Source organism: Chionomys nivalis, chromosome 17 (genome assembly GCF_950005125.1).
Source record: "Chionomys nivalis chromosome 17, mChiNiv1.1, whole genome shotgun sequence".
Lineage (NCBI taxonomy): Eukaryota > Metazoa > Chordata > Mammalia > Rodentia > Cricetidae > Chionomys > Chionomys nivalis.
This window is the reverse complement of record NC_080102.1, coordinates 8,889,251-8,961,339: the sequence shown is the minus strand read 5'-3', so window position 1 is coordinate 8,961,339 and position 72,089 is coordinate 8,889,251. Positions and strand designations below refer to the sequence as shown.

At 38.7% G+C, this 72,089-nt stretch overlaps 2 protein-coding genes across 2 annotated transcripts; both read right to left on the bottom strand.

Moving 5' to 3' along the window:
• Positions 1 to 27,771: 27,771 nt before the first annotated feature.
• LOC130888717 (serine/arginine-rich splicing factor 7) lies at positions 27,772 to 28,817 on the bottom strand. The gene has a single exon (XM_057792010.1). It carries the CDS (start codon positions 28,727 to 28,729, stop codon positions 28,013 to 28,015), a length of 717 nt encoding a protein of 238 aa, XP_057647993.1. The 5' UTR covers positions 28,730 to 28,817; the 3' UTR covers positions 27,772 to 28,012.
• Positions 28,818 to 32,951: 4,134 nt separating this feature from the next.
• Trhr (thyrotropin releasing hormone receptor) lies at positions 32,952 to 61,870 on the bottom strand. The gene is made up of 4 exons (XM_057792585.1): positions 61,844 to 61,870; positions 60,410 to 61,280; positions 37,715 to 38,101; positions 32,952 to 33,008 (listed from the first exon to the last, which is right to left on the bottom strand). The coding sequence occupies exons 2-4, from the start codon at positions 61,196 to 61,198 to the stop codon at positions 32,952 to 32,954; spliced, it is 1,233 nt and encodes a 410-aa protein (XP_057648568.1). The 5' UTR covers positions 61,199 to 61,280; positions 61,844 to 61,870.
• Between the last annotated feature and the right edge of the window lie 10,219 nt (positions 61,871 to 72,089).

Sequence of the window (72,089 nt, the reverse complement as noted above, 5' to 3'; positions counted from 1 at the left end):
ATTATTCTGATGTCCTTCATTTCTACTGATAAAATAACAGTGTGATACAGTTCGGTTTGTTCAGAGATTCAATCACTGTGACATTGTTTTTAATCCTAGAAGGAGGATGAGAATAAGAGAAAATACAGACAAGGGTTTATGGCTGTACATGATGGCTTGTTTATGCATGAGTTTTGCAGTTTTGAATTTTAATTTTCTGCTTATTTCCACAGAGAAATTACTAGCATTTTGCTAGGGAAAGAAATTAGGGATGACTTTTTGTCGAGAAATACCAAGAACTGTGTAAACACCAACTTAATTAGCCTTTACCAAGACAACCCAAAGCAGAAATGATCTGCCTGACATCTGGCTGATCATTTCCTTGGCAGGATACTTCTCAGGCAGCCAGCACTGGGGATGACTTTGGGAGTTTAAATAAAGCAAAGCTCTAGCCCCACTCAGAACCCGTCAAACTTCAATCTATGAAGAGGGATCTGAGACTTTAATATTTACCAAAAGCTATCTTCCCAATTGACTTTAACACATGCCAGAGTTGAAAATGTGGTGGTTCCCAATGTGAATGATGCATGTAAGGCCCCCAGCGCTACATGCTAGAAGGTTTTAAGAAAACACAAACACAGCACAAACAAAGCTCAAGACAGCTAACCAAGCCAAAATATAAATGAAATAAGATAAATTTATATTTTGGTTAAAATTGTACCCTCTTCCCCCCAAAAAGACTATATGTAGTTTATCAAAGAAAACTGTATGAACACGTACACCCAGAGTAAGACATGGATCCTTTAAAACTCCCTGATTCTCAGTGTTCCATGAGTTGATCAAATTCTCCAAGCTCAGTGTGTCTCCAGTGGTCTCTTGCTCTTTGGTTTTCTCCTCAGTTCAGCAGGCTACACCTGGACCCCAGGAAACAGCTGTCTTGTTATCTCCCAGGGGAGCATGGGGGATTTCCTTCAGTGCAACACACTCCACCACCTATACTCCTAACCTGTAATGTGTTTGAATTCCTAAGGGACCTCCCAAATGTATATGTACTCTCTGGCTGTAACAGACTAGTGTATAAAGTCTCCACCCACAGAGAACTGCCCGCATAATGTAGAAGGAATTCCAAAGGATTCCTGTCCTATTTCTGAAATCTCAACCCTCACTCCTTCCTCCAGAGCAACCACCCTGGTTCCCACAGGACTTAAATGCAGCAGGCTCCTGAACTATGGTAGCTATTCTATTTAGAAAATGACACTGCAAATTAAGAGACAGGAAGAGGGAAGGACGTCAGTAAGAAAGGACTGAGTCATTTCGTTGACTCCCCGAGTGTGCCACCCACTGTAAACTCCTTGGATTAGCCTTGTTTGAAGTCTCCTCTGTGCCCAGGAGCCAGGGACGCTTACTCATGTGAGTCACGTCATGCCGTTTATCTTCTCAGAACTCTCTAACCATGCGCTGCTGCTTAGTTATTTTTCCATCTTGGCACAAGCTAGAGTCACCTAGAAGGAGGGAACCTCATTTAAGGGTTTGTGTTCACCAAGCTGGCCTGTTGGCAAGTTTGTGGGGGAATATTCTTGAGTAATGATTGTTGTGAGAAGTCACAGTTCATTGTACATGGTACCACCCCTAAACAAATGGCCCTAGATTGTAGAAGACAAACTGAACAAGGCATGGAGCAAAAGCCAGTAGCAGCTTTTCTCTTAGTTTTTGCCTCTGCAGTGACCTGAGTTCCTGCCCTGACTTCTTCAGTGATAGGTTGTGATCAGGAGGAATAAGCCAAATAAAAAAAAGTCCTCCACGGGTTGTACTTGGTAATGCTATTTTTTTTTTTTTTACAGCAATAGAAATCGTGCTATGACAAATAGTCTCCTGACATGCGCAGAAGGGAGCTCATCTTCCATAAGACCCCTAAGACGTTGTGAGGTCTCCCACTTCTCTACTCTTTTCATCGCAATCTCTTGCCACTCACAGACTCCAACAGAGTTGTCCCTGAGACACACCAGGCACCCCAAGGACATCGTGACTGTCATCTGACAGTCTGATGCTCGTCTCTTAGAATGCTGATGGTCCTCTCCCCTTCTTGGATAGATAAACTGACCCTCTTTATATTTCACTTTTTAAATTTTCATTTAGAGTTGCAAAAGTTTTGATAAGTATGCCCCAAAGCTCCATGTTCCTAACAAGTTGAAAGTCCTTCTTTAAGATATGACCAAGCCTCACTTCTACTAGCCTTCTCTACCCTGCCTTCCTTTAACACATTGTGGCATTGTGGCTTTTGCTCACATGTCATACTGTGCTTTAGAGTTTAGCAGAACTCTTCTCTAACAAGAACTGCATTTCAATCAAAAGAGAGGCCTTATTTCGCACATGGCTGTATTTCCAGTGTTTCGATTGGGAGCTATTAAATCTAAACTGATGTTAAGTTTTAGACCAGATGTTGAAACAGCACTGAAATAACACTTTTTGGCAGAGATACTGCTTTAGAACACTGGGAACAGTTGTTCGGCATTTTTGCTTGAATGTCTCTGTATTAGCAGATAAGTCACAGCTCACCAGGGACTCTTTCCCCACAAAAATTTTCTCCAGCACCCAAAGCAGCCCAGGGCTATCATCTCTGCTCAGAAATATGTTTGTTGAATTAATATGCAAAATTGAACCTTCCAAGATTCTGAACACAACCTAAAACCTGAGAGTCGGTCTAGACATCTATCTCTCTTTCATTACACCAAATCATATAAATCCATGGAAATTCTGTTGCATTTGTACTGATGGAATTTGTCTAGTTCTGGGGCTCTTCCTCTAGGTTTTGAACATTGTCTTCCTCATTATCATAACTGTGACCCACCTGGTCGCCCTATAGAAATTCAGTTTGATTCTAATTCATTCCTTTGTTCGGCAGCAAGAATGCAGGTTATTTTTAGGGTATTTCTAGATATGTTGTAAGGGAAACTTGTTAAAGACTTCCTGTTGTGTTCTGGGTAAAATCTAAAATTATTAAAGAGGCTGACATGCATTGACTGACTGAGCCATGATTCATTTTTCATGTTAAAGTCTGTCCTCCAGGCAAACCGACTAGACTCTTCATTAGCTCTGGAACACAAGGGTGAGGGGGATTCCTGTTGGAAGAAGAAAAGCCTTGATCTCTCTTTCCCATCCATGTCCCTCCTCCCCTTTCAAGACTGTACTATGTGTTTTGTTGAAATATTTTTCGCAAACATATTTATCAGTTTTATCTTCTGAAAGTAAAGGCAGTGTCTGAGTAGTTCACGACAGTCTCACTGGTCCCAAATGCAGAGCCTGGTACACAGTGGGGATCGAACAACTGTTTATTGTATTAAACCTTGCTTGAATTTAATGAACAGGGCACATAGTACAATATAGACTGTGCTGTGTGACTTAACTCTGAACATTTGTCGTGTAGAATAAATACTATATGTCACAACTATTAGGTTTTTATTTTTATGGAAATATATTTTCCTAGGACACAATACTCTGCATGGCAGGGAAATACTTAGAAAATGTAAAATGCAGACCACATATGTCACCCCAGCAGTATTTTCAAATGCCACCTTCTGCACCTTTGGAAAAAAGCCAAGATGGCGGCACTGATGAGAGCTTAGACAAGGAAGAAAAAAATTAAGATTGCTCTATTTGTGTCAGTATAGACAACCCCTGACTAAGAAGTAAGTGTTACCAAACTTGCCCTTTTGTCTCTCTTAGTTGTTCTTTAGAGACACATATTGATAGTAAAAATAGGAATATGATAATTACAACGCAGTGCACACACGTGTGTACCAATACTAACAATTCTGCAATCGAATGATGGGATGTGGTAGCAATAAGAACCTGAGCCTAAGCATTTAGACAAATTTGTTTACAGGTTGCTTGGTGTACAAACCTGGCTAAATGTATAAATTTGGTTAAATCACAGTCTCTGACGTCTTCATGTATCTACTTGTAGCTCAATAATAATTAGGCCTAAGTTTTTAGAATCGTTTGGATTAAGTGAGGTGAATTCTGCATGTAGTACTTGGCATACAGAAAACTCAGAATTGTAACCATTGTGTCTGACATTGTTATTATCATGACCATTAAATGCATTTCAATCATTTTTGATGTAATTGGATTGTTATTGAGGAATAATTGATCCTAAGTTCCAAGACATCCCTTGAACTATCTAGTCATTCATTCATTGACCTTGACTTGCTTCAATACAAAATTGTAAAATGTTTAAGAAATTTGAGAAGATAATTAGGAATAAATGGCTTCCAAAATTTCAAACCAGAAGAATGTTTGGTAAGAAAATAACATTGATTATGCACTTTGGCAAAGATTATAACAAAAGAACACTATTTCAATACTGGGAACTTAACGCTGTGAGGTTTGATGTTTCCATATAATCCATATCACCCAGAAATTAGTCATTAGATGATCCAATAGAAATTTTATGAGCTCTATACTATAAGATAAATTCTTAGAATTACAGTACAAAACATGTATTACACATAATAATGATGGAACATTCCAGGAAAAAGAAACACCAAAAGTTTTCACATAAAATACATTACTTGGGTTCAGGGGTAAAACACTGGCCCTCCAAGTGCAAGGGGTTGATGTTGAGTTCTTAGAACCCATATAAGCAGGGTGCAAGAGTACCTGTCTGTAGTTTCTGTACTACTGTGGAGATCTAGGTTATGAAGACACAACAATCTTCAGAATCTTCAAGGTCAGTTAGCGGCAACTTCAGATATCCTCCCTCAAACAAGGTGAAAGATGACAGATACCCACGGGTGTCCTTCAACCTCTACATGTACATTGTGGTGTGTACACTTACACTCACACACATGAATGCACACAAATTACACACACACATATACATAGGCACAAGTACAAATTATGCATATATCCAAACACATTTAATAACTGCATGCAAGCCGGGCAGTGGTGGCGCACGCCTTTAATCCCAGCACTCGGGAGGCAGAGGCAGGCGGATCTCTGTGAGTTCGAGGCCAGCCTGGTCTACAAGAGCTAGTTCCGGGACAGGTACCAAAGCTACAGAGAAACCCTGTCTCGAAAAACAAAAAACAAACAAACAAACAAAATGATTGCATGCATTAAGTATGTACCATACAGTTTCCTGTAAAAAGTCATACCTCAACAGGACTGCATAAAAAGAATCCTTACCAGATTGAAAGAATTACTTTTGATTTTCTGAAGTTCAGCAAGAGATCAAGGGAGCTGACATCCCAAAGGCTTTCTCTAAGCTCCAGGTAATGAATCATTTAGAAGGAACATCTGTTGCATCTAGAAGTGAACTATTGGGAGCTGAAAACATTCTTTGGAAAACAGAAAATCTGAACCCGTGTCACAGACAGACTCACAAATAGTTTCCAAGCTTAAGGTAAAAAGCAGGGTAAGTATCAGCTCTCATGACTACCCACACCCACCATGGTTCACGCACTGTACCAACCATATTGTTTTTGCTCAATCATGAAATCTGATCTCTGAAACTTTCTTCTCTTCATAGAATCAATCAGAGTGGAATTTTTAGTACAAAATTTGATTACAAGGCACCCCAACCCTGCTCTCTAACTCAGTGTATTCACACATTTCTTTTTCTGAACTTTAGTTACACTGAAAATCAGAAGTGCCTCCCATCACCTGAGATCAACTCTTGGGGGCCATAACCTTGTGACAGAAAGTTAGCAAACTTGTAATCAGGTTTAATGTGAATCCCATGTCTGTTGCAGACAAGCATTGGGAATTGAGATAATTCAGATGGCTAATTTCTATTTGGCAACATGGACTTGTTCTAACCATCACTTGGGGATCATTGTGTTTCCCTTGACCAACTGCTGTACTGAATAAATGGGCATTGGATGTTCTCATTATAGACAAATCCAAGTACCTTCCCTGCTATCTTTACAAAATTCTACACCAACTATAACAGAGCCCTTTGATAGCCCTGGAAGAGACACAAGCAGAGAGCAGCAACAGCGATAAGCATTTCTGCAGTGGTCCTTTGATCTGCTAGGTGAGTAGTATCAACTCAGTGGATCTATTATACCTGGCAATCACCTTAGAAAAATAACATTTTTTAGCCTTTTATTTAGCATTCAATTGTCTGTAACAACAGTATTTTAACAATACTATGACCAGCATCTATTGTCTGATTCCTTGTAAGCATGTGTGTGTGTATGTATGTATGTATGTATATTTACACACGTATACATGTGGGTACATGTAGAGCCAAAGGCTGATGTGAAGCAACTTTCTTAACTGTTCTACATCTTAAGTTTTGAAATAGAGTCTCTCAGTGAACCGGGAACTCACTGCTTTAGCAAGGACTTGGTTGGAAGCGAGTCCCAGGGAGTCACCTTTCTCCACCTCCCCAGTCCTGGGGTTTTGGGTATGTACAGCTGGGCCTGGCTTTTAAGAGACGTCTAAGAATCTGAACTCAGGTCCTCATAATTGCACAGCAAACACTATACTGAATGAGCAATCTATTGCCTCTGTGGGCACTTTGTATATTTTACTTAGTTGCAATAGTAGGATTGGCACTTTTTTTAGGTTAATTAAAATATTTTATTAATTTTTGAGCTTCATACAATATATTTTTATCACCTTCACCCACAACTCCTCCCAGTTCAACCCAACCTCGCTAACTTCCCAATTTTGTGTTCTCTTAATTTTTAAAATAATAGCACATCAATTCCAATTTATGCTGTTCATATACTCCTGGGTATGAGACCATCCACAGGCATGGAATTGACCTATCATAAACCACACCTGCTGGAGGCCATGTCAGAAGAACAACAGGTGGCAATTAACCTCAGAGCATCACCCCACCAGCACGTAAGGCACTGATGGGTGAATCTCAAATAGGCAAGGCCCCGAGGGCCTCGGCCCCCAGGATGTCTCTTGCTACTGCTGTGTCTTTGCATGTTTGCCGCTGCCATTTTTCTCTTGTATCTGGCATAGTGTGAATGGATGTGGGGAGATCCCCACTGACTCTAATGTCATGGAAATATCTCATTCTACTGAGCATTTTTACCTGTGAGTTATTATAAAGATGATTTCCCCCTAAGATGTATTGTTTAACTGAAGTAACGATTTTATACAATAGTGCTAATTTAAATAGGATTAAATTTTTTAAATTAATTTTATTGAGCTACATATTTTTCTGTGCTCCCCTCCCTTTCTCTCCTATGGTCCCCATGTTCCCAATTTACTCAGGAGATCATGTCTTTTTCTACTTCCCATGTAGACTAGAGCCATGTATGTCTCTCTTAGGGTCCTCAGTGTTGTCTGGGTTCTCTAGAATTGTGAATTGTGGTCTGGTTTTTCTTTGCTTTATGTCTAAAAAACACTTATGAGTGAGTACATATAATATTTGCCTTTCTGGGTCTGAATTATCTCACTCAATATGATTTTTTTAGACCCATCCATTTACCCACAAACTTCAAGATGTTATTATTTTTTTCTGCTGTGTTGTACTCCATTGTGTAAATAGACCACGTTTTCCTTATCCATTTGTTGGTTGAGGGGCATTTAGGTTGTTTGCAGGTTCTGGCTATGACAAGCAATGATGCTATGAAACATAGTTGAACACATGTCCTTGTGGTATTGATTGAGCATCCTTTTGGTATATACCTAAAGGTGGAATTGCTGGCTCTAGAGGAAGGTTGTTTCCTAATTTCCTGAGAAATCACCACACTGATATCCAAAGTGGCTGTACTAGTTTGCACTCCCACCAGCAATGCAGGAGTGTTCCCTTTACCCCACATCCTCTCCAGCATAAGTTGTCATCAGTGTTTTTGAATTTGGTCATTATGTCAGGTGCAAGATGAAATCTCAGAGTTGTTTTGATTTGCGTTTTTTTCAACTTTTTATTTATTTATTTATTTATTTATTTATTTATTTATTTATTTTTATTTTCGAGACAGGGTTTCTCTGTAGCTTTTGGTTCCTGTCCTGGAACTAGCTCTTCTAGACCAGGCTGCCCTCGAACTCACAGAGATCTGCCTGCCTTTGCCTCCTGAGTGCTGGGATTAAAGGTGTGGGCCACCACCACCCGGCTGATTTGCATTTTTCTGATGGCTAAGAATGTTGAGCATTTCCTTAAGTGCCTTTCAGCCATTTTAAATTCCTCTGTTGAGAGTTCTCTGTTTATGTCTGTACCCCCCCCCCTTTTTTTTTCGAGACAGGGTTTCTCTGTGGTTTTGGAGTCTGTCCTGGAACTAGCTCTTGTAGACCAGGCTGGCCTCGAACTCCCAGAGATCCGCCTGCCTCTGCCTCCCGAGTGCTGGGATTAAAGGCATGCGCCACCACCGACCGGCTGTACCCCATTTTTTATTGGATTATTTGTTCTTTTGGTGATCATTTTCTTGAATTCTTTGTATTTTGGAGATCAGCCCTCTGTCTGATGTGGGGTTGGTGAAGATCTTTTTCCATTCTGTAGGCTGCCGTTTTGTCTTGTTGATCGCATCCTTTGCTTTATAGAAGCTTCTCAGTTTCGGGGGTCCCATTTATTAGTTGTTTCTCTCAGTGTCTGTGCTACTGGGATTATATTTAGGAAGTCATATCCTGTGACAATGCGTTCAAGTGTACTTCCTACTTTCTCTTCTATGAAGTTCAGTGTGGTTAGTTTTATGTTGAGGTCTTTGATCCATTTGGACTTGAGTTTTATGCATGGCAACAGATATGGGTCTGTTTTCCATCCTTCTACATTTTGATATCTAGTTATGCCAGCCATTTGTTGAATATCCTTTCTTTTTCCATTTTATGTTTTTTGCTTCTTTGTCAAAAATCAGGTGTTCATAGGTATGTGGATATGTGGATTGATGTCTGGGTCTTTGATTCAGTTCCATTGGTCCTCCTGTCAGTTTTTATGCCAATACCAAGCTGTTTTCAGCACTGTAGCTCTGTAGTAGAGTTTAAAGTCAGGGATTGTGATGCCTCCAGAAGTTCCTTTATTGTACAGGATTTTTTTTTTTTTTTTGCTATGCTGCGGTTTTTTGCTTTCCATATGAAATAGAGTATTGTTCTTTCGAGGTCTGTGAAGAATTGTGTTGGGATTTAGATGGGCATTGCATTGAATCCGTAGATTGCTTTTGGTAAGATTGCCACTTTACTATGTTAATTCTACCTACCCAAGAGCATGGGAGATTTTTTCCAATTTTAGTGTCTTCTTTAATTTCTTTCTTCAAATAAAGTTCTTGTCATACAGGTCTTCTACTTGTTTGGTTAGAGTTACTCCAAGATTTTTTATGTTATTTGTGGCTATTGTGAAAGGTGACGTTTCTCTGATTTCTTTCTCAGCCCATTTATCATCTGTGCAAAGGAGGGTTACTGATTTTTTTTTTTAGTTTATCTTGCATCATCTTACATTACTGAATGTGTTTGTGAGTTGTAGAAGTTCCTTGGTAGAATTTTTGGATCACTTATGTAAACTATTATATCACCAGCAAATAGTGAGAGTTTGAGTTCTTCGTTTCCAATTTGTAGCCGCTTGATCTCCTTTTGTTGTCTTATTGCTCTAGCCAGAACCTCAAGAACTATATTGAATAGATATGGAGAGAGTGGACAACCTTTAAATAGGATTTTAATGACTAAGAGTCCTTAAATATAGTGAGGGGTTATAATAGAGGTTTTTTATTGGGAAAACTAATATAGGCAGAAGCAAGATAATGGTGTTGCTTCCACCCCTGATAAAAAAGAGGCTGCAGAGGATAGAAAACACAAACAAGGAAATATCATACAGCTAGTTTCTCTTGAGGACTGTGACTTAGATTAATGATTAAGAAGAACAATTGAGCCCTGGAAGCTAAGTTAGCTCAGGTTCTTTTAATCTTAATTGTTGCAAGATGTGTTCACAGGTTTTGGTGTGTGCATCATAACTGAAACAAAGTTTTAAATATGGCTTAAGGTTAAGATGTTTTTATTAATAGCTTTGAAGTGAAAAACCTTGGGAAACAATCTAAAGTTTTAGAAAGGCACATAATAGAGTGAAGTGAAGACTCATTAAGGTCAGGGAATAAGAACAAAGCAGCACAATCATTATTAGCTGATGCGCCTTTCTTGCTAGAATGGTTGGTGATCAAAGGTGATGACTCATTCCTTGTGCCCATTTCTGCCCTCAGCCTCTTGATAGAAAAAATTGTTGATGAGTGGATATGCATGAAAGTTTAGGTTTGTGATTCTTTTAGGATTCCTTATAAGATTACCTTTTGAGATAAGTAATAAAGTTATTGATCCATCCTTGTAACCATAAAATGCAGCCTGCCAGTAAAAGAAGTGGCTGAAAAAAAAGCCTTGTTTTTTTACACTCTGTTAATCTATAACTAGTTGCTTGGATATGAAGGTATATGGGTTCTTGAGATAATTTGTTTTTCTTCTATAGTACTTGGGATATCCAATTACATAAAAGAAATGGGAAATATGTTTTTTAACCTGTTTTCATTATAATAAATCCCTTGAAAAATACCTATGAGGAAGTTCCTTGATCTCTAGCTAGCTCCTATAGTACTGATAATTGGTATATAGACTGCTTTGGAATGGGGGCTAATCACTAACAATTTTACCTAACATCAAACCTTGTGAAATGTTAGGGTTTTTTTTTTTTTTTTTTGACAAAGCTTTAAGAGTATAACCCAAGTTTGTGTGGCTGTATTGAGACTAACTCTGAATGTAGCTGATAAGGGAAGCCTTGTACATCCTATAATTTATTAAGAACTATGATTTGGGCTGGGCGGTGGTGGCTCACGCCTTTAATCCCAGCACTCGGGAGGCAGAGGCAGGCGGATCTCTGTGAGTTCGAGACCAGCCTGGTCTACAGAGCTAGTTCCAGGACAGGCTCCAAAGCCACAGAGAAACCCTGTCTCAAAAAACCAAAAAAAAAAAAAAAAAAAAAAAAAAAAGAACTATGATTTGGTTGAATAAATTGTTCTTAAAAACATGAATGTAGAATTTTGGATGATGCAGAAAAGGAAAGATTTGCATTCCATTTCCTTCTCTACACATGGACCTTTGAAAAATCCAGGTATCTTATGTTAATAACTGCTGATTCCATTACTCTGCAAAGGACCCAGGAGAGGACCTCACTCCCCAGTGGACTCCATAAACATCAGTGCCTTTGCAGCTGGGAACAGAGCATTAAGCCTAATATAGCTGAACCTCCTTTTAGAAATAAGCAGGGCAGTCTCTCTTTCCATAGTGTGAACAATGTTTGCTATTCATTACTTTGTGTCACCTTCTCCCTCCAGCTCCCTGGAAAATTACCCACTTACGTGCAGTGAGTATCATTTATATCTAATTATTTTGTGGTATGATAACAATTATGTAAATCACTGAATTAGGTTAGCTTTAACTTTTCTTTTGAGCGCAACCCAAAATTTTGCATGCTCAATAATCACATTTGGCTGTTCTGTAATGTGTTGGTTGGTATGGTTTCAATTATAGTAGCCAAAGCTGTGAATCATCCTAATATAAACAAGAAGGAGCTTCCCTAGGCTGCATCACAATTGTGCAGTTATCATCTGCAAGGGGTTTTGATTCAGTGGCTCTCATCTTACCACCAGGGGCCTGGAATGTTTGTCTTTCTGCTCTACTCTTCAAAGTGGCTGGTTAAGTGTCCTAAGGTTCTTTCATTATCACCATTAGACGGCTGCTTGCTGCAACGGAGTAGTGCACTTCCTTGTGTCCATCAAGACTGTGAGAGAGAAATACCCAAAGACTGAGTATAGACCTTTTGTTTTAGTACGAGGGAGCTAAACACAGAGGCCCATCCCTATATCAGTAACAGCTGCAGGGGGCTGCCGTGTGCTGATGACTTCTGTGAGACACTTATCCACCACAGATGTTTGAGATTATATCAATTTCCTCTTAGTCATGGAGCTGGAAAACAAACAAAAACTCCAATATTTGGGCCAAGGAAGTAAAAAAAATAAAAAGATGAATGTTAAGTGACTAGCCCAAAGTCTCCGGCTTCATAATCATGCAGAGGAATAGTATTATGGTTTGAAATTTTATTTGCTCCACAGGTTTACATTTTAAATACCAGGTCCCCAAGATGAGATTCTAGTTTGAGCAGTGCAGAAACTTTGGCATGTGGGGCCTGACTGGCAGAAGTAGGTCATGGGATGAGTGAGTCTTTGACAGTTAATCTTAGCCCTGCTTCTGGCCTTTGGATATATGAACAAGTGGTCCAGACATGTTCCCAGCATCGTGAATGGAGCCACTTTTATTGCCATGCCTTTCCTACTATGATGGACCGAAATCTTCCTGAAATCATGAGAAAAAAAATAAGCCTTGGGTCCTTTAAGTAGTTTCTAATAGGTCTTTTAATCATAGTAACAAAAATATTACTAATAGGAAAAAAGAGGATATCAAGGACAATTACCGTGCCTTCCATGTGTAAGACGCGGCAGGGATACTTTAGATACTTGCAAATTTTGTGCAATTTAGGATTGAAACTTTATAAATACCTGAAACTATTTCTGTTACTGGTATTCAAATAGTGTACAAGATAAAAATGGTCATAGAGATTATAAAATTGATTACAATAATCATGAGCCAAAAAGTATGCACGTGCTAAATTCAAAATACTTCATAATACTCCTCCTAAGAGTTTATTCATTATCGTTTTGTTCATTCGGTGCGAGCTATTCACAATGAAAAGTTTTACGTTTCTCATGAATATCAGTTGCTTGCGACTCTATTCTGCCACTGTCCTCTAGACACAGTGGATATGTCTGAACCTGAAGTCCCTCTGGGTTCATACAGTACACCGTGTAAGCTCCCTCTGGGTATCTCACTATGTTGTCAGCCTCTAGCTCTGAAAGCAGAATTGAATCTGAAAGATTAAACATCTTTCATGTAAATAAGGCTAAGCTACAGTCTCTGGAGAATTGAATAAATGATTGCTCGTGCTAAAATCCATTTCACCAAAAGGAAGAATTGATGTCATCTAATTAAATCCTGTTAGACGCCAAAGGCTTTTTTTTAAAAAAACAGACTTTGTGATATAAGACAATGACTTGAATTTATAAATCCTTTACATGGCAGCTACCCCTGTGCTTCAGAGCTTTGGAGAGTTAGCTTAGATCAGGCATTTTCCAATTCATAAATTCAGTAGGAGCAGTTGGAGCCAGTAAGTGAACGAATATGAAAGCCCATTGGTTAGGTAATAATCTTCAGTCACATGCAATGCTCCATCCAGTGTGCTAGGTCAAGGCCACCCTGTTCTTGGTTTTGAATTGACATATATATAATTGCAAAGAGATACTTCTTTCATACAGAAATCTGCAAAGTTCAGTATACAGAACAAGGGGCAAATTCTAAGGATGTCAGGACGTCCTTTACAGAGAAATCAACACTGAAGCAATGGTTTCCCAGAAAACTAAGGAAAAATAAGGGGAAAAAAATCCTTAATTTACCCCCAAAGCTGAGAAAGACCCAAGATTCACAAGTCCTAGCACCCCACCCCAGATTATAAAAGCAGTAAATAGTTGCTTGGAAGAGGTGATTCTGCAGCAGAGCCCCCTGGAAATGGATAAAATCTCCAGGAAGAAATGAGTCTCTCCTCGAATTTCCAATGCTTTGGGACTGTGTAAGTATTTCCTCTTAATTGAATATTCCCTCCCAGAGAAACCAGGGAGTCTCGTAAGACCCAGAAAACTAAGGAAAAATAAGGGGAAAAAAATCCTTAATTTACCCCCAAAGCTGAGAAAGACCCAAGATTCACAAGTCCTAGCACCCCACCCCAGATTATAAAAGCAGTAAATAGTTGCTTGGAAGAGGTGATTCTGCAGCAGAGCCCCCTGGATTTGGGCAGGGGGCTCCAGAGAGTTAGCTGAGGAGAGAAATTACCAGTGCTGAGTCTTCCTGTCTAGGAAGAAAGTGTCTTTGAGATACCCACACTTCTGTAAGGTACACTAACAATCTTTACTGGTTCAGAAAGCTATACTGGGTGGAGCCATTTCTTTTTTCTGTAGTCAGGGTTCTGTCTGAGGTGAATAGATGCTTGCTTGTTTATGTCTTCTCATTTATCACTAATAAGAGGTCATAAGCTACTAGGCGTGGTTTTCCAACTACATCTTAAAGATGTTTTAGAGACCAAGAATCATGTGCCATGTAGGTTTTAGTTATTATTTATGTGTTTATTTATATTTTTATAGCTCTAAAACTAAATACAAATTATAATTTTATGTAACTGAGCTTTACAGAAAGAGACTTGTATGGAGTTTAACCCCTCTGCCTTTTTCTCCCTGGATGTCAGACTATAGTCAGATTAAGGCTTTCCTACTCCCAGTATTAAAACTCCCGTGGTGGCCAAGTTTCAGAAGACGTGGCAGAAAAGAGCCAGAGGAACAGGAAGTTTGCTGTGGGATTTGTGCATACTAGCAACGTCAGAGGCTATGTTCATAAAATATCATAAAAGAAAGACCACCTGAAGATGAGCTGAGTGAGGACATGCAAAGTGGACAGGGGAAAACCCATGGGGCCTTAAGCCTGCAGGAAGAGCTATAGCCAACCAAGGCATGCTGAGAGTAGAGTAAATTGTCTTCCCCAGGGTCCTCCTGGGGAGTTGGATAACACCACTTGGTTATCCAATCCCAACTGGTCAGCGCGAAAAATCAGATACATTATAAAGGCAGAGCAGGTTATATTTAGAAATACATACATATGCATACACGCGGAATTTGAAAGAGAGCAAGAAGGGCTGTACAAAATGTTTTTGAAGGGAGGAAAGGGAAGAGAGAAATGATGCAAATATATTATAATTTCAAAAATAAGAGGGAGAAATTAAAGAGCAATGGAATACAAACAAAACAAACAAAAACTAACTCCTGAGTCTTTTCTGCCACGACATAGTAAGGCCTGTAAGTTACTGAAGGAATATTTTATAGCAAGCTAGAGTGACAGACCACAATTCACAAATCTCACATGGATTGTTTGAGCTTGTCATGCAGATAATAATTCTGAGTACTTCGTTTCAGAAATCTGTAACGTATTGTGCGATGTATTGATATATTTGGCCTGAGTGTGGCTTAGCCTGCTTTTTAACACGTTTGAATCTCACCCCTAAGCAAAATTTAAGATTATAATGAAGTTTAGAACAAAAGATTTTAGACTTTTGTCAAAGTTCTTATTTTTTTCTTTGCCAATATATCATTCCAATTTTTCCTTTTATTTTTTGTGATCTTAACATAAACCCATCATTTCCTCTGGCCCTTTTCTCCCTCCAAACATTCCAATATACTGCTTCATTACTTTTAATTTTCAAAGATAAGCAGCTAAGGGGTTTATTCTTATATTGAACACAAATAAAATAATCCAGAATATAGTAAAAGACATGAAATTATCACTAACATAGTAATTTCACAATGCAACTATATGGAGTAAATGCTTTACAAAAGAAATTTATGAGCCAGAATTCTGTGCATGTTAAATTTTGTTATGTGCTAGGCTGACCTCCCCATTCTCTATGCATATTCAAACCCCTACCAGCAATACTTGAGAGTACATACTTCTCTGTTTTCAACCACTCTAAACATTACCTTTATTTTAAAGCTGTCTCAAATGTGTAGTTAAAAATCACATTTTAAAATTGAGTTTCCTTGGTACTAGCAACCTCTCTCCTGCTCTCCCTCTTTCTACACCTAGTCCTTGGTTTATAATTTGCTCATTCATAGTCTTTGTCTGTTCTGAAAATTGCTGGAATTTGACTTATAATTCTCTATGGAAGCTCTTCTTCAGTCTATTTAGAAAAATGTCTTCTCCCATTTAGCTATTTGTTTGGGATATGCTTTACGGTACCATTCATTACGCAAAAATAAATTCTCCATCTATAAAGCTTGATGGTTGTTTTCTCTCTAATTTAAATGTTCTGCAGCTTGTTTGAGAAACTACAGTCAGGCCAAAGCAGTAAAAAATACTTTCCTATCTTTTTTTCTAATGCTATCTTTTCAAATTTTTGAATTTTAAGATATCTAAAATGTTATGTGAAAAATAAGGTTAAATATGTCTTCTCTGGTAGAAACTCAATCGTTTTAATATGTCAACTAAATAATTTATCACCTCAATGATTAATAGAGTTGCTTTACTTAATTATTTATATTCTTAGTAATCTTCCTCCTAGATCAAGTGTTCTGACATAATCTACAGATAATCAGGCAAGACTTATCCTGGGGTACACAGCATACAAGCACATTTGAAATATATATATATATAGCATATATCACACATAAATACATATATAAACATGTATATTATAGCCACATTATACATTATATAATGTATATTACATACATAAATATATCACTTAATATATATATTTCTATTTCTTTCTCACTTTTCTTTAGCCAAATATTCTATGAATGTTCTTTTACATGTAGACTTTAGAACACAATCATCAATTTCCTTGAAAATTCTTGTTGTGATTTTAATTGAGAATAAATCAAATTATGAATTGCTTTGGGAGACTTTACAACACTGAATCTCTCCATGTGGAAATATGACATGTTTTATTCCTTTGTTTTGGACTTTTGTAAAATAGTATGGTTTACTTCAGACAGAAAGAAGCCTTGGGAGTGTAGCTTAGGGGCAGAAGGTAACCTCAGCTGCACACTGTCCAGGGTTCAATCTGTAGCACCAAAGTGGGGATGAAAATTAAACTCTTGTTTTCTATACAGGGTCTTATTACATAGCTCTGCTTTGCCAGGAAATTGCAATTCAGTATAGAGCAGGCTGGTCTGGAGCTCAAAGAAAGCCACCTGCTTCTGCCTCCTTAGTGCTAGGATTAAAGATGATTAAGGCGCACACTACTATGCCTGACCAAACATTTTTGTTTTCTAATAACTGTGTAGACTTTTATTGCTACTGCAAATTTTTTTTTCACATTAGCATCTTCAGTTGATTAGTTCTGTTCTGAAGAGAGCTTTCCATGCCGACATTTTTGATATCTTTGGATACTGCCTCTAAATCCAGCAAGTGTATCTTGTGCTATCTGTTCTTTTACCCCATTTTGGGGGGTTATAATCTTTTCAAATTATCTTTATTTATTCTTTCTTCTACCTTTGCATGTCCAGGGATAAAACTCAGATCACTGGCTTTGGTCAGTGTGTTTTTATCTACTGAGTCATCTTACTGGTGGCGTTTCTAATCTTATCATCTTCAAATAAATCAAAGTCATGTTTTCCGTATTTTGTCTTCTAAGAGACCTTTGATGTGTGTGTGCCTGTTATGGTTGGTTATTTATTCTTCTGCAAATAATGTTAGGATATTAGCAGCGGCATACAGAAGCTCATATGCAATACTTACTCTGTATGACCTCATTAAATTAGCTCTCTGGGTGATGATTGCATGAGAGATTAGTGCCCAATCAAACATAACAAAACAATAGTCTAGAGACAATAAGCCAAATAATGTACAGAGAATTTTCCCACAAGAAAAGCAAAATTTCTTTTAAATAATATCTTGATTCCATAGCTTTTATATAATTTTCTTTAATTATTGTACTGGCTAGTTTTCTGTCAACTTGAAACGATCTGGAGTCATCAGAGAGGAGGGAACCTCATCTTCTTAATTAGTGATTAATGGGGGACAGCCCAGCCTCTGTGAGTGGTGCTATTTCTGGGCTGGCGATTCTGGGTTCTATAAGATATCAGGCTGAGGAAGCCATGATGAGCAAGCCAGTAAGCCAGTAAGCAGCATCTCTCCATGGTCTCTGCATCAGCTCCTGCTCCCAAGTTCCTGCCATGCATGAGTTCCTGCCCTCACTGCTTTTTATTGAATTGAATTGTTATATGGAACTGTGGTTGAAATAAACCATTTCCTCCCCAGGTAGCCTTTGGTCATGATACTATTTCATCACTGCATTAGAAACCCTAAGGCAATTATACACAAAGAAGTTCTCTCTCTCTCTCTCCCCCTCCTTTTCCCTCTCCCTCTCCCTTAGCACAGAAGGAGAACACATGTTCACAGCAATCCGTTTTTATGGAACTCCATTTCAGTTCACTTCACTGCAATGAGATGAGATGTTTGTCTTTCATTCTTTTCCATTCTGCAATGTTGCAGAATATTTGTGTACACTGCAAAGATGTGTTTCTGCCAAAGGCTTCTTTCGTTTGGTTTAATTAAGAGCTAGATGGCCAATGGCTAGGCAGGAGAGGATAGGAGAGGGATTTCCTGGGAGAGGAAGAGGAGAAGCAATTTAAGCACGCTGAGGATGCTAGAGAAATTCCAAATAAGTTGGACATATAGTACAAAGCAGAGGTAACTGAGTCACATGACAAATCATAGACAAATGGAAATGGGTAAATTTAAGTAAGAAGAGCTAGGCAGACAAGCTTAAACTAAGGCCAAGCTTTCATAATTACTAATAAGACTTTGAGTTGTTATTTGAAGCTGACAGTCTAAGAACGTCCATCTACACTGTTATTCTCTCTATCTTTGGTTCTATTTAGAAATCCAAACTCACTTTCCAGTTGTTTATGAAGTATAGCATAAGCACTGACATGGCTAATCAAGTGTTTCCAAATAGCAGAAAATTAGATAAAAACTGTTTTTTTTTTTTAGAAAAAGAAAAGGAGCAAAGAGCTATCAATCAACTTGCCAAATGTTACTTCTTTCATTTACAAGATATATGTGCATATATATATATATCCTATATGTGACATATACATGCTTCAAACAAAGAAGAAACATGGATGAGATATTGTCACAGCAAAGTGAGTGATTCAGAGATGCACGTCCCTCTTTTATGGCACAAAGGGTCATGGCTACAGTTAGTAACAGGTGAAACTAGGAAAAGCCTGATTTGTCTTAGCATCATTTTGCCTTCTTCCCATGATCTCTCCTTCTCAATGTTCCATCTCTTTATTCAGGCATTCAGAGGATTCCTCAAACACAAGCATCCTCCCAAGATAGCTCTTCAGGTCCCTCTTTGCTTCTCCCTCTGAATAAGTAAACCTGTAATTTTCCGCAGGTTGATAAACTTCAATGCAACGAGAAGGTCTGCTCCTGAACACATAGGCTGTACTTTTCATCAGAGATTTACCAAATGTTTAGGAAGCTAATATTCCAGATTCCATTTCCTTTTTAATAAATGGGGGTGGCTTCCTGTGCCATAGTCAAGCTCTCTAGTGATGGTTCATTCCTCAAAAGGATTCAGCAACACCTCAGCACAAAGGGGTGAAACTTCAATTAAAATTTGAAAATAATCAAAAGGTCTCTCAGATGTCCTATAAATAAAACAATAAATCAGCCCACAAATCACAATCCCAGAGAACCTAGACAACAATGAGGACCCTAAGAGAGATATATGTAGATCTAATCTACATGGAAAATAGAAAAAGACAAGCTCTCCTGAGTAAATTGGGAGCATGGGGACCTTGGGATAGGGTTGAAGGGGAGGGGGGAGGCAGGGAGGGGAGCAGAGAAAAGTGTAGAACTCAATAAAAATTAATGAAAAAGAAAGGCAGGTTAAAAAACATAAAAATAAAACAATAAAAAGAACTACCCACTTTTCCTTCTCATATGCCAACTTCTGAACTCAGTTATTAATATTTTGTGCATACCATATACACCTGCTCCTCACTTTTTTCACCTCTTCGGATATGCCTCTGTCCACAGGACACGAACCACTCTGTCTCTCTCTTCCATACCATATCATACATTTGTTCATCATAATAATGTCCCTGGTTTTTCCTTGAAGCCTGGGGCATTCTGCCCTGGATCTGCACGCGGTTCTCTTTGTCCCATTCAGTTCATTATGGCGCTGGGCAAGAACATGCTTCCTCCACCAAAATTTTATTTTTTTATGCTTCATGATACTGTTATTATATGGTTTATGAAATCAGACTGTGATATTAGGGCTCTAGGTGTGTTGTAGTCCGTTTTCTACCATGGACTTTTAAGTTCTTTAAAGGTTCCTAGAGGTATCTTAAAAGAGCGTCTCAAGCTGCAAGATTATATTCGAAGACTGTGAGAGTATTGTGAAAAGGATTTGCATTTTGGTTTGGAATATGTCACTAAATCTCCCAGAGAAGTTATGAGCTAGGACCAGCAGGCCTGTCCTTTTGAATGCATACAGTGTCCAGCAATAGACTCCGTTTCCTTATTTCACTGTTCATGGTGCCCCTGGCATGTTGGATTCTATTTGGCTCCTAAGTCGACTCCTTAGTTTTAAGCATTTCCTCATGGCTTTGTCAAAGGTGGCCCTTGAAGAAGGCCTTGCTCCCTTTGTGACAAGTAGATTCTTCTAGGGGTTGTGCTCAGTGCCTCTCTGCCTTGCTCATCGCTGTTTTAAAACATGCATCCTACAACTGTCCTGCTCTTTGGTAAGGCACAGAGAGGCGAGAATAAAAGCCTTCATAGCCATCAGAGCACAGATCGCAGTCAGGGCAAAGAGCAGTGTTGGCTCCCAGGAAGCTGACGACTTTAGGGAAAGGCACCTTATAGCGTACTTCACACACTTCCCCGAATAATGCATGACCCCGAATAATGCATGAGCAACTTCACTAAAGCTTCATGTCTTCATGTCTTCGTATCTTTTATTTTGCAAGCAGTCAGGCCCCTCTCTTTTACTGAGAGAAATTGGCACCCCGTTTCTCCTGCTAAGTCATCTTGTATCTCATGAAGAGTTCAGCGTCCTTTCCCCATCTGCCAGTTTAAGTGATGAAGGGGCCACATCACTAGGTCATTTATTCACTCATTAGTATTCACAGAAAAACCATAAAAGTAATGTTCTTAATGACAGTGCTTGCTGCTGCTGTGTGTCCCCCAGATTTCTGTGTGTCACTTTTGTCTGGGTAGCAGGCACTCTGCATGAGTTCAATACTTTTAATTGCGAGAAGCTTCTGCTAGGAGAGGTAATAAGCAAAAAGGGAAATCAGCTTCGAGGATTCCATTTAAAGGATGGAATTCGCCTCTGCTCTTATTGGGTCTGGGGAATCGGGTTGCGCTGTGCTCTGTGATTTGCATGTACAAGCTGAGATGAGGCTTCTTGGGGGCACTGTAGATTTGCTAATAAAAATGCAGGAGGAGGTCTAGTTCTCACTGTTTCCTGATACCCCGTGAAAGGACAAAATGGGTCATCTGATGGGCTCTAAAGCATGGAGAGAGTCACACCGCAGCCTTTCACCGTGCAATTGAATTTTATGATTCCATCAGCTAATGATTGTAGAAGTCATGTGGATTCTGTGGCCTCCCTCCAGACAAGGTCCAGCAGTTTGAGGTTTGTTGGGCAGCATGCTTTATCATCTCAGTCCAGTCTCTAGGCTTGCAAAAGAGCAGCTGATCAAGAAGTATAAATTCATCTGAATTTATTGACTTTAAAGATCTTACCAGCTAAATCTCCCAGCATTCCATGTTAGCACTCTCTGACATCAGTTGCTTAGAATACAAGGGTTTTTCCCCCCATTCTGGTCATTTCTAGTCTGGTGACAATTGAATATGTCTCATTCTGGATTCCCTTTCTTCACCCCCACACCAACTGATGATGCTGAGAGAGGCGTTTCGAAGCCCCGGCTGATGAGGCCAGAGGTTGTATCAATGCTTCCTCTTTGAGCGAAGTTGAATCCAAGTTAAAGTACAGTAAGGAGTCTCCCATTATGTTTTCTTAAGCCTTTTTCATTCAATTCTCCCAAAGAAAATAAATACATTAAGTGACACATTAATCCTTCAGCATCTATTTTCAACACAGCGGTAAAACTAGTAATGTTTTCTTCCTTCCTTCTTTCCTTTCTTCCCCTTCTTTCTCCTCCCCTTCCTTCTCCTCCTTTTCTTCTTCTCTCTTTCCCCTCTTTTCTTTCTGGGTTTTAAGAATAGATGTTTTATTTTGATGCTTACAGATCTATCTATACCCAAACACTGCTAATGAAACTCAAAATCCCATGACAACATGAACTCCTATGGTTTTAGGGTCTGCTGTAATTTGTGAAATTTTAAAACTTTTGCTTGTGCTTAATTTTTTTATTTAAATTTTATTTTTGATACTATCATACATGAGTAAGTACATTTTACATAAATTCTACTTCGCCCTTCAACTCCTCCCATGTCCCAAACACCCTTGAACTAAGGATCTCTCATTTTATAACTATTATTGTTGCATTTTTACACACATGCACAAACACACAACCTACAGAATCTGATTAGTGTCACCACACATATACATAAGTTTCGGGCTGATTAGTTAGGATTGAGAAACACAAGGGGGCTTTTTTTGTTTGTTTGTTTAATGCTGACGACTGAACTCAAGGTCCTCTGAATGACTTCCCTTTACCTTTCAGGGTCTACCCAATCTTCTCAAGCAAGCCATAAATGTGCAATCCTCCTGCTGCAAGCTCCTGAATAGATAGATTACAGGTCTGAACCTACCCAACCCCATTTTCACCGCACTCATCAGTTAGACAAGACTGCTGTTCAGATCTGCCAGGGCCTTTTGTTACATTCACAAGTTGGTTTGTGTTAAGAAAAAAATATACTAAAGATGAGAATTTAGTGACTGAGAATTAGAAAGAAGAGACAGAAAAGGCTGTGTGCAGCTTGTATTTCATTGTCTGGCAAGAGAGCAATTGTTGGTGGAAGCTGAGAGCCTGTTTTCATAGAAATCCCTGTTCCACAAAGATAGAGAAAGTGGTGTTATTGACATCTGCAAATACCTGTTGGGATCTCCAGGTTTTTGTGTGCCAGAACAAAGAATTGCACAGCAACACTCAGTTACAGCAGGAACAGAGACAGTATACTTCTGGGAGGCAGACAGGAGCAAAGAGAAAGGTTAGGACCTCAATGACAGGCTTGCACAAAGGATGGGGGTGTTATAATATATGGGATCAATGTTTATAGACTCATTTGTATAGTGCAGGCTTTCTTGCACGTGTTGTCTGTTACATATACTTTATAATGTCACAAGCCACTTTCCTATTCCCTGGAGTGTCACTGTGCCTGCCCTGAGGTCTGGGGCCTCCAGGTTTGCTCTTTGCCAATAGGTTATTCTCATACACTAATTTCCTGCTTCAGTACACATAGACAAGACCAAGACACAGCTAGAAAGCAATAGGAGGGTTGTGATATATAGGACAGGAAAATGTATGCACTTCTTCTTGGCCATGTGATACATTTGCATTTTGAGTTCAGAAAAGATGGCTCCTGGATCAATGCTGCAGTTACCTGTTTAGGGATGGAACCAGAAGCTAGTAGCTGGAAAGAGATATTATTGGTCAAGTGTTGCATGTGTTTTTTATTTCTAAGGTATAGAAGGAAAAGAGGAAAGAGAAACCAAAGCTCCCTGGCTAGGCAGGTTATTGGCTTACTGGTGAAACTGCTCATTCATATTAATGTAACTTAATTAGTATCGATAGGCCGGTGAAGGACAAAGGAAAGCAACTTGCAATTGCTTCTATTTCAGACAGTTCAAATGCATATCTGGGACCTTAGCTTTCAACCACTTGAAAACAGAAACATTGACCTTTTGTTTCTGAGGGCACTGTGAATTAATATCAAATTATTGTCAATTATTACCATGTTTTATTTCTACTATTTCATATTTGTGTCTGATCATTTTTCTAAGATCTGATGAGAAAAACTTTGTTTTAGACTGTTTCAGAAATGGAAGCCTCAAAAATTCATGTCTCCTAGTAACAAAGTAAATGCAAAACCTCATTTCTGGGAAGGCCTAGTATGCTGAATAAATAGGTTTATTCAAAGAAGGGCGAGAGTGGATGATGAAGGATGTTGGGAAAGCAACAGATACAAGGTTGAGGAGACTTCTAGGAAGTGCACTGTTATTGGCAGCAGGAGCAAGAGTAACCCCACTCACATTAAAATGAAGCCTTTAAGAAAACAATGAATATACTCAGTTTTTGGCTGTCTGTCTGTCTGACACATTTTAACTCAATCTGAAGAAGAAGAATCATTAAAGGATCAATTGCTTTCATTACCAAGCAGTCTTTAAGATAAACATCCTGACCTGGACTTGGAATGTCACAAGTCATGTGTTGGGCATGAGAATGGTATTAGGGTGATTGAAAGTGAGATTCAAGGCTGACAAGAGGAGTTGTCACCCATAGACAAAGCCCACACATCTGGAGAAATCAGTTTGTTAATCTCAATTCAGTGAACAGTTCTAAGCAAAAGCAAAGTTCAATCTCAGAAATAAATGCTGTTTTGTAAGGCAGAGAATGATCTGATAGTGGTACTTGAATAAATGAGTTTGTTAAGTACATAGCAAGCAAAAATAAAAGAATGAAGACTAGCAGACAGAAGCATCAGATAGATAATCAAACATCAACAAATCAAGCGCTCATAACACCAATCAGAAATTATAGAAGCAGCCCAGCTGATAGAGAGAGGAAAGGCTAACATTAGCAAGTCAGACATTCATCAGAACTCAGTTGGAGAAGCCCTGATGAAACAGCCATGTTGGAGGTCCTAACTGAAAGGTTCAAGTAGAACATTTTCTCCACAGATGAGTTTGTGTGTCTCTTCCCCCCAGGCATTTTTTATATTATGAGATTAACAACAGTAACTCTGGTTAGAATACCTTTTAGCTATTATTATGAATATAATTTTTACTTTTGAGCTCTTTTTTTTAGATTTATTTGTTTTGTGTGTATACATGCCTGTTGGACGTTTGTTTATGCAGTGCCCATGGAAGTGTCTGATACAGTGGAACTAGAATCACAGTTGTGAGCTGTCATGTGGATGCTGGGACTCAAACCTAGGTACTTTAGAAGAGCAGCAAATGCTCTTACCTGCCGAGCCATCTCTCTATTCCCCTCTTGTTCTCTTTTGTTATTTTTTTTCCTCCCTGTTTCAGGGTCAGTTGCCCAGGCAAATCCTAATCAAGGAGCCTTGGAGGACACATGAAATATATGTTCTAGGGTCTGGAGTGGGGAACCCCACTCACTTTCAATGTCTGCTTGCAACAAGCTTAATAAATAACACATGCTGCCATGCAATATAATGTACATTACAAAGCTGGTATCCCACAGGTCTGAGCTTCCACTCTGCTTCTAAAGCTAAGTTAGTTCTCAGCTCATCTTCCATCTCAGGACTTGCTTCCTACAGGTATTAGTTTTGATACAGAACCTCAGCCTTTTCTGTTTCCATTATATTATTCTATCTGATTATGTAATACCAATCATAAGACACAGCAGTACTAAATTTCTATAAAACTTCCAACCTTATGTAGATGACATAATAAAATAAGGTATAGCAATCATAGTGACTGCCTTCTTTGCTATGTCATGTTAGCGAGCATAAGAGCAATTGTGAGCTACACCCCAGATGTTCCATAGGTGAGAAAGTTCAGCAACTTCCATCTGGCACTGGAAAATTTGCTTGTGCATTCTTTACATCTTTACATTAAGAAGAATATGCTTGACATTCTAAGTGAAGGTGTTGACTCTTTCCGTCATCCCAAATATTTCTGGTAGTCAAGGGAACTCATTCCAGAAAAAATGATTGATCATGAGTAACTTCTTATTTATATAAAATAGTCTAGTATTAAATGCTAAAATACTTTCCTTTTAATCAATAAACGCAAGACAAAAATATGTGATTTTGGAACATTTTCACTAATCATTGCTTTTAAAAATAATAATTGCTTTTCTTGCCCTCGTCTACTTGGTTAGAAGTATCATTTCTAGATATTTTTGTAGAACTTTGTTCAGCGATAAGGAACTGGATTTAAATACTGTGCTTGTCGCTATTGACAGTCGCTCTTCAGATTTTTTTTGTCCAGTAGTTGGAGTTAGTGTTTCATAAAACTTGAAAATTACAACAATTAATAAACCTACCATCTCCAGAATGTACTTTATGGACTGGAGAATGAGCTAAAAATTGAAACACCCTTTTTAAATCATCAATGTAAAATTTTCTAAGGCTATCATGGAAAAATCAGAGTCATTATAAACTCTTTTAGGTAATTTCCAGCTTCTGAGAACATAAGGATTCCCAGAGGTCATATGGAGGACACATCACATATGATGATTGAGTAATATAGGTATGGACTAAATGGAAAATTTGTTTTCTTTTTATTTAATATTATTTTATACATCTGACAATCCTATGGGGGGGGACTATTTTTATTGTGGGCTCCTTTCTGGCTTATGCTGCTACATAAGGAAATAAAGCCTACTGACTCGAGTGCAATGCACTTACAACGATCCTGCCTGCTGCACTTAAATTGTGTTTGACAGTTAGGAACATTGTTAGTCATTTTGAGGAGAAGGCTTGCATAATTCTGCCATTTGGCTAATGTTTGAAAACATCTATCTTGGTGCTAAAATAATTTTGGAGCATATAGGGGAAGCATTCTAGACGGAACTTAATGGGCATTCATTGCTACTATTTTTGTTTGCTTGCTTGTTTTTTTAGCAAGCATATTCTTTTGGATAATTTTAGATATACAGAACAGTTCCAGATATTAACATTATTCTAACGCAGAAAAAAATAGTAAGATAATACTGTTACTGTTATTATCATCATGCTTTATATTTTCAGAAATATGTCTTAGGAAGTGAGGCATAGCCAATTAAGTATCCCATTTGGATAAAAGTAGCCTGATTTCAGAGTCATACCTCATTCTTTTTTTTTTATTTGTTCAATCTCTGCATATTTATTGTTGAACAAACTTAAATTTTCAAATACAGAATTAAAGCTAACCAAGTGCAAAAGATAAGTCTGCCCATTACTCACATAGCTTCAAACCATGTATTCAACCAATCAATTTTGAAAAACAAAGACTCCAAATGACTTCTACTCAGCCAAATAAATTTGAGGCAGACCAGTACAGTATTCAAGTTGCAATACCAGACAACTTGTTGAAAAAGCCTAAAATGGACAAGGACAGACTCCTGTGCTACTTTTTTTTACACTCAAGGCTAAGAAATATAGTAAAAAGTTTGTCCAAAAAACACTCAAAAATGACTGTTACTGCCCTTGTGTTTAGTATACTTAAAAGTTTGAATAAGAATCTACTGGCTATACCATTCTAAGGTCTACCAGATACTATTAAAAAACAAACAAAAAAACCTACATGAAATGCTGCTAAATATGTAAGGTTTACAAAACTGCTGTCTCGTTAACATTTTTTCTTAACATCTCTTTATACCAGCTTGGCAAAATAGAACAATGTTGTCAGACTGCAAAAATCTAGCTCAGATATTAACAGGGTTTTGCACAGGATAAGGCAATCCATTCAAAGGAAGAGTATTGAGGCTGAATAATTTTGCAAAGCTGGTTTACAGGGTTTTGTTCCAAATTCAGACAATTCTTAAACATGCATTTTTTTTGGTATTAAATTGGCTGTTTGAAAGAAAGAAAAAGTACATTGAGCAGAAATCATCTCAACTTAATAGTCTGAAAAAAACCACACAGCTACTAAAATCTCAGCCTCTAGAAATCATTTTCTTCCTACTTCTTAATATGACATTTACACTGTCATGCACCCATTTATAGGCTAAATCAGTGGTCCCTCTAGCTTGAAAATTTGAGACTGTTAGCTTGACTTCTAGTTAACACCAATTCTCAGTTAGGGATCTGCCATGATGCATTCATGTTATTAACAGGACAGATCATTTAACCCAAAGGTACAAGGGTAAAATGGAATTTTCCAAGTCCTTTAAAATCCTGGACAGTGTTATGTATAGAACAGTTAGTGAATGATGTTTTTAATACTCCAACACCATTTAACCTCACAGGCCGATATAGTCCAATTAACAATTGTCTTGACACCTGATGTTACCAAATTGAAAAGTATTAATATTGAACACGAATCAAAAATCTAGTTAGAAACATTTTATTTAAATGTACCAAATAAAAACCCACATCTTCAGACCAAAAGATGTTAATACATTCAACAAAAACAATTACTTAACTGCTATGAATTTTACAGAGCATTAACCCAGATCCATTTTGATTAGATGGTTGATGATCCTTCCTAGGTTACATTTTACAGACATAACAAATCCCTTATAATAATGTAAACAAAATAACTTTTCCCTAAAGGGTGAACTTGAGAACTTCAGTCCATTCTTTCAGGACTTGCACTTCTTCGTGGACTTCCTGATGGGGAACGACTTCTTTTAGGTGACGGAGATCTGGATTTTGATCGGCTGCTTCTTGGCCGTGAAATAGACCTGGATCTTGATCTCGACCTTGAACGGGATTGGAAATACCTCGATCCTTTTATAGAACCAGACCTAGATCTTCTGAGTGAAGCTGATCTTGATCTACGAAGAGACACAGACCTTGATCTTCGAGGAGATGCTGATCTTGACCTCCTTCCCCGACTCCTGCTGCGTGAGCGAGAGTATCGCCTTCCCCTGGAACGGGAATGTGATCTAGACCGTGACCTGCTTCTTCTTCGACGGCTATAGCGATGACAATCATAAGCATAATGTCCCTTTTCACCACACTCATAGCATCTATCATTAGGATCAAAGGGACGTCTTGCAGGTGGCCTATCAAAACGAGATCTCCGAGGCATGCCTGTTGATAATTCAACCCTCACTCGAGAACCACAAATCACCTTCCCATCCAATCCTCGAACTGCATCTTCCGCATCTCTAGGATCTTCAAATTCCACAAAGGCAAATCCTGGAGGATTTCTGGCAATCCACACTGTTCTTAAGGGCCCATAGTAACTGAATGCCCTTTCTAACTCGCCTTTACCAGCACCAGTTCCCAGGTTGCCAACATACACCTTGGTTTCTCCTCCATACCGCCCGTAGCGTGACATGATGGCCGGTCCGCGTACTCGGCTCTCGCTCGCAGTGCCCGCAGCTCGAGTAGCACGGACGCAGCAGCACGACTCTCCTCGTCGACACTCCCGGCGGCGCTACCCATATCTCATTCTTGACATTCCATTGAAAAAAAAAAATACACACAGTGACCAGTTATCTTAAGACAACTTTTAAATGTAATTCAGTCTTTTTAGTTCATTCATAAATTATGGTTTTCCATTTCCATTTTATATGTATTGATTACAGTCTCTGAGAGTCAAATGTTCATAGGCTCCATTAGAGATAATGAAGAGAACAGTTAAATTTAAAACTTAAAAACTACTATAACATTGGAAGTTGATGGGGCCATAAAGTAGATCATGCAAGAAAGATTTGGAAACAGATGGTTCGTGTTGGAGGTTCTCTAGAAAGCAGAGGGCAAGTAGTCAGATAAAAGAGAAAGGAAGGTGTTTGGGGGCTGTTTTCCATATGGATAGTGGAAGCTTAGCCATGCACAGCCAGTTCAGAAGTATCCCACCAGGAGATGAGGACATTTCCCACTGGGTTTCAGCTTTCTCTATATGATTGCTTTGCCCAGGTGTCTTAACTCCCTTGAAATTCTGGGCTATCTCTGTTCATACCGAAGACTTTCCATAGCTTTGAACCATGTGCTGGCCAGCGAGGCTTTCACCTCACTTTTCTCAACAGGAAAGAACTGCAGGGTGTGTGAACCTGTCTACCACAGCTGTGACGAAATCACAGAATCACAATGCCCTCAGGGCACAAGGCACCACCAAATGCTGCCACTACCAGCAAGTACTTATTCACAATGATGTGACAAATGTCACTTTTTACAACGGATACGTCAGTAGAAAGGACATTGTGAGACAGGGATGGGGAAGGCAAATGGCTTTCATCAGAGGACGTACAATTAAATTGTGAAACTGCAGTTGTTTTAAAGTGACTGCAATGACTAAATGTTGTTTGAATCTGAGGGGTTTTAAGACTTCTTGGTGTCTGTGGAGGGATCTGCACTGTAGCTAGGATGTGTCATATGTCATGCTTCATCTTCATTGCAGTCTCTTATTTTATAACACGTCCATTCTCACCCACTAGCAAAAGATTCTTGAATGGCTGGTCCACTGTGTCCCGGGTACTGAGAAAATTACTGCCCTTGGCTGACCTTGGTGAGCAAGTGTGCTTTCATTAGTTTTTATTGCCATTTTCAGAAGTTGGTAAAATCTCATGAAGCTAATTATCTTAGATAGTTGAAAACTTAAAATATTTAAGGTGTTATGCATCACGGTATAAGAAAGTGTCATTGAATAGTGAATAGTATTAGTGATTCATAATCTTGAAGCAACTAAATGAATCTTCTCTTGCCCTCTGAAAATTACACGGCTTCAAGTACACACACACACACACACACTCACTCACTTACACATAATTAAACCTCTGTGTACAGTTGTGAGAGAACTGGGTCATCCAGACAAAGTTGAGATTTATTGAGCACGAATTAACTCTCGTATTCCAAAGCACATTTTATCTGTTTGCTGGTGGAGTGTTCTAGGTGTTGGCTAAACCTGTTTCTCCAGTTGCAGCACTGTCTGAGATTATTTGGAATGGAATGAAAACCAGAGTAATCTGCTTTACATACAAATATTTGAGTATACTTTGCTATTGGTGAAAAGGCGACAATAAATATTTGAAGCAACTACTCCAAACATGTTCCCAAATATCAACTATTTGTTAATAGCTGTAATTTTCTCCTCATCTAATATTAACATTAAATGAACTCATTAATGCCAGTGTGATCATGGATAGCATGAGGTAGTCATTGTTGAATCAATACACATTAAATTTCTTACTAAAATTGAAAAGTATGTACTTATGCATTTACATACAATTATCTGGAAAAACAATCACTGTCACATGCCAGATAACAGTGTATCAATATGAAATGTTTGGGGCAAATGTTCTAGAGTCAAGCTATATCCAAAAAGGATGATTTCAAAGAAAAGAAACCAAAGGGCATGGATCTTTCAGTTTGATGCTTTATTGCTCGGCATACACATGCAGAAACAGATAGTTTCCCACTGTAGAGAGGACACAAACTACAAAACATTCTCAAAGAAGAATCTGTGCCCACATGGACACAATGGTTAACTTCTAAGCAATGGGATGAATTGGCACACAGCTCTCCACAACTGATAAAAGGAAACCAAAGTCTTCCGAGGTACATTGTAAGAAAGCAAAGCATCCAGCTACACAATGTAAGCAACATGCAAGTCAGCAGGTCGAGGACTATAAAACTATGCACTGCTTCTCAGTTTCACAATTCATATGGATGCTTAGGTTCACAAAAGGCCTAGGAGCTAGCATAGATCTCTATATAGCATAACTGGATAACTTCATGGCTGTTGGGGACCTCTGAATCATATATACATAAATAAATATTTCTCCATAGATGATGACAATGTGTATAGAAAAGATATGCACCTATACAATATAGTTTTTACTTGGAAAATTGTGACTTTAAGAATACTTTCAGAATTGTAACACAGAGAAGACAAATAGTATACTATATTTTCTGTAGATAGCAAATGAAATTCACAAGGTTTAGAAAATACACAATAGCTTATTTATACACACATCTACCTATGGTGTCTGGGTGACTATTTCCTCATCCAATATAAATATCAGGAAGTCCTTTATTTCTCTTTCTTTCCTTTCTGCTAGTGGCTTACCTTAGCTAATTTCTGATGATCATACCACACTAGAAACAGCCTTAATAACCAGAGCTGATTCTTTTAAACCTGCACTTATTCATTTTCTTTCTCTTGTATGGATTGTCTTTTCTTGACTATCTAAACCAAGTCTATCCTTAAAAGAAATCCAATCTTCTTTATAAAATCCTTCACACGACTCTAGGACTCGCTGATAGTCTATTCCCCTAGAGGAATTCTAATGTTTGCAGTATGAAATATATAGCTTGTCTTTCTATTATGTACTCTGCATGTTTTATTCATTTTATTCGCATTTTAGTGATAATCTGTTATCACTCTCTGAGCAAACAGACAATGTAGTAATCTTGATCATTACTAAATTAGGTGACAGATGTGAGGATGCTATTGAAGTTTGCACTCATGGTATATACACAAGGTTGAGCTCATGGTGTATACACAAGGTCACACTCATGATGTATACACAAGGTTGTGTTCATGGTGTATACACAAGGTCGCGTTCATGGTGTATACACAAAGTCGCGCTCATGGTATATACACAAGGTCGCGTTCATGGTGTATACACAAGGTTGCGCTCATGGTGTATACACAAGGCCGCGTTCATGGTGTATACACAAGGTCGCGCTCATGGTGTATACACAAGGGGTGGTTGTCATCATCACCTGGCACAATTATAGTACATTTTAATGAGCCAAGAAAATAAATGATTTTAGACAATAAAAACAATCAATAAAGAAGTTACATAGTTGTAAAGATAAATCTACAGGAAAATCAGGCAGCATAAATATTTTAGGTTATATTTTCTTTTTGGTTTTTTTTTTGGTGTGGGGGGGTGGTTTCAAAACAAAGATTCTCTGTAGCTTTTTGGAGCCTGTCCTGGACTCATTCTATAGATCAGGCTGGCCTCAAACTCACAGAGATCTGCCTGTCTCTGCCTCTCAAGTGCTAGGGTTAAAGGAGTGTTCCACCACAGCCCATCTAGGTTATAATTTTTGGTTGGAGATTCACTGATTTACTTATTCAATCATTCAGCAGAAAGTCAGTGTCAAAGTCATGGTCTGACTTTAATTTGTGGGCTGTGAAGATGAAATGAATTTGTCCTAATGACATTTTCTGTTTATTTGCTTATTCAGAGTTATTCAGTATTTAAGATTCTTGAAGGGTACATGTGGAGGCTCAGAACAAAGTGACTTTCAGGATGAGCTCAGTAAATGATAATTTCTTGAGACAGAGATAGACAAAGCACATATTAAAATAAACTCTCCAGTAATTTTTATGTATATCAAAACAGGAGTGGCTTGTACTCATAGGGATTAAATATTTGATTTCTTATTGTGCCATCCTGTACCCTGTCAGTATCATGATGCCCTTACTGACTTCTGGATGAAGGCCTTTGGTCAGTTGGAACAAACTTATTCTGAGTCGTACTGTACTTGTTTCTTTTCTGGAAAGATTTCACCTTTATTAATACTGGTCCAAGATGTTGGTGAGGAGTTCATATTTCCTCCTGTTTGGCAGTCAAAGAATATGCACATGAGTGGGATCCATTTTTCTGTAAAGAAAGAAAGAAAGAGTCACTTAAACGCTTGCAGGAACGCTAACTAACACTACTGGTTAACACTACTGGTTACCAGCCTCTTAGTATAACTTTCAATACCCATTATTTCATTTCCTGCCGAAATAACATTTCCATTATTTCAGCTGAGATTCTACGGTATGGGCCTCTATCAATACTTGAAGCCATCATTATGTGACTATGTAGTTTATTGGTCACTAAATTCTTTTCTTGTCTTGCTACATTCAGATTTGATAGTTTTGGGCAATGTACTAACTTAATATTGCATGTCCCAGCCTTTTCCAGTGTTTCTAGACAGAATTCTTAAAATATGAAAAAACCATATTCTATTTGGTTAGCATATAGGTGCTTTGTATAAAAGAAGGCAGATTACATCTTGTTTGGTCTGATAATATTGAATACAAACATCCATGATCACTCTTGTCAAAGGATATTATTTGGGTATCGAATTAAGAATAATGTGGATTAAACTTGCCAGTCAATGCAGTCCATTTGCTGTTGAAAAATCTTAATAGTAAACTGTATCCCAGTGTGCAACTCTCCTGAATGGCATCAACTGCTGAATGATTTAAGATCATAATTATGAAATAAACACACAAGGAAAACCTTCCAGTGTCCTTTATGGTCTTCTTTATTTTGTGGAAAGTAAAACTAAGAGTGAAAATAGTTATTCCTAATTATAGTCCATTAAAATAGAGTATATAAGTAATTCTTCTATCAAGTCATCTTAGGTATTAGCAGGTGGAATATTAAAATTTGGTTTAGGCTATAGTTCCTATGACTCTAATCTGCATTCTAAATACTGCCAAAGAGTTGCTATCTTAGGTTATATAACACAGAACTGCTTTCTTTCATTTTGGGGTAAGTTTTGTAAGAATAGAAAAGGCTTGTTTGTCTCTCACAAAATTTTAGCAGTGGTTTTTAGATATATTTAATGTTCTTTTCCAGGTTTCTGACTACAGCTTGTGAAATGCCAAGTCTCTATTCATATTCATCATCTCATTTTCATATCTCTAAACATATCAATTCCACATTATTCCTACTATACAAATCATGGCAAACCTAAATAGAAATTGTAGAAGCAACACACCAATTTTTCATTAATTAATACATTTATAAAAATTAGAATTTGCATAATATTCTCCTATACTTAGTATTTTCAGCAGAACATTTGTACATTCACTTAGGATACTTCAGGTCCACATTTGCTCTTTGAGGAAGTTTAGCAGAGTTTTCCTGCTCTGTGTAAAGTGGTACTTGCGGAAGGATGACAGTTTGAAAGGAGAGAACAGGGAGACAACTATCAATACAGTGTTCTACAAGATTTGTGTGTGTTTGCTAGTGTCACACTTTTTATTTGTTCATCACAGTGTTTGTTTTTGTATATATTTATTCATTACCAGCTGAAGAAATTTAAAATAAATGCTTCAGAGTCTCAAGTTTGTGTCCTTGTTGCCAGAATGGTTCTAAATATTTGAAATGTTTCTTTAGCTTGGGACTTCCTAGTCTTTTTGCAATCCCATATGCTTTCCTGACTTCACATGCAAAACCCCATCCCCTCTAGGAGTTGAATCAGAAGGAAAATAATACTGAATATGTTGTTTGTAAAATTAATAGAACTGTGGGTTAATAATTCAAATTATTGTCCTCTTAAAAGTTAATTCTTCATGGTCTACAAGAGCTAGTTCCAGGACAGGAACAACAACAACAAAAAGTTAATTCTTCCAACTTTTTTATGGTTTATCTAACTTTTATTTTATGTTCATTTGTGTGAAGGTGTCAGATCCTTTGCAACTGGATCTTCAGACAGCTGTGAGCTGCCATGTGGGTGCTGGGAATTGAACCCCAGTCCTCTGAAAGAGCAGTCAGTGCTCTTAACCACGGAGCCATCACTCCAACCCCTGTTGGGTCCACATTTTTAAAGAAGAGACCAGAACAGTGTAGCTCTTGCTTTGCTAAGACATGCACCCTCCATGAAACAGCTCCACTAGCGACTTAAAACCTGGTTAGTGTCCGCCTTCTTTACACGGCTTTGCTAAGCTGTTCACACAAACCACTCATTGCTTTGGGTACGTTATCAAGGTGTACCCATAATTCTGCGCATTTCACCTACTTAGAAATGTTTATGGGGTTTGAATCTTTCCCATTTAACTTCAACATGTAGAATACTTGTGATCTGCGTCAAACTTGAAAGGTTTGCCCAAACAGAGGAAGAAACCCTAAGAGGGAATCTTTATTCGCTTTTGGGATTCATCCACCTTTGCCACCTTTCCTCAGGTGTTCAATCTTCCCAAAGCCCCTCAGCAATTAACAGAATTAGAAGTAATATTACAACTCTAGAAACCTTAGGGAGTTTCTTAATAAGATAATTTCTCTACACCAGCACATCTTAATTTGGTCCTTTAGTTTCCATTTGATGATATATAGTTCTGATTATCTATGGAGTTAATACAGCATGATATTGAATATTTTAGAAAGTTATACCTCCTTGGTGTAAATTCAGATATCTGTTGGCCGTTACACAGAAACATTTACTTTTAGAATGGCATTTTCTTTGAAGGTGAAGCACTATGGACTAAATTCTTTTGAATTTCTTATCTGATCTAAAAAAAAAAGCTAACAACTTTTCAAAACTTAAAAGGGAAAAACTGAGGCTATATATTAAATGTTCTAAGGTCAGAAAAGTGGATTTATCATGCGTATATATGTATATTATGTTAAACATGTTGTTTTCAATATCTGACACTGTTATTCATATGTGTCTTATGTATTGTGTGGCCACTGGATCACAATAATTTAATTATCAACTTTACAAAAGGAAAAAAATTATTCCCTCTCTGTAGTTGCCACATGATGTTTGAAGACACGGTGACTGAGATAACAGTGCTTAAGAGTCTACCAGTGTGTCAAACACATAGTAGATGTTCAATAATATTATTTCCTCTCCCTAATGTAGGACGTTTAATATATTCCAATTCTCTTTTACATAAATTTTTGTACATGTGGATGTGTATTTTCTTGCACCTAAATATGTACTTATGTGATTTGAGGTTGGGTCATTCTATTTTCCTCTCTATAATACTCCAGTAGTAATTAATCCAGAATAGAAATTAAATGAAATAGATTGCTTAGTGATATGCAGGTAAACTTGTGGTCCTTTCTGTAAATTTTTGATTGCATCTTTTTACTGATAATGTGGAAAGAGAAAAATGTCTTTCTGGAGTAGATAAAGAAAATTTCATACAAGATTACCTAGAATAGATCCTGAATGACAGCATCTATGAACTCAATATATTCTTTATTAAGAAGGTTTAAAGGGTTAATTATCATTATCAAATAAACTTTAAAGAAAAACCATAAACTAAAGATATATACTGGAGAGAGGAAAGTAACAACTTTATGGGGCCCTTAAAAATATGGCTTTTAGGCCCAACTATTAAAAATTAATGACTACGAAGCTATCACCAAGACCAATTTATAGTCTTCAATATCTGACTGGCTTTATCCCAGTGGGTGAGTTATTTGAAGAGGATTAAAATAATACCTGTAAGCCTCCTGGGTAGAGGCACATTCATACCTGTCTAATAATAACTAGAAGGCTAGGTCAAAGTTCAACCTGTGCAGATGAGCTAGCAATAATAGGCTGAAATCAGTTTAAAATAAACTCAGGAGGTTTGCAGTGTTTTAATTTAGAATCTGTAAACAAAATAACCTAAGTTTTTGAAGTGAAGTAAGTCTGAAAAATGACAAGGGAGGCAGTGAAAGGCAATTGGAGGCAAGTTAAAGTCCCACTCAGAGTCGGGTGTCTTCGCCTTGAGACAAAATAGCCAGAATTTGACTGATTTCAAACAGCTGAACCTCAGAAACTGCTTCAGACTTTTAAGCATGGCCCAGCTGGAAGAATTTGCTTGACATAGCTCATTAGCTTATGAACAAGAAAGTTCAAAGGGGATTTTGGCTTTAAAGGTTTTGAGGAAAAAAGTGAAACCATGTTTTAAATAGCCAGCCTGGCACTTGCTATATATTTGAATTTCATTGTATGCTAGGAGGTTGCTTCACAAAAGTTTAGGCTGGGCACGCCTTTATTCCATTCGTCATTTTGGAAACCTAAGAGCTGACAAAACTTAGGTTTGCTTTAAATCAAATCCTCATGTTTATGATTTGGGGGTATTTTAAGTTTCTAGTTCATTTTTAAAATATGTAGTTTAGGTATTCATGAAACAGTACTGAATGTTGTTAAATGAAATGCTAAATTAAATCATTTAAAAATCACATTTTTTCAAATTGCAAAATGTGTAGGTATTTGGAGCTTGTGTGTATGAAATCACATTTGATAAGGTTTTTGCAAAGAATTTAAACTATTGTCTAGATTTCATGGCAATGTCTTTACCCCAGGAAAGAGAAGGATTTCTCACTTTAAATGAAAGCGACCCGCCCTTTAGTTTCTATCATTTATCCCCTTCAGAGACAGACCCCAGTTCTGCGATTCTAGTTTGGAAAGAAGGAAAGTGAAAAAACACAGTCATGGGTTAAAGCATGCAGGGCCAAGACATGTAGAATCAAAGTCAAGCCTGCCTGCTATGTCTCCAAGGTAAGTGTTTTCTTTCACATAGATCACAGCACAGAATCTCACCATGATTCACTTGCTTCTCATTCATGAATCAGCTCTGACTAAAGGTTACCTCAGAAGCCAAGCAGGTGTCATCAAATGACACTTTTGTGGTTGACACGTAAGTCTCAGTGACGGTGATGTCATCCAGCTCTGTGCTGAACCGGTCTGACTCCTTGATGACGCTGTAATTTAGAGCCACGCTGTAGCTGGCCGGTTTCTCTGTGGGCTTCTGCTTGCAATTGCAGAGCTTTCTGAAGGCTGCACGGAATTTCTGAGACATGAGGTTGTAAATCACTGGGTTGATGGCACTGTTGAGGTAAATGCAAATTCTGCAAAAGAGCAGGAACCAATTTTCCTGGAAAGGGCTAGAGAGAAATGAGTTGACAACCACAAGAGTCCTGTAGGGCATCCATAAAAGGGCAAACAGAATTACAACCACTGCCAGCATCTTGGTGACCTGTGGAGAAACAGAGAGATGCAGTACAGACACCAACAGAAACAAATCAAGCTGATCCTGCCACCTTCTTCCCTTCCACAGTTATCTTTTCCAAGATGTCGTGTAAGACTGCCTTTCAGTCAGGTTGGATTTTTTTGTGAAGTTTAACCCAGAAAGTAGGATTGAGGGAGCAGAGAAGAATGTGACCCAAAAGGAAAGAACAAAATAGGAGTTTAGTTGAGATAGCTCTCGCTTGGACAACTGAACTCAAATTCTGTATTCCAGAATTATCTGTCACAAAGGACATTTATTCACCAACTACCTGCTACTCTTTGTTGAAGGATGTCCCTAAGCATTAGAAAACCTAAGTATTTATAGGACTTTCTGTCTTAAGAACTCCTAGAGACTTTAAGACAAATTTCTCTGATTGAAAAAAAGTCCCGACCTACAGGGACCTCTGAGTACTTGGAATGCGATGCCGTCAGGAGCCACCCACTTCAACAGTAGGTGGGATTAGTCCAGCTAAGGTTTTCCTTGCTGCTTACAAGTGTGTCTGTGACAAATACTAAATCCATCTCCTTAACTACAGGAAATTATCCTAGACTTCCTCATAAGCCATCTGTAAGATGGAACCAAAGTACCTTCCATCATCAGTGATAACATAATTGTGCTTTAAGATGCAGAAAAATTGCAGGAGCTGTGGCATGTCTTCTCGGTATCAGGTAACACACGAGTGTTACATATTTCTAATCACAACTGAAAAGATTATAACCACTTGGGGGGAGTACTGTGTCTGCCAGTTTTCAGACCAGGAAATGGGGGTCCTGCTGGAGTGAGGTGATCAAGGGTCTCTTTTAGCAGATTCTTCTTAACTTGGTGCTCAGTGAAATCTGGCATTGCTCACATTGGACTTACAGTAAGATCACCTGGCTTTGATTCTAGAAGTAGTTTTAAGATCTTAATCAAGTTATTGTTCCATTTGGACATCTGAAGATCTGCCTGTTATGTTTTCTTCGCTTCACAGAGTTATTGAGGGATTAAAATAATGAGTGGGGTGGGACTTAGAAACCCTAAAGCACCATGAAATTCTAACCTCCCATTAAGGGCATTATAGAGAGATCATAGTTTCCCAACAACATGATGAATGTACGTAATTATTGCAGAGATCATCTTTGCATGCAGATAATAACTAATTGATTTTCTTTAGATGCAATATTTTACACATTTAACAAGCTTTAGGTCTCTTGTTGCTTTGAGAGAAACCAACTTCCTTAGTTCACACTTTGTAGATGTTCTAATGAACAATATCAGAAGTATGTTCTTTCTCTTTCAGTATTGAGGTGAAGTGAGGTGACAAGACAGAAAAAAAAAAAGCAGGTGGCATGCTCCCCTTTAGCGATCACATCCTCCCCACTTCCTCCTTCCCAAAGCCTAGGCCACTACTAATCTAAGTAGTAATCCTATAGAGTTACCTATTTCAAATATTTTATATGAATGAAACATACAGTCAATTGTGCACAAATTGAGATATTCAGTGACCCGTACGGCAGCGTTGTATTGGTTGCTTATTCTTTTCATTGACGAATACTGTTTCATAGTGCATGCACATTACATTAATTTTATTCATACTTTAAATATTTAGTTGCAATGACTGGTACAGCTATGAAACTTTGGAGTCTAAGTTGTATGTGATTGATTGTGGTTCTTTCTCTTACCTTTTACTTCTGTTCCATCTGTAGCAGTAAAACTACTGGTTGGTACCTTTTTAGACTGGTATCTTATATAATAATATGAAATTCTCCTTTAACTTTGAAAGATAATTCTTATTATGATACAAAACAAAAACACTAATTGACTTTAGAGATATATTAGAATGCAAGAAAGACACAGAGTGAGATGACACCAAAATAGTTTGAATCCATATTTTTATGCTGTTCTTAAAAATAGAAGACCAGTTCCTGGAAGGATGCTCAGTGGTTAAGAATGTTTGCTGCTCTTCCAGGATCGGGGTCCCAGTATGCTCATCAGGTGGCTCACAGCCCTTTTAAGTGCCAGCTCTAGGGAATCACAGTCCATGTTCCTATTCTGTTTGTCCAGACACTGTACACCACACACACACACACACACACACACACACACACACACACACACACACACACTTACTGGAGAGGGGAGAGAAAAATATGTGTTCTTTCTTTCTTTCTTTCTTTCTTTCTTTCTTTCTTTCTTTCTTTCTTTCTTCCTAAGATGGACTATAGTACATCATTTTTTGTTTCCCTAGGAAGCAGTACCATAAAGAAAACATTTATGATACAGGAGTTAATGAGGAATAAGATGCTTGAAGGACCAGTGTTCAGGATAGAGACCGCATCCAGTCCATCATTAGTGGGGACAGGATCTCTTTTGCTCTTTCAGCCACATTTAAGAGATCAACACAATTTATAAAAAGAGCCAGATAAAAAAATTATTTTTAATCATTCTCTAGAATCCAATAGAGTTCTAGTCATAGCTAATAGCTGAGGTCTTTGGAATTAGCTGATTTCTTTCACATCACTGGAGCATCTGTGGGAGAAGATGGTGTTTCCATTTTGTTGATGAGGAAGTGGGAAATGAGCTCAGAGAAGCTGAGAAAAGGAGCCTGCTGCAGGTGACAGAGCAGCTGTCGAGCCTATACCCTTGACTCTAGTTCTTATTGTCTTTCCCTTCCTGTTCACTAACGAAGACATCTACTTCTATAGATACTGTTTGTGGACAATCTGGAAGGGTTAATATTGCTACCACACATCACTGGAAACCTGAAATCTCCATGCTTCCCCCTATGTCTTTTGGCCCCAAATTGAAGTCTTCCATTTAGAGTCCTGATTAGGGAAAAAACAGTTGCCACAAGGCAGTCAGGAGTCCTTCACACCAATCTGCTTCCCAAGGAAACAAATAAACAAGAAAATTGAAATGCAGAAAATAACCATGAAAAGTAATGGAAACTAGCGTTTCTTAGGACACAGTGCAATTAATTGCAAATCATTTATTAGGCTCTGGTTTCGTGGGACCTGGTGACATTTTAATTAATTGTCAGAGATCAACTTATTAGTCTTCCTAGGAAGGCATAGGATATTTAGTTGGGATTCTTGTACTGATTGAGAAAAATACCTAAACTTTGATTCTGTGAATGTTTCAGAGGGGGAAAGGTTCTGTGTGTGGTCTTGGGACTCGCTGCTGTCAGGAGACAAAGCAGACATCACTGCCTTGTGCAGCAATGAATGACTGCAGTAGAAGAAGGAGGTGGGACAGGCAGACAGTGTCAAGGTTTTCTAGTTCGTGTCTGCCTTCCAGGAACGTAGGACAGAGACCATGACCCACGTTTGAACTTCCACTGTACTCTCTCAGTGTGGAGGAGCTTTGCTAAGGCTAAAAAGGTGTCGTTCAAAGCTCTCCTTAAAGAATTTCTATTGACAGCTCTTTACCTCTTTGCTTAATGGGTGGTTTTCCAGGCATCATAGCAGGAAATCTTAATTTGTGAACAAGTTCTTTACCAATTTTGGATTCCCTATAGTATAAGTCCAGTGCTCTGCTTTCGACTTCTCAAGAAAAATAAGTCAAGATGAAACTTGGGAAACACATCTTGGGGATAAAAAGTCAGGAGGAGCCCTCAGTACAGAAGCCTAACCCACAACACATGCTCAGTGAATGGTTGTATTGCTGGGTAAATGTTTATTCTTACCAAATATGTGTGAGATAAGAGTCCTTTAAATTAGCAAAGTGCTGTGGCTTTCGCACTTTTTTCTTTTTTTATGACTGGGAGACTCACTTTCAGAACACTTCATTCTGAAAGCAATGGTTGGTTAATGAATACAAACCAGTTAGTCTTTAATATTCTAATGCCATCCTTTAAAGGGCAGCAATACATTCTGTGTCTGGACTCTATCCATGTTCTCTTGCTTTCTGCATATTAACAAAGTGTTCCGAAACTGGATATATTTTGCTCTTAGCTCTCAGCAAAATGATCAATGACCTTTTGCATTTTGTTATATTAATTGAGGCAGTTGAAGGATAAACTGACTTGATATTTAAATAGATCTGAGTGTAGCCAAGCCTTCGTGCTGATTGGGGCCCTGGTTTTTTTTTGTTTTGTTTTGTTTTTTTCTTGCTAACAGAGTGTTCCGTTTTCTTTTGATGTATGTCTGGACATTCAGTTTTGAAAACCATAATCGGTGTGAGGCATTGCATAGCAGTGTGAGGTCACCACTGGTGTTTAAAAGTTGAGTAATGAGACTGGAAAGGGTCTTGGAATCAGCTCAAGATCCACAGAAGCACAATAAAAATGAATAAAGGCTGCGTAACGATTCACTGTGGAGGACCATGACTGTCAGACACTGCACTCCACATTGCTTATGGGTCTCTTGACAGGAAGCCATGCAGAAATGCAATTCCATGGGCTTCATGACTACTTCTGCCACCCAGTATTGAATGTTCTATTCAGAATAAAATTTTAAATTGTATTTGGTAATTCTTTCTTGAGAGATAGGGCTTGAGGGAAAGGGGCACACTGGTAGATGGTCTTTAAAAGCATAGGGGCACACCGGTAGATGGTTTATAAGGTATGGGGCACACTGGTAGATGGTTTTGAAAGATATAGGTGCACACTGGTAGATGGTTTTTAAAGGTATAGGATTATGAAAGTGGTGCATACAACAAAAAGTTTTTCCTTTTTTCTCCACAGGTCTAGAAGGGGTTAAGGTGGACGTTTTCCCTAAAAGACACAAACAAGAAGATGAAACTGAACTTTAAGACTCAGGAGGCCCTCAGATTTAGTAGGGCCACATGATCTGCCATCGAAAGATACCAGAGTTAAGGTTACCTGCAAATGTATTTCTATGCAACACACAGTGTGACTTTTTCTATCTGACGACCACAGTTCCACAGGAAAATATGCAAGTGTCACCCAATGTAAGTGTGCAAGACTTTCTAGGCAAATTGGACAGTGCTTTACACAGATGTATGATATAGGATGAACATGAGGCAAAAACCCATCAAGAGGGCATGGGGATGGGACTTTGAGCTATGTGAAAGTGAGGACCAAAGACAACTCATGTTGACAGTTCTTAGCACACAAGAAAGCTGAGTGCCTGTTATGGAGGGAATGTGCAGTAATTTCTAAGCATGTTTTCATATAAAACGGCAACACAGGATGGATGCTGAGAATATCCTACTCTAGTAACAGGAATTAGCATCCTAAAGGGAAGAAAATAAGACATCTGACAGAATCTGTGTTGGTCCATGGCACATGGATGTGTATTCTCTTCACATCAGCCCTGCCTCACCTGCATTGTAGAGGGTAAAATTGACAGCAGAAAATTAATGTTAGTGTACAAGGCTACCTTGAGAAGATATGCACATTTGAGAGCATAGTCTTTTTTTAATCTTTATTAAGTACCTTAAATTTTGAGAGAAAATATTTTTTTCTGATGTTTTCAAAACAGCAAACAAAGCAAAAGTTTGGGTTTAGAGTTGGAATCGATGGAGGCTGTATGTAAGAAGGAAGCCAGCATGAAATGAATTATTTCTAAACTGAGCCAAACGCCTGAAGTAAATAGCAAGGCGATTTCTTTTCTCACTGTGACATTAAACCCTGTTGGGACATGTTTTTGAATGCGTCTTATTTCAGGGTTCTTCTGTTACAGGCGATTGTGTTCTATGTAGCTTCTATAGTTAGGCTCCGAGCAGAACTTTCCATAATGCTAGCAACTATTGCTGCATGGCTGTTCCAGGATTGATTACTTAGTCTTGATAATGCTGCCCGATGAAAGGCTGACTCTTCCCCCTGTTGCTTGGATGTTTTCTTGCTCGCAGGAGGTGGATATCTGGAAACGCGCCGGGAAAGGCAAATCTCAGCTGGCGGCATTGAGATTCAAATTACAATAATATCTGAATTTAGAAAATAAAATGTCACTTTGAATTTTCTTTTCTTTCCTTTTTTTTTTTTTTTTGTGAGCCATGCTACGTTTTATCTGCTGTGATTTTGGTTTGTTCTTGAGCCATTCTATGTGCTATCTTTTCCAGGTAAGTTACCAGCAAAATGCTAACTGTGGGGAACAGCTGCCTCATACGTCTTACTTCAGCGTCCTTAGTTTTGCTCTGTAACTTATGGTTACTGATTTTGAACATTTTATCCTGCTCAGAATGTTATGATTTTCACCGCGTTTGGCGTCCCACGGCTGTTAGCATTCAGGCAAAATGCTTAGTCATCCCAGGTGTTACCAGTTTCGGGGTCCCAAGGCTGCACATGCGCCAGCAGCATTCAGGCAAATTGCCTAGTCACCCTAGGGTCTTATGCCCTATGTAATCTACGCACATGCACAGCATGGTCTCATAATCTATAAACTTGCATGGCGTAGCCACACAATCCCCTATATGTATGCACTGAACTACCTTTAAAAGGCTAACAGGCCCATCACAAACTCTCTCTTTCACCACGTTCTTTCAGAGAGGTCTGTGCCCTCTCTTTTTTCCTTTCCCTACTCTTTATTTAAAAACTCTTAAAGTGGGTTTCCTTGTATATGTCGTCATCTGTTCTCGGGCATGGTAATGCCACAGAACCCGCCTTAGACATTCTAAATGGTCAGTCCTTTTAGCAAGGAAATTGGGATTTTGGCTGCTAGGTGTAACAGTTCTCTGCACATTCTTTCTGAAGGTGACATTTTTTCCAACCTTCTCTCTCTCCCTTGCTTTTCTAGCTATACAGTCATGGTCTGGCAAGAGGTGACTGAAATGTACACCGGTGGTCTGTTGTCCTTTGTTTGCCCACTAGAAGCTTTGAAAACCAGTCTTAAAATCTAAAGTCTGAATGACAGAGGAGAAGTAAAGCTCTGAAATTTATCAAGAGTTTCATGGGCATTTAGGGTTTTTTCCTTCTAAAACTCTCGGACACCATCCTTTATCGAAAGACTGGCAGTGCCTGGGATGTATCTCACTCAGAACACACAGTCTGGACCTTGGTGAGACCTGTTAGAGCTACAGAGCTAATTTCCTCGCTAGCCTGGAAGAATACACAGAAACAAACTGCAGCCCAGCTGTGTTTCATGCCTCCAACAAATCGCAAACTCAACCCATTTTCATGATTTCAGCTTTTCTTAATTTTTATTTTTAGATAGGGTCTCTTGTATCCTAAACTGTACTGTGTCTTCCCAGAGGATGGCAATGGGATTTCAGACATGCACCACACAACTGGCTCTATTTTGGCTCTCTGATGTGCTACACACATTGTTCAAAACCAGAACCTGATTACTAGCCTCAGTTCCCAGCCAACGTCACTCAGAGCTCCTTTTTGTTTGTATGTTTTGGTTTTTTTTGGGGGGGGGGGGAGAGGCTTTCAAGACAGGGTTTCTCTGTAGTTTTGGAGTCTGTCCTGGGATTAGCTCTTCCAGGCAGACTGACCTCGAACTCACTGAGATCTGTCTGCCTCTGCTTCCTGAATGCTCGGATTTAAGGTGTGCGCCACCACTGCCCAGCTCCTTTGGGTTTTGATGTCTGTAATGTGGAATATGTTTAATATGAGGAATTGTATGTGTGGTGATTAATCATAAGGAAGATATGAAATTCCAAAGTAATATGCATATACTTTTTCCATGTATGGGTGGTTATATTCACTGTCCTGTTGTGGAATTTGCATCCTTGCTAAGGGGTGACCACTTCATCATCGTATTGACCCAATGTACAGAATGAGGCTTCTTTTGCATTTACCTTCTTATCTATTGGACTAGAAACTCAGTTGAGTCTGTAAGGTCTATGAGGCAAAGCAGGGTTTGTGAGGCCTGGGTTTGTAGTCCAGGCTTTTGACATAGATTTGCATACACCCAAGTCCCTTTTGGATGATATGGTCTAGGCTAATTTAAGAGTTATATAATGAATAAGGGGACAACTATTCAGACAGAGCTGTACTTTATTTCCAGTTCTACCCATATCTGTGTGACAGGGAACAAGCCATTTTACCCTTTGCAGCTTCAGTACTCTTCTGTGAAATAGGAGATATCAACAAACAGATATGGTGGCACATACTTGTGCACCCAGCACTGTGCAGGTGGAAGCAGGAGGATAAGAAGTTCTAGGCCAGACTCAACTATAGAACAGAACCTCTCTCAAAACCAATAAACACATAAGAACTATCTTAAATAGCGTGCCCCCCAAAAATAACAGCTAAATTTACATTAGACTGGTGAGATTTTTAACTATAGGAGAGCTACGGAAAAATTAGCCAAATAATCCCCTTTCGAAAGTAGCAATATTTAATATATCTTTACCACAGCACTAGGGACTTTGTTGAATTATTTAAGTTTCAGAGTATTTGCGAGGTAAATATTTTCTTTATTTTTAAAGGAGACCCACTGACGTTAATTCTGGACAGAAGAGTGGATACTAATCATTCTTCAAGGTGTTCTCTCTCCTGTTCTGCTGCCTTATTCTTATTTTTGTTGAAAGCAAAAAGCTGTATCCATCCTGTTCTTGCATTTGCTTGCCCACTTATCACTCTTTTCCTTCCTAGAACAATGGTTCCCTTTCCTCCTCGAATGCTGAGGCCTACTCTACTCTACGTACATGAAGCAATATGAACAACATGAATGTCTAGCATGAAAAATATTGAGGAAATGAATGGGGAAAGAATCCACTAATGCTGTGTATAACCTTACTGCCTCTCTGGAATTCCAGAGACTGGTTCGTACTTCCAGCCTGAATCACACATGTCACTATAAGGCTGTGTCTCCTTTCTTCTCTCACATGGAGGATCTTGGTGGCAGGAGTAATACTTTGGGCATATTTTTTATCTCTGCCCTAAAACAAGTCTATGAATAAAATGTTTGAAATAAAAAGTTAAATTTAGAAAAAAGAAAATTGTCTTATCTATCATCTCAATTCTGTTGATTTCTCCCCCAAAGGTTTTTTATTTTGGGCACAGTTTTTATTCTGTGAAAGTGAAGAATTATTGGGTATACTGTTATAAAGAATTCAGGAAGATTCAAGACTCAAGGAGATTCTAACTTAATGTGATCCATGCTTGAGTCGTGTTCAATACAAAATGTTGATTGATGATCTGTTAAGTGAGATGGGATTTGCCACCAAAAGTTACAATATCATTCTGACAGTTGTTCTATCTCATCTGCCTGATGTCACAGTCAATCAATTTGGCTTCTTAGTTACTTAGAAGTTGTAGAAAGCTGTTTCTCCCAGCGTCACCATGCATGTAGAGATGACAACTTGGCCTTTTAGAGTTTATTAATCTAAGATTCTTTACTATAGCGGGCAAAGTATCTTCTTTAGAGAGATTTGGAGTTAAGTTTAAGGGAATGGTGTACAGGCAAAGTGGCACTGCATCTTTTTCAAATCAGTGACTTATGGATAAATTTTCAGGTCTTTTATCTAATAATTCTTGGGTCTTTGATATAAATTAATAATTGCAGGTTTTTACCTCTGGTACTAAAGTTTGGCTTTTAAGTTTTAGCATTTATTTTCTAGCAGTTTCTAAATGCTGTCATTTAGGCAATACGATGGTGCTGTTTAACAAGCATGGAATCCAGTTTTCTAGAAGAAAAACCCTAACAACGATTAGATCAGCAGTTGTGTAGAAACAAAAACAAGAGGTCTTAGAAGAGACATAATTTGAATTGATGGGGGTAACACCCTGGTTCTCAGCTTTCCCATCAATTTCTCCTAATTTACCAGGAGAAAAGTCTCACCTAGTCCACAACAGTCATTCCGGTCAGGGCATAGAGAACTTAATAGACCTGGGCCATTTCTATTTCAAATTTTCATCTTTTTCCTCAGTAAAGTGGTGACAGAAACTTCATCTCTCCCCTAGAGGTATTGTGGGGAGAAGAGCAGCGATGAGAGGTCGCTCCTTGGAACAGAGTAAATACCGGAGCAGTCAAAGACATCATTAGGAATACCCTACTTACTGGGTTTCAAGAATTGTTTGGAACACTTCACACAGATGGGTTCATTTCATTCTATAACGGCACATAGGAAAACACTCTGATTACTTCCATTTGGAAAATAAGGGAGTTCAGGCAGCAGTTTCCCTTCTGAATGGTAAGATCGGTACCTAAGTCAGTTAGAACAGTGGCAGGTCCCATCTCTCCCAAACAGATAGCGTCTGTTCCTCAGGTTGAGAGATTGTCATTCTTTCTTCCTCAAATGCTAACACAATATTTGGATAAAAGATCACTTCTTACAACTTCTCTTAGCCATCATTCTTCCTAGGGGTCCTTCTTCCATTACTGGGGAATGCTTCAATTTTTAATCAAAACACATAAGACATTTTGCTTTAGAATGAATGTCAATAAGTTTTATGAAATAAAACTGGTATTACTAATGCCACATTTCTTTGCTTAAAGCCTAATGACCTCTGAGATCAGCCTGCCGTTTTACTATTGCAGCAAGTATGAAGGACTTGGTTGAGTTTCAAGCATTGATTTGCTCATGTGTGCATATAGAATTACAATTGTTATTTTTAAAATGATGAATCTACTTTATCCTTTTCTTATTCCCCTTATATTCACAAATTTTCTTCAAAATTGTATGTATTCCACCTTGGCATAGTATGTGTGTTTACCAATTTTTCTATGCCCTTTCCTAATAGAATGTGAGGTTCATGGGGTGAAAATTTGTTCATTGCTGGGTTTTTAAGTGTTTAATTAGTGGTTAGAATTTTTAATGAAACATTCAACGCAATTTTTGTAAAATGACTAATAAATTTAGTTGCTATGTATATAAGGATAAGTTTCACTTTTCTTGGGCAAATACAGTCCATCTTTGTCTCATATTCAGCATGCAGTTAAGATGGACCAGAATGTGAGGATGTGGATCAAAGGCTGTGATTGCCTACTAGAATTAGATTTCTTGTTCTTCCAGTTTTTGAGGACTTTGATGAAATTGTTAAGCCTCAGATCTCTATTCTTTCATAGCAACAGCAGTAAACGGCATGGCACGGGAAAGCCCCTTAGCACTGTGCCTGACGCACAGTAAGAGGGCAGCAGTATTACCTACCATAATGGTTAAAACACACCCGATACCAGTGCAAGGGGGCAGATGGTTGCACATTAGGACTGTCAGGAAGAACAGACAGGTGGTGTGGTGTGAAGTGGTAAAGGGAGGATGCAAGCTGGCATGTTTTAACAGTCGTTCTCAAACTGGTGTGAGGAAGCATGAGGAGGGCTTGAGGAGAATAGTGGAAGGTTCTCCAAAAGTCTCTATGCTCTAGGGAAGCCTCCAGTGTGGATTCACTATTAGAATTTGAATCAGCTACTAACAGGAGAATTCTCTGTTTCAGTGAGTTTAGAGTGGAACAAATGTTGAAGACAAACACATTATTAAGATAGAATATATTCACATCTTTATGATGAGTGTGAACTGTCAAATACAAAAACGATTGACTAGCCAGTACCCAAGAAAATCACGATTTGTTTCAGTCGTTTATGCATTTTATTTCCCACAGTTCTAATCTGTGACCATTTACCAGGCTCTTTTACTTCTCAGTGCTGACATTTAGCTTCTGTTTAGGGAATGTATCTTTGTGAATTGTATGCTTGCTGGTCATTATTCTTTGAGGTGAAAAATTATTAGAGTTTCTAACAAAATAAATTTCCCATTGTTACAAAATATCTTAATTTTGAACTCTTAAAAAAACATGTTGGGTCAAGTTTAGGTCAGTCAAAGGTGGCCTTCCTGAATAAATGGGATCCTAATGATGAAAGCTTGGCTTTTTAGATAGCAGAGTTATACATAACGGACATTTACAAAACTATTTCCTTTTAAAATGCCTTCAAGACATTTTCAGTAATCACTACGATTCATTTGAGGTAAGTTAAGTCTACCACAGCCCAGTAATTTTTATATCTCACTACTGAAGTGTTCAAAGAAAATATGCTTCCTTCTAGTATTTGAGCAGTGATTACTTCAAATATTGCTTTAAATCAATGAGTGCTTTTTAAACTTACAGTATGCATACACAAAGATATTTGTCCATTTGAAAATATTATTGCAACAGAAAAAGTAAGCCTAGTGCAATTCAATAACATCTCTTGAGCATTATCCGGAGGAAGTGTATGCCAGTGAAGAGCAGCTGGCAATAGAAACTATTACTCTTCAGTTTAAAAAATATGGTCAACCACCGCAGCTTCCCACTCTTCCAAAGTCAGCCCATACTGGATTTTGAGTGACAGACACAAAATTGGGAGCGTTTCCCCAAGGAATAAACAGACATCCTGTGCTGCTGATTGCAAGAGCGAAGCACAGATAGAGAACTTCTGGCTTATTTCTCTAGTGTGCTCAGAATCTGCTTGCCTGCAAACGAAGAGTCAAGCGCTCTTGAGGCCAGCTCACTTTATTAAGAGCATTTTGTGTATCTTTGAGATGGATGTCAGCAGCAACGTCAAGAACTGTGGGCTTTTATCCCAAGCCTAATTTCTTCTAAGTGGGTTTCCTGAATTCTTTAGAGGCAAAGTGGAAAGAGTCAAGACAACCAAGACATCTGAGTTAAAGAGAAACAGCTCAACCCTAGACATGTATGCTGGAGATACTGAGAAAGAACAGACCTCGCTTAAGATTCAGGGTGGGGTAGGAATTTCTCCCTGTGAGCTTTTTCCTTTTTCTATTTTAGAGAGGTATTTGGCCTCTATTGATTTGAATTAGGGCTTCAGATGGAACTTTTTAGCAAATAAAGAGGTGACTGTGGTGAACTCACCGTTCCAATCTCAGTCTCTTTCATCTCTTAGTTTATTGGCCATGTTTTCGTCAAATGAACATTTGTCTTATATGATAGCATTTCTGAGACAGAAATCCTTATTTTCATACTGGCCTCTTCTCTATTCTTCTATTGATAATAACATAATTTCACACTTCTTCTTTCCTTTATCTGAAAAGACTTCTTCCATTCAACAGTCCTCCTCAGTTCTCCATATACCTTTCATGCTCCCAGCTTCAAGAAATTTATATAACTCCTACTAAACTAATCATTGAGTTTTCCCCTGACCCTTATATTCTGGAGGAAAAGTACTGTGTTCAAACCCTAGCTGTATTAAAAAGAGATGCGATCTGGCACAGGTGACTAAGAAATCCTGTTCGTTCTATAATTAGTCTCCACTTCTCAAGATTGTTGTGGAGATTTACTGAGTTAGTATGTTTGTTCAAAGCACACAAATAATGTAAACATATAATAAAAAGTTGATGAATGTTTATTATGCATGGGACCTAGAGGTATTCTTAGTGTAACTCTCTCTGAGCACATCAGAGGAGTTCAAGAATGATTTACTGACTTAGTATTCCTTAATATTCTGTTAGACATGTTTACTGTCTATAGTAGAAATATCAGTCTATAGTTTTGATATTTTATGAATGAGTAAATAAGTGATATTTTAAAAATAAATTTCAGTATTAGACACCACAGGCTAGCAAATCAAAACTTCAGCTCCTGAATTGAATTATCTCTTTATGAGTTATGGGTCAGCGAGCTAATAATGCAGCCAATACTCTTGTTTACTGTCTAGACCATGATAGTAAGATCCTACTGCTGAAGGCACCACACAGATCTGAATAACAGAATGGAGAAATCAAGTTGTTACTGGTCTGGAAGATTTTAAAATTTGTTATTTTTATATGAGCGAGTGTTTTACCTTCATGTAAGTCTATGCATAACATGAATTCTTGGTGTGCACAAAGGCCAGAAGAACCCCCCGACACCCTGGAACTTGATTTGTACATAGTTTTGAGTCACCACATGAGTGCTGGGAATTGAATTGGGTAGAGCAAGTCAGAAGAGCAGCCAGTGATCTTAATTGCTGGGACAACTCTCCACGCCCCCTGACCTGGAAGCTTCATTCATCCCTACTAGATAGCTTTCTTAGTACCAGAAGGTTCTATGCATACTACTAGAGAATAAAAGTAATCCTTAGTCTTACCAAGCTGTGACCCCTCAGAGCTTCAATAATGGCTGTCCTGGAAAGACATGCCCACTGTCTCAGTAGGAGCATGAAGATCCTGGGAGCAACCAACCACTTTCTGATTGTATTGAAGGCCCACTCCACAAGAGGAAACCCATTCCTGGCACTTTAGGAAGACCCAAAACCTGTTGCTAGATACATCATAGGCCCGATGAAAGAGCTCTTCTGCCTTCACTTTGTGATATATGTATCCCAGCATTCTGCTTGCATTCCAGCTAAGACTCTGTCTTCCTTCCTGTCAAATTTTGCTGTTAGTGTCTACTGATTTTGTTTTTACATATTTCCTATCTGCAGTCCTTCCTACACACCTCAGCCATTGCTTCTTATCCCAAGTCTTATATCCTTCTTGCTGGATTGCAATAACCTCATTTCTGGCTCCTTGATTCTTGCTGGCTAGATAGTATAATTTTAAAATCAAGTTAAAAATGTCAAGTTGCATTTTCTACCACCACTGGAAAAGACTGTGTTGGTTCTCTAGTACTTTTTGACCAAGTTAAGATGCTTTCGGATATCACAAAATACATGCCAGGGTCTTATATTGAATACCTTGCTTACACAGATGACTTCTGCTTCTATGAACATCTTTGCTTTTTGTCTTGGCTTGGCAGATAATTATTCTTTAAGAATGGGAGTAGGTCTCACCGCAGTTGATGCTGGCTCTCTAGCCTTATATGTCATAATCACCCTTTATTGTTGCCTCTTCTGCACACTATAAACCTTAACTGCCTGCCTCTCCCCTGTTATAGGTGTTAATCTTTCACGTCTTACAGTAAGTTCTACACAACAGTGACATCAGTGGTTTTTCTCTTCTTTTTCTTCTTTTTTTTTTCTTTAAAGACAGTGCCTGGCATGAGATTGGTGCTCAATACATGATTATTGGATTAAATAAACTACAGGTGAGCTAAGCCAGAAAACATGATAAGGTTTTCAAAGCCAGTTAGAGGAGACTGGAAATACTATTTTGTGGGTCATGATGTCAGTTACACAGGGACATTTACCTGGATCTATTACTGTCTTCACACAGGTACACATATTGCTTATCTTCCCTGGGTTGCCATTGCTTTACCTCTTTGTTTCTTCTGTCCAAAGAAGAAATCCTCAGGGGAAGATTTTTAAAGCTGGTGGGAAAGGCAACTGGATATTGATTGTATTACAAAATGAATTACTGTCCGATTCTGCAATGCTTCAGAATTAGCCCTGTCAGAGTTGTAGAAAAAAAAATCTTCCTACAAGGTCTTATCTACTAAGTTCATCTCCATCTACTGGTTAGTTTCATTTGAATAATTTTCGATTTTAAAGAAGTATTTAATAAAAGAGATGCAAATTTTACTTATGATTAGGGAAGGATATGGCACACGTAGGTAGCATTTTCTTATGGGCAACACACTGTTGGCTATGAATGAGACCCTAAGCACATGTGGATTTACTTTTTACACTTTTACTTATATTACTCATGAAAAGTGGTGTCTTTGAGGAATATGCCGGTAAATATTTGACATTTATTTATCTGAACAAAAGGAGAAAAGACTTTATCATCACATTTATTAATTTCTATAGTGAAATCACGGAAAACAAGGTCAATTTTAAGCAATGCTTTGGTGGTACTGGGTGCAGAGGTGGAAAGAATGGACAGCCTGCTCCTGCAAAACTTGTGCTCCCAGGCCACAAGGCACCAGTGTTTCCTTACTCTTGGAGAGCCTATCACATTCCAATTCAGTGCTGAGCATCAGAGAGGACACAAGGTCTTGCTATTTAGGATATCGGAAGGAATAGAAGGCAGACAGGTTAATAATTCTACTGGCTAATGTTACTAAATAAGAAATAAATGCAACATGCTATGGACGCATAGGAAAAGCACTTAAATGTGTACTGCTAGCTAGGGAATCGGATGTGTAACTCTGCCTGAGAATTTCAGAAAAGGCTTTGCGGCGTGCATGAGAGATTGACTTGAGATTTGAAAGATAGTTGGGAAACTGCCAGATGAAGCAGGTTCTGGCTGAGAACAGAGCATTTTCAGAGAACTGAAAATAATTTTGCTCTGTTGGAGCATAAGGTGTAAGTTGAGAGAGCCATGGGAGATGAAGCTGAAAAGTGCGGGAAGGTGCCAGGATTTTATTTGTTATGCAAGGCGGTTTAAATGGTAGGCTTCAGGGAACCCTAAAAACTATTTTTGATACTGTAGCTCTCCATGAGAGAGATCACTTAATCAGCAATGTGCAGAGTGCTTTGGTGGAGGGGGATGGGAGCTGGAGAGGCATTGAAATAGAACAGTGTGAGGCTGTGAGCTGGCGCAATGGCAGTGTGGGCGGAGAAGTGGGTCAGCTACGGGAGTCACCACTGGAGCCTCAAGATCTTCACTACTGCTTGGATTTAGGTCAGACATAATAGGAATGAAATGCGCTTAGACGGACTCTTGGGTTTCTATCTGTAAACAGAAAACGGACAGGAGAGGCATAGGAAAGTCACAATCTCCCTCATGCCACCACCACCCACGTCTGTTGTTTCTTGCAGGACATTGTAATTGATTCAGGGTTGCTTGTGTGCAAGGCAAACATGAAGGTTCTTGAAGGTTAAAAAAAAGTTATCGTCCAATATTCCCTCATCCTCCCCATTTAGGGTGATGTTAGACAGGTCCTGTTTGTGAAAGAATGTTTAATGGCATTATAGGGGGTATTGACTAAAAATGAATGCGAGACTTGAAATTTTGCTAAATGTTAACTCAGGTGTACACTTTACTTTTCTACTATTTATTAAAAAGGCATCAAGACTTAAGAAATGTTACAGATCACCCTGAAAATTTGGATTTTTTTTTAATTCATAAGGAATTGTATAGATAAGCACAGTTTGTGACTCTCAAGAAGAGCTGATTTTAAGATCTTTTTGTCTATCAGCCAAGCTGAGAATTCTCCAGTGGTACAGGATTTCTCCTTTTGTAGACATATAATATATTCATATATGTACATATGGATACATATGCCACTGGGAGATGTATTGATTGCACATTCTGTGTGTATATATGTATATCTATTAATATATAATACACTAATATATATTAAACATCACATATATATGCAAACATACACATATGTATTTGGCTGAAAGCTGCATCTTTAAAGTTGCAAACAAGCAGGGTGTACTTATCTAGGATGAAGGACACAAATCACACAGCTATAGAGGTTATCATTTAGTGTATCTATGGGAAATGCCCTTGAAACAATATATGAATCAGGAAACAGGAAGCTATTCTTTAAATAAAATCCAGGTGGCATACTTAACTACCTGTGTGTTAAGGGGTAAATTACTTATTTTTTGTAACTTAGATTTTTTTTTTACACTAGTATGAACAGAGCTGAGTCCGCATGATGGGAAGAAATAAAACAATTAAACATGAAAGGCAAGCCAGTATAAACAGCCCTAGCAAACTTGGGAAAGTGTTTTTGAGACCAGGTTTTTCTATGTAACTGTACTGGCTGCCCTGGAACTTCCTTTGTAAACCAGCTGGCCTTGAACTCAGAGATACACCTATCTCTGACTCCTGAGTGCTGGCATTAAAGACCTGCACTTCCAACTTTAATTAAGGCTTAGTGCTAAAAAGCTGACTACTCTGATGCCTGACACTCACTGGCTAAGGTCCTGGGTGAGACAGGAGATTATATTATGTTGAGCTGGGTTCTGAAGCAGGAAGGAGAGTTGTTCTCCAAGAGGTGCATGCAGTTGCAGACTGCTGAGTCATGTAGCTTACAAGACTTTGTGCTCCCAAATCTTATGGCCAAGGCATAGAGGACTTTGCCTTCGCCTCTTTCCTTTGTGTTTGTTTAATTAGAGTCTGCTGTGTTCGATAAACTGCTCAGTGACTCTACTAGCTGGCCTTGAACTTCTAGTCTTCTTGCCTAACCTTTGAAGTGCAGACATCACAGGGTTGAATCATCACCATGATTAATTTTCTTTGTGCTTTGTGCAAGATTCTTTCTTTTTAAATACATTATTTTTAATTTTTTGAGATTATAGTTACATAGTTTCCCTTCCTGCCCTCCAACTTGTCTTCACCTTGCTCTCCTTCAGGGCCTCCTTTCCTTTGATTGCTGTTGTTATTGTTGGTGGTGTGTGTGTGTGTGTGTGTGTGTGTGTGTGCATATGTATTTGTATGTATTCCTTATTGTATAACTACAGCTGCTTCCCCCTGTGTGATGCTACTGACATGTTTTCAGCCCTGTCCATTTGATACTGGATAAGTGACTACTGTACTCTTCCCTGGGGAAGACTATTTCTTTTTCTTTCAGCATTCCATAGTCGCCTGCAGTTCTTTGTCTAGAGTTGAGGCCATGTGAGCCTTCTACCTTCCCTGTTAGCATGGCTATGGCAACTGATGTCTTCCTGGTTTCTGTAACGAGCTCACAGGGAGCTAGAAAGATGACTCAGTTGGTAAAGAGTTTGCTGCACAAATACGAGAACTGGAATTCCCATCCTCAGTACCCGTGTGTGCTGTTGCTCAAATCAGTAAGCCCAGGCTTGACAGATCCGTGAGCTCTCTTAGTAAGAGAACTTGTCTAAAGAGTATGGCAAAGGACAACCAGAGAAGATACCCCATGCTAGCTTTGGCTTCCACACACATGAGTATGTATATATTTATATACCACTACAGACATGTGCATGCATGTGTGTACGGGAGGTGGGTAACGTTAGAGAAAGACTAGAGAAAGGCAGGAGGAGAGGAGTGCAGGCACATTACAACCTTTATTTCCATGAGCGCACAGAATGGCTAGGACTGCGTCAGAACATATGGGGGAGGAGTTGAAGGAAGATTTAATTCCTGAAAAGCAGGGATGGATGACACCATTTACAACATCTTCAGTGTCATCCCCAAATGGCACATATTGCTTTTAAAAGGGAAGCTGTTTTGTTTTGTTTCTTGGACTTTCAACAGTTTTCTCTAGTAAGCACTTCATAGGAGGAATGACTGGTAATTTGAAGACAGGATTAATCAGATAAACCTACAAAAAATTGATCATATCTCTGGAAGCTTCTATTGGGATTAGGTCACACTATTTTCCTACTCCTCATCTTGTAAGACAAGAGAAAGTGCTAAATGGTTCCCCTGGAAACAAAACCAGAAGCCTGGTTTGTAAAATATCTTACATATCCCCGTGGCCTATGAAAAGTAAATATTTAAAATTAATGTATTTATTGATAGTACAGAGTTTTACCAAAAAGGGCCTCTGTATTTCCAAATTTAAAATTCAATAACGTATGCAGAAATACAGTCAATGATAGAGATGGCTTCTCTTCCTAATGCTGAACATAGGAGCTGAATGCACTGCAGCCTTATGGCTTTGTGTAGGTAGAGCTAAAGTATAACAAAACCACCACTTAAACCCTGTCTCTTTAGAGTCAAACTACCCGACTGATAAACAAAAGACTAATTCAGTCAGGCAATCCCTTTACATAGCTTCTAGCCACTGAGTGCAGCTGAATTTAATTTATCTCAACTCAGGTAGTTTACCACAATATAATCAAGTCTTTGAGTAATAGAGAAAAGTTTTTGATCTAGATTTTTTTACATTAGAGATATGAGTGAAATGGCAGGCAAAGAAAGCATCACATTCGTCTTTTGCACAAAAACAATCTTTCTTTTATTTTCTTTTAAGAAAATGTAGCCCTCTAAGCTATGTGCATTTGATTTTAGTAACTCGGTAAGAAGGTGCTGGCCCAGATAAGTATTTATTAAAATGTAAATTACACTTGCCTAAAAGGAAAAAATCAGAGAGAAATATTAAAATAAAAGTCCTTAGGTTATAGGACATGCAGATTTGAACCTTATGCAGAATTAAGACTTTCTTCGAAAAGGGCGAAGGCAGAATATAGGTCTCTAAGTTTAGAACACACTGGCCTCATTCAGCTGTGATCCCACTCTCTGGGGCCACTCCCCACGGTGAAGAATGCATCTCATTTGGTTTCATCAACAACCATACAAGTAGAAGCACCCATTTTATTGATGAGAAAACTGGGGCTTAGGAAAACCAGATAAGGCATTATTGCTTTTACTTCTTGTATTCTATTTAAGAATAATTTCATTGACCCAGCACTAAGAGTGCTTGCTGGTCTTCCCAAGTACCTGAGTCCCCATCACCCATACCAGATGTCTCCCATACCAGGTGTCTCCCTATAGCCTGTAACTATAAAATAAAAGAGAAAAAAAAAAGAATAATTTCATTATTTGGGGACTAAGTGTGAGCCTGCTACATATTGAATGCCCCCTTTCTCATCCCTTAGGTCTCATATGTTCATGGTTTTCAATCTGCGGGTTCTGACGCCATCAGGGTCAAATGACCCTTTCACAGAGGTAGCCTAAGACCATCAGAAAACACAGATATTTACATTATGATTCACAACAGTAGCGAAATTACAGATATGAAATAGCAGTGAAAACAATTTTATGGTTGGGGGCCACCACAATATGACAAACCACATTGAAGGGTCACAGCTTAGGCAGGTTGAGAACCTCTGACAAGGAGGATCTTACTCATGCAAACATATTGCCAGCCATCTCTCAGCCTTCCAATCGTCCTCATCTAGAGCTGTCAGCTTCTCATCTCTACAAACTCTACACGACTCTCACATGCTTACCACTAACATCCTTAGAAAGTATTGTGAGCATGTAACTTAACTAGCAATCTAAAGTACATTATAAATGCTGATAGGTGCTAATGACTGTAATCAAAAGAATGGACATTAGGCCAGACAAACAAGCTTTAAATACCATATATATATATACACACACACACACACATATATGTGTGTGTGTATATATAATGTAAACATGGGTATAAGGAACAATATACCCTTGCTGCTGATACTAACTAATGTTTGGTTTCCAGTTAATATGTTCATATTCTTGATTGTCTTATTGCATTGTTAATATTTGTCTTGGCAAGTGGCCAATGTTTCTCTCTCCATCTCCACGAATCAAGCTTTGGGTAATGTCCAGCTACACCTTGCATTAGGTAGCATCGCTGTCTAGCCATGGAAGCAAAGACTTGGTAGTTGTTACTCACGTGCTCCCTCTGTCTTCATAATAAATGCCACGTGAATTGAGTGTCACGCATCATTTAAAATGCTGTATGCATTCTCTTCAGTTACAGCCCACCTTTTATTGCCAGCATCTCCACTTTTATGAGTTGGCCCTGTTGTGTGCACGTATACATGTGTGTTTATTTATCCAGTCACAGTTCATAATGTTTTAGGTAGCCTACAGATTAAGAGGTAACAGTATGCCAGATCCACATACAGGCTTTTAAGAGCACACTCAGGTTTCTACCCATATAAATGCAACTAACTGTTTTCACTGAAGGAAATGAAAAGAAAATTCAGATGATTTGAAAGAACCAGTATTGTTGATTGCATGATTTCTCTTTTCATTATGAGAATAAATATCTACTACCTATTTATTACATGCAAGAGAGAAGGAGGAAGAACTGAGAGCTGGGCTCATGTGTTTCTCAGGATCCTTGTGCCGACACAAACAGATGAGTATATGTCATAGAGCCTCCTATTTTTATATTATCTGATGAATGAGGTGCTTTACTCACTAATAAAACCATCATTCCACTGCAGCTACATGTGCACTTAGGTTACCTGAACACATAAAAGAGTTCCAGTTACACTAAGCTAGAAACCTACATTAAAAAATTGTTTTTAACTGATTCAGCTTGATGTTGATCATCCTTTTGAAATATTTTTTTTCCCCTGTGGAAAATGTATTTCCAGTTTCTGCATGCTAGGATAACTTGGAGAGAGCAAGAGAAAAGGATTAGAAAATCATCTTCCATTAAGACCAACCAAATAAGGCTGGTTACCTGTTTTGGGTTTTTTTTTTTTTTTCGGGATGAGAAACTGCACACTGCAAAAAAAGTTTCCTTATTTTGAGTCACTGATATACTCTCAAAGTTTCCTGATAACTGTGTCGTCAAATTCCTGAAATTACCTTTCTTCGTCATGCAATAGAATTTTCCCCTACAGAGGCCGGAAGTTTTCTCAATGTTCAGTTAACATTTTCTGAGAGACACAAGAGTTTTAAGCCAAGACTCCTGGGGTTCTGTTTACAATCCCTTTCATCCTAACAGGGATCTGCTTCCTGCTACAGGACTAGCAAATCCCTCCACTTATTTTTAGATCTCCAGTGGATCCAGAGGTGTGTTTAACATGCAAAGCAGAAGCTTACACTGGGAAACATTTGCATGATTGTGTTTTGGTTTTGCCGTCACCTAAGTAGGACAAAGTTGATATCATCTTACCTAATCTCTATTCCACACTTCCCCTCTTGACTTGCAAGTTCAGCTTTGCTTACCTGCTTCCTGGAAGACACAGTGCTGTTGAAACATCTGTTGGCGGCATTTACATTCAAATTCTTGTTCTGATGGGTTGACTCACTTTTCCACATTTTAGAGTTCTCTTTAGGGTCAGAAGGAATGGGGTTTAAGAAGAGGATTCTCGCTATAAATCCATAGAGCACAGTGGCCAGGATCATTGGTACCACGTAAAAGACACCGAAGTCCATTAGGTAAATAGGTGAGTAGTAGTTCCTGGAGATCTTGTAGCCACAGGATACCACAATGGCACCTTTGTAGGTGCTAATATTGAGATCCAGCAGGAAGAACCAGAGCATGCAATAAATGGATGTGAAGGCCCAGACAAATATAATGATCTTTTTGGCTCTGGAAAATGTGCAGAGAAACTGGGCTTTGATGGGGTGGCAGATTGCTATGTACCTCTCAATGGTAAAGGCGGTTATGGAACATGAGGATGCGTTAATCCCTAAATACTGGAGATAGGTAATGCAGAGGCAACCAGCATAGCCATAGACCCAGGAACCGTAGATGCTGTCGGTTATGTTGGGGAGGCCTGCAGCTATCAGGACCATGAGATCAGCCACCGCCAGACTCACCAGGTAGCAATTGGTAGGGGTTCTCATGTGCTTGGTTCTCATGACCACCAGGACAACCATGATGTTGCCCACGATGCCCAGTCCGCAAATAATGAGCACAAGTAAGATAGTGACCACCTGGTACTCGAGCGCCACCACTGCCTGGGGCTGAACCTCGGTTTGGTTCAGTTCACTGACTGTTTCGTTCTCCATCTTCCGTGGCTTGAAGTTTCTCTTACACAGACTCTTTAGAACATCTCTCTACGCTTCACCTTTATTGAAGTACTTCTTCCCCCTGGGAAAAGTCACACACATGTTCACTCACAATGCCATGACCGCCAAGCAAGCCACACTCACAGGCAACTCATTTCCTCTCTTTACACCTGAGTTTCTACAGTAACGGGGCTCCTATGCACTTCTGGAAACTCCTTATTTTGCAATTCTAGGCAGAACGTAGCAATTGTTTTGACCACATCATGCTAAGAGGACGAGGTAAGTCTCTCTTCACAGAGAAAAATGCAGAAGACAAGAGAGGCAGAAAAGACTCCTCTTTTGAAACCAGGTCCACTCGGGAGAACAAAAAACAACAAGCAAACAATTCCAAACTTAAAAAGAAAATGTGCTAGTTGCAAAATAAATACAAAGAAACCCCTCAGATGCTCGGAAAAAGTACAGTGAAGAAGGAAAAGGTACCAGTGGGAAAGCTGAAAGCCTCAGTGGTCAAGCCTGGTTGGAATTTAGCTACTGCCTCTGGCTCTCAGGAGTAAAACATCATTGGTATAAAATAGCAAACCTTTGCACATAAGTTCCCCATTTCCCCAATCTCCTGCCTCAATAGAAGATAGTTTCTTCTCTTACCTTTTCACTCTGTCTCGCTGCCTGCTTCTCAGGGCAGACGAAGGGGAAATAGGTCCAAGTTTCCAGTCCTGCAGAAAATCTTGTCTAGTCTTCCTGGCAGGGAGATCACTTAGCAGAGGCTCAGTCTTTGGAGCGGCAGTTCCTCCAATGCCTCACGTCCCTTTTCAACTCATGACAGACCCTTCAGCCGCAGTAACAGAGGCAGCAGCAGGCGCAGCAGTGAGGCTGTCAAATCATAGATCGTCCCTTAATGAGAGCTCTCTCTCTCTCTCTCTCTCTCTCTCTCTCTCTCTCTCTCTCTCTCTCTCTCTCTCTCTCTCTCTCTCTCTCTCACACACACACAGTGCACACGCATTCCCAACAGCCCATCAGATCTGACTGATTTGTAATCCGTTGAAGAATGTACTCTTAAACATGTGGCTGATAGTGTGCAGTGTGGAAGACTGATCACAGGTAAAAGATGGAGAAAAGCTGATCTTGTACATAATGGTGCTCTAAGTTCTGCAGAAACTCCTGTGCCTGAGCTGCTCTGAAATATATTTTTACTCCTTTCTTGACAGTGTTTTAGAAGGTAGCAAAACCTTCTGGGCAGAGCCCTTGAAGCCTGTGATAACTGTCTGCAGTGAGATCAACTTCTCTCACTGCTGTGGAAAGCCTCAGACTGATTCTTCAGTAAATCGGTAAAAGTAGCTCTCTCTCCTTTTGTATTATATGAATAAAAAATAAGTTAAAATTGATTTTAAAACATTTTAACTATGAGCGTATGAGGCTCACATAAAAACATTAGTTTTCAAAAAGGACTTGCAGATTAGCAGTAGTGGACGATGGTGTGAAGCCAGTTTGGGCTGTATATCAAGACCTTGCCTCATGATATATAAAAACAAACAAACAAAAAGTAAATAAATAAAATTAACAATCAGAATATTTCAATCTAAAGCCACCTGTGGAAACTTGCGAGGCTTGGGAGTCCTCTGCTATCTCCATGTAAATCTGTGTTTATGTTGTTGTCTGAAATGCCAACCATGGGAACTGCCCGTGAAAACTTGATCTAAATACACTCCTAAGAGGGAGAATTATCCAACGAAATTCTAGCCCTGGGTCCACCTTTGCCTGAATTTTAGGTTGTTCTGCCCACTGGTTTGGCTGAGGGGTGCTTTCTCCCTGGCCTCCAGGGCAGCGGCGACTCTGAACCATTTCTTTCTTGGCTACTCATTAGCGGGAAAATGCTTTCGAGGGAGGCATTGTCTTCCTCCTCAGTCCTAACTTCCCTACTTCAGATTAAAGCCTTCCTTCCTAAGCTAACCTTCCCTCCTCATCCTCCTGGGGCCTTTAATTAGATCTCCATTGGTATGGGATGACTCCTGTGCTGTACGTCTTTACAATACAGCGAGCAATTGTGGGCTAGGAAGTCAGTTCTTTCAGCTGCAGCTCCATGTCAAATCTTTCCCCAGGGCATCCCTCAGCATCTCTATTCTGAATAAATACTCTGCACCTCATTTTGTTTTCCCTCCTAACAGATAACTGTTAAGTTCGGACTATGTGCTGTGTGGTTAGTAAGTAAACATCACATTTTACCCTCAAATAGCTCACAGTTATTGGGAGAAACAGGCTTAGGAACAGTTACGTGATTTGTACATTGAAAATGGACATTCGGTGGGTTGAATCATGAAATGAAGGTACTCATGAGTGGCTGTGCAGTGGACAGAGAAACCAGGTTGGGTTCTCCCACACGAGGTAGCATCTGAAAAGTTTTGAAGAAAAGCACAGCTTCCTTTACAAGAGGGAACAAGAGATGACATTGGGATTAATGATGATGAGATGTACAAGGCTGTGTAAAGTGGCAAGGATTTCATGGGGTCAGGAAAGATGTGACCGCCTCCTTGACCTAGAGGAGTTGAGCAGTGATGAGACAGACATTGGGTGGCTGCCAGATCGGGTGTTTAGGGAGGGTTCTCCCTGGGCTGGGGCTCACATTATCCCCTTCAACTTGCTTTTTACAGTCTGGAAAAAGTTCTTCACATACCCATCTTCACCTCCAAACTTATCAGATCATTATGTTCCTACAGGTTTTCTATCAACTTCATGCCCCCTTCAACACTGTATTTTTGAAGAAACTGTTATTTCATAAAGTAGATTTTTGCTTATAAACCTTAATGGGCTAATATATAACATTTTTTATTCGCAACAAATAATACAAAATAAGGCAAAATGTTAGCAAACCTTATATTTGCATTAAGATTTCTTAATCATAATACCTTAATTTCTAGTCAAAGGTGGTCTTTAGATTTTTTAAGTTCTTTTTTGTTTGTTTCTTTTTGCTTTTGTTGTTTTGCTTTTTGAGCAGGATTTCTATGTGTAACTTTGCAGCCTGTTCTAGCACTCACTCTGCAGACCAAGCTAGCCTTGAACTCACAGAGATCTGCCTGACTCTGCCTCCTGAGTGCTGGGATTAAAGACGTGCACCACCACTAATTAGAGAGAAATGAAGACGTTTCTTCTGAAATAGTAGGTGCGCCATAATAAGTACAATAAACAGATGATGGACCCAAGGTGTCACGCACACATCTTGAGTCCTCATGATATTTGCTTTTCTCTTTCCTAATTGACACAAGAAAGTTTACATTCATACAATCAAACTCCTTCTGTAGGGCATGGATGGCTGTATGCTGCCAAAACCACAGGAGTAATTTATAAGAGAGTTATCTCCACACTTAGGGGGAGCTTTTCTAGTAGCTAGGTGGTTCTTCACCATTCATCATAAATCCACTAATAGTTCACAATTTATGCTGTCCACATTTCTCATTTGAGACTGCTGGAGGCCATGGGAGGTGTCATCAAATTGTCATAGGTAACTTGGCAAGGAAAAGTGGCAAGTTCAGAAAACAATGAGAGAGAGAGAGAGACCATAGTGGGTATTCACTGTGCCCATGACCTTGGGCTGACCCAATGGTGGCAGTGCTTCTGGTTTGATCCCTTTAAAAAAAAGAGGGGGGGCAGTCACTCTCTCTTGAGGGGTGGTTGGGTATCAGACTACACGCAGGTGCATTCACCCCGGGGCAGAACGGAGGACCGCAGAGGCAATCTATCTTGTTGTGTATCTGTGAGTGTATCATAATAAATCCATATTATCCCTTTAAACAGACTCTCAAGGATTCGCCTACAAGAGACTTGGGGAAATTTTATGAAATGCAAGTTTTTGGGCTCTAAAAATGAGAAATATGTTTTATTAAATTAGGATTCAGACACTATCTTAGTTAGGGTTTCTATTGATGTGAAGAGACATCATGACCATGGCAACTCTTACAAAGGAAAACATTCACTTGGAGGGCTGGTTTACAGTTTCAGAGGTTCAGTCCATTATCATCATGGTAGGCCATGGTGGCGTGCAGACAGACATGGTACTGGACGGTAGTTGAGAGTTCTACATCTTGTAGGCAACAGGAAATGAACTGAGACGCTGGGTATGGCTTAGGCAAATATGAGATCTCAAAACCCACCTCCCATGGTGACATATTTCCTCCAACAAAGCCACACCCACTTCAACAATGTCATACCTCCTAATAGTGCCACTCCTTTGGTGGTCATTTTCTTCCAAACTACCACAGACACTTTTCTAAGATTCTGATCCGTGGGTCTGAGATGGGAGGCCTTGTGTTCTGGGGGTAGGTTACAGGGTCAGGACAACATGAGGATGAACCACTTCAACAACCCATGAAGAAACTTGATGCTTCTTCTCTTCATGTGAGGGTTTCTTGTCTGGACTAAAATAGACATGCCTTATTATTTGTTCAAAGCTGTAAGAGACTGTGTGTGTTATCTGAGCTGGGTGTAAGCTGCTGATTTTCATATTTTGTTCCTTACATATTTTATATTACCTGTACCACACTTGTACAGAAATTTGTATATTAGATTTAAACACATAATTGAAACAAAACAATACATACACTTCCTTTCCTTGTACTATGTACTATGTTCTTATCAGGCAAGATGAACCTTATATTCAGGAAAGGTTAAAGTTTGAAGAAGTTTCTCTAAAGTGTTACTCGAGGAAATGACCTAACAAAAGAATAGACTTTAATCAAACTGTCTAGAGCTCATATCTAGCTTGATTTATTGCATATTTTATGAAGCAATAACCCGATTTTCCAAAATGAATGTAACTTGAGGAAGTTACTATAAGAAAACTAGTGTGAAATCTGAATATTTTAGTGGATTTTATCTAGGCTCTTTTTTGTACTCTAGAAATTTTTAGTCAAATTCCCCTCTATAAATGAAAATTTGTATAAATCTTTACTGTTAAAATGGTATTTTTTCCTCACTAAGCTCTTTAATTTAGAACTTGACCATTGGTTACTCTCCTAGTGTTATGTTTTTATTATTCCCTATGTGTATACGAATAAACACCTATATATAATGTTTATATATATGGTTTTATTATACCATATGTTTTTATTATACCTTATGTGTATATAAATGAACACCAATATATATTGTTTATATATACTGTTTTATTACACCATATGTGTATGCAAATGAACACCCATATATACTGTTTTATTATACTATGTTTTTATTATACCATATGTGTATACAAATGAACAAATATATACTATTTCCCAGACCTCTCAGAAAATCATAAGGATCAAACAAATGCATACACATTACTTAAAAGAAACTTCATTGAATTGCAAGTTCTGTAGAACAAAAGAATTGTTATTATGAATTTTCTGAGCTACAGCAACTATGTAAGCTTCTTATAGCCATATCAAAAGAAAACTTTATCATCCTAAAATGGTCTCTGTGCATTGCTCCTGAATGAATTCTGTAGCCAACTAGTCATGGCTCAGTTTTCTATCTCTAGAATATGTTTGTCTTACAGAATTGTCACATAAATGGGATTGTAGTGCATGCAACTGTTTTTTTAAGTAGCATAATTTAAATACTTGTAAGACTCAGTACTTTGTTGTTGTTTTCGCTGTATAATATTTTATTGTAGAAATACAGGGTTAAATCACAAACTTATTGTCTCACTGATTTTAGAACTCAGTCTTCAACATAAATATTAGAATAACTAATTTCCTTCTTTAGCATTAATGAATTGCATTAATATGTTATACTTTTATTCTTACCAAATTCACTATATTTTCTGTATGTATATGAGTGTGTGTGTGTCCAGAATCAGGCATGTTCAGGGGTTAAAGGAGTATTTCATGTGCCTTACTCTATGATATTCACTTGTTTGCTTCCCGGTTGCCCAGATTCCCAAAATAATCACACAGAAACTATATTATTGGCAATCTGTTTGGCCAATAGCTTAAGAATATTGCTAGCTAACTCTTACATCTAGAATCAACCCATTTCCACTATTTTATATTTTACCATGAAGTTTGTGGCCTACTGGCAAGGTTTCAACTGGCAACTCTCATTTTTCCTCTCTGGTGGCTCCATGGAGTCTCACTGAGTCTACCTTCTTTCTCCCAGCATTCAGTTTAGTTTTTTCTGACTAACTCTAATCTACCCTCTCAGGGCCAAGCCAGTTTCTTTATTAACCAATGGTATTCACAGCATATAGAAGGGAATCCTATATCAATATTCCACCTTCTTTCCTTGAGACAGGATCTCTCAATGAACCTGGAGTGAGGCTTGGCATCCAAAAATCTCCATTAGCCCTGCCCCCTGTCTCTACCCTCACAGGCACATTCTTTTTTTTTTTTTTTTTTTTTTTTTTTTTTGGTTTTTGAGACAGGGTTTCTCTGTAGCTTTGGAGCCTGTCCTGGAACTAGCTCTTGTAGACCAGGCTGGCCTCGAACTCACAGAGATCCGCCTGCCTCTGCCTCCCGAGTGCTGGGATTAAAGGCGTGCGCCACCACTGCCCGGCGCACATTCATCTTTTTATATGAGGGTTCTTAGGATCTGAACTCAGGTCCACAAGCCTGTATGGCAGGCATTTACCCACTGAGTCATCCCCAAAATGCCAAATCATTTTCTCCCTGACTTTCATATTATGATGTCTTTAAGACCTTAGGAATGGGTTATTTAATTTCCAGATTCTCGTAGATTTTCCAGACATGTTTTGTTATCTACTGTCTTTACTTTAATCCCATATTAGTCATGATTTCAATCCTTTTTAATGTATTGCAATTTATCTTTATGGCCTAGAACATGCTTTATTGTGATGGATATTCCACACGCTCTCTTCAGGTTGACAGAATGTTCTGTAAATATTGATTAGCTTGAAATGGTTGGTGGTGCTAAGTATTCCACATCCCTATTGACTTTTCTGCCTACTTGTTCTGTTGATTTCTGGGATACAGTGTGGAAATATACAGAAAAATTCACATGTTTCCTATTTCTTTGTTGTTGTCATGCTGTGAATCACATATTTTTAGGTTCTGTCATCTTGTCTCCTTGGTGATATGGCATTACCGTCTCTATAGTGATGTGTCTTTTTGCCGAACCACCAAAAAGCTCATTGGATACAGAAAGAGATAATTTTGTAAGTTTGATATCACTCTGAAAGTGTTAAGTGGAGTTTTAACAAGGATAATGATGTCAGTTCTATCTTTCACAATCCCCTCACATTGATAGATTAGTAAGCAGAAGCTTTAATTGCACGCCAGCCACTTGACCAAGTCCCCGACAACTGTATGGTGCATCACTAACTTATCATGGCTATGCTATAAATTAAATTGTAAGTCAATTGCCTGAGGAATCAAGCAAATTGTTTACAGAGAACTTTGTGTTGTGTTACATAGTCTGCCCTCTCTGCTGCATTGGCTTAGGTATTGTTTTCAGACAGAAAGGACAGCACACAGCATTAAGTCAGATGCACATTTCTTATTCCCTCAAAATGCAAGGAAGGAAGTAACCATGGCTAGAATTCATTCAAGGATTCCACTAACTGGATGGTGAACAAGGTCATCCTCGCACTGATGGTGTAGCTACACGCTTTATATTCTTTCATGGAAACGTTGTCTGACAGCCCATGGGTGGCCCAATCCTTTAGAAGGTGGATTTGGTGAGAACTTGTTGGGAGTCATCATGGTAGGCAATGGCATTTTACTTGAAGGAGGTAAGCAAAACCTGGCACAGGCAAAAAAGTATCACACTTTAGATAATCAGAAGCTACTTTAATAGTGGAAATATCAAATTATTATTGTAACACAAATAACACTAACAGCAAGACACTTCTGAGATACCTTGTTATATTTTTGGCCTGAAATTTCCAGCCCACTAGGAAAGCCTCTGTAACAAAGACTGGCAGAGAAGCGTGGTGAGTGAAATAGGAACCTACATTAAAGTGATTTCTCACCTGCAGTGAGGAGGTTTGCCTCACCACCCATTCACACTGGTTAAGTGCTCACTGATCAAGTGCCAATTATTTGGCAGGCTATATGCCAGCCCTTGCAATGACAAATATAAATAGAGAAAGCGCAGAGGAGTTCCTAGGCTGGCATTGGTGACTTAACAAAAACTGCCAATTATAATGCCAAGTGTTCCTTGCTATCCCTGAGTCTTGTGCACATCGTCAAGTGAGTACAGAGATAGAAATGTATGATATAGAGTAGCTTTCTGAGACCAGGAGAAGCCAAGAGGACACAGGCCAAGAGGAAAACAAAAGAGGCTAGAGAGAGCTGGGAAAAGATCTTCGCGCTAGCCAACTGGAGTATAAGGAAGAATCCACACAAAGCAAATTCTCAGAACAGTGAGTGCCTAAATCTTTCTCTAAAGGGGTCCTGTGGTGAGCTCTACTCCACAGCCCAGGCTGACACTGACTCTTCCCTGGGTCTTGGGCTTCATTACAAAAGCCTATGCTCACCGCATGACTTTGGATTTTTGTCCAAGCTCACTTACTGCCTGTGTGACTGAATGTCATTTAAATTCTCCGTGCCTTGATTTCCTCACATGCAAAGTAGGATTAGTAAAAGCAGCTATTGCTTAAGGTTGCATTGATACTGCTTTTTTTTAGCATTAGGTGGAATTATATGAGTAGAAATTGCTAGAACTATACCTGAGAAAATGCACACTAAGTTTTAGCAGTTGCTTTCATTTGCGTAGACTTAAAAGCTCTTTCTGATTGTGCTGGTCATTGAGATTTAGGCTTCTGAAATTGTTGTCAGGTTATTGCAACATACAGGGCCAACTTTAGAAAACTTAATGCTCATTTGTATTATAGAGAACAGAATTCAAGTGCTGTAATGTAGATCACTTCTTGATGAAAACATCTTTGAAATAAAGGGCTAAGCATATTGATCCTTCTGACTGAAATTGTATCATCTGCCCATTTGAAAAGAAAGCAATTCATTTTCATGTGAACTAGCAAAAATGGTTACATAAAAGATATATCCACTAGCAATGGCAATAAATGTTGGCTCTGAATCCAAGTTGAAATTCCATGAGAAATTTGCTTTAAGTGCAGATGATATGACAAAATGTTTCATAAGCTTCTGGTTTTGTTTATATATATATCAATAATACAAGTCATAACACCTCACATTGACCTAAGAACTCAATTGATACGATAGTTCAGTTAACTCACATGGCAACCCCAAGAGATAGATCTTATTACTAACATAAATTAGCAAATGAAGAAACTAAGAGGTTGAAAAACCTCTAAAAACAGGCAATGCCAATTTGGAAGCCTGGCTCTAGAAACTAGGTAAGATACAAGGGTAATGTATGCTGCACATATCACCACGGGCCTGCAGCAATGGCGTTTGTTTGAAAGAGACCATCAGGGAGAGAGGATGGGCAGACCCATCAACCCACCCCTTCTAGGCAGGGGCACTATGTCTGCAGACTGTCAACTGTCTTGGCAAGAACTCCTAGTGTTAGTGTTCAGGTTACTTCTGAGTTTTAGCCAAATGATCTAATCAATTTAAGAATGAAAAAGAAATAAAAGTGCATACAAAAGAAAAAAAGCATCAACGTCTTGAAGGACACTCTTTTAGGGACTTCTAGGATGTGCCAGCTCTAAAATTTCGGTATCTCTCACAAAACATTTCTTAGGCAGTAAGTATTCTATGCCTTTACATATTCCATGGGCAAAGGTAAATAGAACAAAGTCCTCCACATGCAAGTAATTCGTCATTCTAATAGATGAATAACCTAATAGATGTATAACACAATACAACTTACAATAAAACCTTATAAGTGTGATGGGAAGAGTACAAGAAATTATGCAAGGTCTTCAACTTTATATGACAGTGACCACTGCTCTGGCTTGCAGGGTCAGAAAACCTCAGGAGTAATCTTGAAGCTTGACCTCAAGCTTGAGACTAGAAAGAAGAGAGGTACATTTCATGCTGAGGGAAGAATGTATAGAAAACAGGAGGATTGGGAAAGCAGATCATGGCTTGTTCCAATCTACTAATCAAATATCAAGCTTTCCATTATTGAGATCATCATTGGAAATAGTATTTTCTAAATCTTCATAGCTGAAGAAAGACTGAACCTAGGAAAAGAAGGTGTTTTCTTTTTCTTATACTATGTACAACTGGATGCTACTGAGACAGGAAAAAATAACATGTCCCCAATATTATGTCCATTCTTAATAAATCCTCTCTGAAATGGCTTACCTAAGGGGCTGCACACTTCAAAGTCTGAAGCACTTCCTATTGATTGATGGAGATGCTGTGGGCAGCAACTTCAAACTTGCCTCACTTGTTTCAATTTGATTCTCTCAAGTGTTTACCACTTCTCCCAGGGAAACAACACTGTAGAAGATTGTCTTCTCCTAGACACAGGTTTCTAATGTGTCTCAGTAGCCAACAAAATTCTGGACAATAGTTTGCTTTGCAACAATTCAGTGTCTTTAAGACAAATGTCTGCAGTTTTGGAAGAACAAAAGAGGAAGGTGGACTTATAGGTTATGGAAATGAAGCACTTGAGTCTTCTCTCGCTGTATTGGAGACAGCGAAACGGCTCAGAGAGGAGAAACGTTTGAGTACAGGCATGGAAACCTGAGTTTGATACCCGGATCCCCTAAAGTTATAGGAGAAACTATTAACACCTACAATCCTCCTTTGACTTCCATATGTACCTACTTGCTTCCACATCTCTCTAATTTTCTCTGTCTCTCTTACACACACGTGCGCACACACACACACACACACATACACACACACCTTCAGTAACCCATAAATAAGTTAGTCCTGAGCTATTTGTTTCTGTGCCTTTGTTTCCTTGTTTGTGAAATGAGGATCAGAAGAAGTAATGTTTTGCTTTGCTTTCCACATTGGATTTT

Bases quoted from the DNA above. Each gene is read 5' to 3' on its own strand.
- LOC130888717 (XM_057792010.1), bottom strand. From the start codon at position 28,729: ATGTCACGCTACGGGCGGTATGGAGGAGAAACCAAGGTGTATGTTGGC.
- Trhr (XM_057792585.1), bottom strand. From the start codon at position 61,198: ATGGAGAACGAAACAGTCAGTGAACTGAACCAAACCGAGGTTCAGCCC. The intron at 38,102-60,409 runs GTAAGCAAAGCT...GTTTCTCCACAG, and splicing joins CTGTGTCTTCCAGGAAGCAG to GTCACCAAGATGCTGGCAGT. The intron at 33,009-37,714 runs GTAACCTTTAGT...CTTTCTTTACAG, and splicing joins ACACCTGCTTGGCTTCTGAG to AAAAATGGATCCCACTCATG.